At 43.9% G+C, this 72,089-nt stretch overlaps 1 protein-coding gene across 1 annotated transcript; it reads left to right on the top strand.

Annotated features, from left to right (window-relative positions):
• Window positions 1–12,798: 12,798 nt before the first annotated feature.
• LOC118400193 (plexin-A2-like) lies at window positions 12,799–69,936 on the top strand. The gene is made up of 32 exons (XM_052473387.1): window positions 12,799–13,304; window positions 28,879–30,222; window positions 31,398–31,580; window positions 40,399–40,533; window positions 45,642–45,742; window positions 49,810–49,933; window positions 50,082–50,235; window positions 50,416–50,512; window positions 53,321–53,435; window positions 53,605–53,805; window positions 54,416–54,512; window positions 54,846–55,045; window positions 55,787–55,938; window positions 57,422–57,539; window positions 57,690–57,826; window positions 59,905–60,072; window positions 60,867–60,960; window positions 61,119–61,358; window positions 61,475–61,618; window positions 62,144–62,378; window positions 62,864–63,006; window positions 63,150–63,418; window positions 64,915–64,981; window positions 65,180–65,326; window positions 66,163–66,322; window positions 66,465–66,568; window positions 67,412–67,508; window positions 67,626–67,819; window positions 67,924–68,093; window positions 68,207–68,419; window positions 68,942–69,092; window positions 69,306–69,936. Exons 2-32 carry the CDS (start codon window positions 29,002–29,004, stop codon window positions 69,399–69,401), a joined length of 5,727 nt encoding a protein of 1,908 aa, XP_052329347.1. The 5' UTR covers window positions 12,799–13,304; window positions 28,879–29,001; the 3' UTR covers window positions 69,402–69,936.
• The last annotated feature ends 2,153 nt before the right edge of the window (window positions 69,937–72,089 follow it).

Below are 72,089 nucleotides of genomic sequence, written 5' to 3'. Positions count from 1 at the left end.
GATAACATCAAATTGATCAGAAATACAGTGTAGACATTTTTAATGTTGTAAATGACTATTGTAGCTGGAAACGGCTGATGTTTTAATGGAATATCTACACAGGCGTACAGAGGCCCATTATCAGCAACCATCACTCCTGTGTTCCAATGGCACGTCGTGTTAGCTAATCCAAGTTTATTTTTTAAGTTTTTAAAAAAATTTAAAAGGCTAATTGATCATTAGAAAACCCTTTTGCAAATATGTTAGCACAGCTGAAAACTGTTGTACTGATTGAATAAGCAATAAAACGGGCCTTCTTTAGACTAGTTGAGTATCTGGAGCATCAGCATTTGTGGGTTTGATTACAGGCTCAAAATGGCCAGAAACAAAGACCTTTCTTCTGAAACTCGTCAGTCTATCCTTGTTCTGAGAAATGAAGGCTATTCCATGAGAGAAATTGCCAAGAAACTGAAGATCTGTGTACTACTCCCTTCACAGAACAGCACAAACCAGAATAGAAAGAGGAGTGGGAGGCCCCGGTGCACAACTGAGCAAGAGGACACGTACATTAAATAGTCTAGTTTGAGAAACAGACGCCTTACAAGTCCTCAACTGGCAGCTTCACTAAATAATACCCGCAAAACACCAGTCTCAACTTCAACAGTGAAGAGGCGACTCCGGGATGCTGGCCTTCTGGCAGAGTTCCTCTGTCCAGTGTCTGTGTTCTTTAACCCATCTTAACCTTTTATTTTTATTGGCCAGTCTGAGATGTTTTTTTTTTCTTTGCAACTCTGCCTAGAAGGCCAGCATCTCGGAGTCTGATGTTATTTTAATGAACATTTGTTTTTGATTTTCTTTCAAAAACAAGGACATTTCTAAGTGACCTCAAACTTTGGAACAGTAGTGTATGCATCTGGCGAATTTGATATGCTATAGCAGTAAATGTTACATACAGCACATACAACAAATACATACAATCACAGTAGGTAGCCTATTTGTAATGAGGGTACATTGATTGCCTGAAGCTTCGAATCTCTGCCATACATTGTGGTTTTCTTTCATTGAAGGGAGAGGAGAGGCCACAAATTATAACGGTTGAGAACATTCCCCATGTGGTGTCCAATGAGCAGCAGCAAAAGTTCAGGTGTTCCAGTCAGACAATACCCACTGTCACAACAGTCGCTTATTATAAACTTGACCCAAGTCCTCTCGGGTCAGTGGTTCTTTTCTTCTTATTTCCTCCCCTCATTCCCCTGACACACATACCATTACACCCTCAATCCATGCCCACATAATCCTTGTCAGCACTTCATTTATTGACCAGTTAGACCAGCACTAATGTCTGCCTTCCAGATGCCCGTTGTGACCTCCACTGAGTCGTCAGTCTTTATGTCCCTTATCACGAACTCCTACTCCAATCAATATTATGGCAGGCTCTTAATCACAAGTAATTAGGCAAGGTAACTTTGTCTTTATCACATTCAACTTGGGAAATGCTCTTGTGTATCTGTCAGGGCGATTTCATTTTGTGTGAACATTTTACCGTAAGGATCCAGCAATCACCAGCAGACAAGGTTATGGGAAATAAGCCAAGGCAGGGATCAGGACCCCTTCACAGCTCAGGATCGAGATAGTGACTAAAGGTCAACATAGAAGGTCAACATACGGTATATTCACTGCATGCTGAGTACAGTACCTATCTAAAACAAGCATTTTATGGAACACATTCTACTGACTGTTCTCTAGCAGAAGAAAGCAATATCTAAACATCTGAGGTAAGGTATTGTTTTCTAATCTAAACCACAACTACATAATGCTGTCTGATAACTCTGAGTGAGTAGAGGCAGAAGCTAAAATGATAAAGTGTAAAGACGAATCGATTGGAAGGTATTCTCATTGTCACAAACCATCAATTGATCAGGCACTTAGACCTGGTTACAGACAATACATTGAGAGATGATTATTCTTTCACTGGAGATACTAAGCTTTTGATTGTGTCCCTATCTTGTGCTTCATATGTTTGCACTGATGAAGACCTCAACACTCCCATTTGAAATAATATTTGATGGAGAGGGATGAAAGTATATTTCCTTGGAAAATACCACAAACTGGGTTAAATCTCAAAGCTGCCCAAAATCTGCCCAGAGACCAATGAGAGATACCAGAGAAACTCCCAACTGTCTGGAAACAGCATGTTATGGATAGCACAGCAAGATGAAAATGACAGCCAAAAAATTGCTAAATAAAGTATGTACCATGTCTCTAATATTACATTCTCACTATGTGTCATTGCATCTAACATCATCCTTTCAGAGAAAAATGATGCTCCCTGCTGGAATCCATTATGAAAGGTTACAAATAGGCTAATTTGTAGCTCTGACGGCAGTGACACTAGACTTGGCAATGGGAACCGTAATAGAGTAGCTGCAGCAGCGCCAGTCCACTGACTGCTTTGATGAGAATACCATGGCTGAGAAAAAGGGTAGGTACGTTTTCTCTGTAAACGTTGACAAATTAAGAACAGAGAACCTTTGACTTTTTATCATGCTAGGGAGATGCAAAGTTCACTGCACACAGCAGTTTCTTTCAATTTCTCTCCCCCTCCCCTCAAGACATATTTTGCTGTCATAGCTTATTGCACTGGGAAACGATATTAGGTGCCAACAACACACACATACCATACTATTACCTCTATGTGAGCCTGTTCATATGAAAGGTCACTGTAGAACGAAGGCACTGTAAAGAGATTGCTGATTAAATGATTTTATATGAAAGAAATGCATCTCAAAATCACTTGGTTTCGTTGAACTACAGTAGGCATATGCATGTTGTGGAAATGAGCAATCATGAATTATCATGTTTGAAATAAGGTTCACATATTCCTCTGTTGCTGTGCTGTCTGTGGCCTGTCTCTGTGTCATATATGCATTCTGTCTTTCTGATGTTCACTTTAAACCTCAAAGTCAAAAGGGACAAACTGCAAATAGCCTGTAGTGCAGATTAGCGAAAGGATACAAGTTTTCAAGAGGATGTGACTGTGTAAAATACTACCCCAAGCATGTCAATAATGAAGGAAGTAAACAAAGTCATTGTGATTTTATTGCCGTATTACATCTCGTAAACACTGGCAGAGCATGACTGTCTCATTTAAATGTTAATATAATTCCCATCATTCATAATGTAATGTGGTCTCTGGCATTTTCTGTTAATCTCTGTAGCATTGTACATGACACACACATTTCCAAGAATTTGGACACATTGCTTCAGCATTGTATCACACTACTACAATATAATAGATCCAATATATTTCTCAGGTCACAGAAAGCTATTCATATTCAGCACAGTGTCTTCTTTCTGTCAGTTCAATTGAATCCCTTATATCATCTTTGCTATGGGAGTTTTCCTTTGAGCAACTATAAAACTATAGTGCACCCTAACCGATCATCATACCTACTGTATGTAGGAAAGTGCCTGTGAGATTCTCCTCTGCTGCTCATCCTCCCCAAGAGGTGAAATAAGTGGAGCATTTAAACAGAAGGAGATGAAACCAGTGGGGTGGGAGGTCATGCAGTAATAGCCTTGGGGAAAATACTTCTGACAGATGACAGCTCTGAGGAGACAGAGAGGCAGGCTTAATGTTGGTATCTCTGGGACCTTTCCAGGCATTACTAGAGTGCCCAGAGTGTAGCACGTGATACAGATTCTCTGCTGCTGTATGTCTGCAATGTTTCCCTCCAGATCTCTACAAGGCCTCTGTCGTTCCTCCAGACCGACAGCTCTACCGTCATCGGACTGTAATTCAGCCCCTAATGCCCCAATCTCTTCATCTGACATGGGTATAGCTGGTGACACTAATGATCCCTACTCTCAATAATGCATTGAAATGGTTCCCTCGCTGTTGGGTGGCTTAACCTTTGAAGAGGCTCTGGCAGATCTCAGGGCATAAAAAGGATTAGTTGATTCATGAAAGCCATTGTAAAAGAAAGGTTGCATCAGAGGATGGTCATTATTTAGGGAATTTAAACAAATGCACAAGCCCAAACAAATGAGAAATGAAAGCTTGAAGAACAGTAGTCTGATTCAATTTCAACATCTGTTTATTAACAAGAGTGCAAATTGTATTATGTCTCAGAGAAACTGCCAATTTAGAGCTATTTAGAGACTGGCATCCATAATGCATATTACAAACATTGTTGCAACTGTACAATGTCTTGTATGCAGACACCACACTCTGAGTAGGGCAACAACAAGGCTTCATAGCTACAGCAAAAGACTATGAATGTGCACAGATATTTACATGATGTAGACTACATATCATATCAGCACCCCCAAAAAAGTCCAAAAGGTGCATATTCAGTTGAACAGACACAACTCTGAAAATGTGTTGCAAAGCTGAAAAAATGGTCATGTTTATATCACAATGAGTCTCCTGGCTATAAACCAGAAGCACTCTTTGAAAAGTGTATGTAGCCCTTTCCTGCAGTCAAATGACCTAGTGGCCTCATTGGTTGAATGTTATTAATATTTTAATTAATAGACATTCTTTTTTTTAAACCCGCTGAAAATCCGGTGTTTATATGTCAAACGGTTTCGCTATATTTCAGTTTTTTGTGATGTATATAAAGTGTAATATTTTTGGATGTAAACTCAAAATGGAATACATTTCAACTCTATATCTGACATGGTACAGGTGTCTTCTTTTTTAAAGCCCATAATCATGTGTGTGAGGTGTATAATTTTGTTTCAAAGTAGATTTGTTTAAGACTACCAAAAACAATCTGTGTGAACCTGATTTAGCCCACTGCAGTAAAAACACATCCAACAGAACTTTGTTTTCCTCCCCCCGAAGGGAGGTTTTATAAATTCATGACAACACTGCGTATATGTTTTCCCTCCCATCGTCCTCCATATCTGACGTCCTCCAGACGCGCCTCTGGACAGATTGTGTTTTGAATGACAGATGAGAGGAAATGATTCATTTATCAGACAGGGCCCAGGCTGTAATCCCAGGTGCCCTGGTGATCAGACGGCTGATATTACACATCCTCCCCTGGCTGACGGTGGAAGCTGGTAATAGGCCTGTCAATAGATGTGCAGCGGCCTGGCAAAATCTCAACCTCTTCTATAGGTTATCTTTCCTCCCTCCATTCCTCCCCGACTTCTCTTGATGACAGCAAACAAGCTGGCTGCCTTTGAAAAATTGACATCCTTTTCTTAAAGGAAAGGGGGATACCTAGTCAGTTGTAAAACTGAATGCCTTCAACTGAAATGTGTCCTTCACATTTAACCCAACCTCTCTGAATCAGAGAGGTGCGGGGGTTTGCCTTAATCGACATCCACGGCTCCCAGGGAACAGTGGGTTAACTGCCTTGCTCAGTGGTAGAAAGACAGATTTGTACCTTGTCAGCTAAGGGATTCGATCCAGCAACCCTTCAGTTACTGGCCCAACGCTCTAACCACTAGGCAGACTGGTCATCCATGCCACCTAATTCAAACGTCAGTTCAAAAAGCTGAGCGAAAGGTGGGCAATTTGGAATGAGGGGTGAACAGGCATTTCAGGCCTATAATTGCACCCCTGGAGTGAGGATTTTCTCCAGCTTTCTACAGCATTATGTGTGCGAATACATGTTGTGTGAAACATTTCACGTTTCTGGCCACTGTACCGGTATTATACATAGACAATTATTACTGTGAACAGACAGGTAATTTCAGAGCAAAAGTAACAGGAAGTTCTGTAGACAAAGTGAGCTGCTGTCCATGGTGCTGAAAGGGAACATGTGCTAAGTGCACTGTTTTCCCTCAACAAAACACAATTAGAGCCACAGAGCGAGTCAGGCTCTCTACCTCATGGCAGAAATGTGACCATGACAGACACATTGGTATGTATGTCTTCCAATACAAGACACCTGAAAATCAGGAGTATTAAAGCCAAACTTTAGAGTGACCATGGATCCTTCTTTCTGTCTCTTTCACTCTCTCCCTCTCTCCATTATTTTAGGACATAGTCCAACACTGTTGGGTAGACTTCAGTTATGAAGCAATGAAATAATCTAATAAAAAGGCTGAAGGTGGGCGATAACAGACAGCATTTCAACGAGAGAGCCATTGTCAAAACTGTAGGTTTTTTATACAACACAAAATTAAAATCTCCAACTCTTCTGCTTTCAGATTCCTGTGGATGACCTTTGTCACAATTTGCATTGGAGCAATTCATAGTCTCAATGAAGGGAGATGGAGGTTAAATGAGTCTTTACAGAAAGCAGCTTCCCTTCCATTACTTTCCAACATGGCAATATTCTATAAACCAGACTATCTTTCCCTCAGTCCTATAGAATACACTTATTTTATTTAAAAAAAGGCAAATTTACCAGGTAGACGCATTTGCTTTTAACCAATAAGCAAGATGCAAATGAGTTCCAGGAAAGAAGGTCAATTGCATTTAAGTCCCATTTGAAAAGGTCTGGATGTTGCTAGTTTATAATGGAAGAGGAAATTTTAAAAGTGTTTTCCTAACTCATGACATACAAACAGAAAAAGGTCATTTTATTATCCCAAAGTTTATATGATCTGAAAGCACATGATAAAGTATTCAAAACCTTTTCCAACATATTCCCTGAGGCCATTCCATGAAATGGGCAGAACTGAACCATGTACATTAGGCAGGTCACCAAAACTATTTGGTTTCTGATCACAAACCACTCTGCAGGATGTGCTGACTTGGCTGCTCTGTTCTAGTCCACCTGTTCACCAGGGAATGACCTTCAGACCCAGGTAGCAGATCACAGGAGGACTCATCAGCATCATGAGCCTATTCCAGATGAGATAAGGGGAAAGGAAACATCTGATAAAATAGTGATGAAAGGATAGAAGACAGGTTGAAGCGGGGGGAAATTGTCTGGAGAAGTATTCTAAAGTATAAAGTCAACCGTAGCTTATTGCCAGCTTTGCCCAACATTTGTGGAACATACATGGATTATGAAGGCAGGAGAACATTGATGCCAGTACTCCAGCCATTCAGAAACACTTTCAACAGAATGAATGCATCTGCTGTTTCATTACCTTCCTCCAGATCTGTATTTACTCCTTTGCTAGGCACAAAATATCAGCTACATTTCTGCTGTTGAAAATGCACAAGTGACGGTAGAGAAGGCTTTTTGAATATCACATTCACAGATCATTGGTTCTCTTTCTATTTCCCCTCTGGAGCCAATGGGGTGTCATGTTATATAATGATAGGAGACAGGAACAGGAATAAGAAATAGTTGTTTTCATTCTCTACCCAAAATAGAGGACATTTACATTGAACATGAAGCCTCAAAACAAACACTTGTGTATATATATACATAAATATAAACAGGGCTTTACAAAGTGCATCTAAATCTTTTAGGGGGCGAGGTGCAAACCTCTAATAAGTACACAGGTGGGGACCTGTAATAACAATACATGGGACGAGACCCGCTGTCTAACAAGTGCACACTAACACGGTAACACGAACAGTTTTGCCGATACAACAGAGCACAGATACTCACAAGACCAATGGACATGGAACAATAATCCACAAGGACAATGGGGAACAGAGGGCACATATATACATATATACACACATACTTGGGGGAATGGGAACCAGGGTGCATAATGAGACAAGACAGTCCGGGGTTGGTGGTAATGATCCAGTTCAGTGACGCCAGAAGGCCGGTGTTCTGGATGACCTCCGGAGCTGGTGAACGGAATGAGCAGCAGTACCGTGGGAATCCGTGACAGTACCCCCCGACGCTGGTGCAGTGGGATGACACAGGCCTGGGGACGACTTCACGGGGACGTGGTGTGTATCGGTCAGGGCGCCAATTGGAAAATCCCTGGTCAGTGAAGTGTCCAGAATGTCCACAGCAGGAACCCAGCACCGCTCCTGGGGGAGTACACCCTCCCAGTCGATGATGGTACTGGAGACGCCCCACCCGGGAGGAAGAGGAGACGTCTTGCGAATCCAGGGCTTCATGGACCTGATGTGCCAGACTGGACCTCCCTCGTTGTCCAGCCTGGTTCAGAAGGGGGAAAGGGGACCAGGCACCACTGGCAATGAGGAGAGACCACATGAAATGTCGGGTTAATGACGGTAATCAGCGAGAATAAGGAGTTGCTAGAACAGGTACATTACCTCATTAACCCTCCTCAGGAGAAACTGCCCCACAAACCACGGGCTCACCTGTCAGGCAGGGCAAATGGAGGTGCAGGTTCCGGGGGAAGAGCCAGACCCGGTTGCCTGGAGAGAAAACAGATGGTTCACTGTGGTATCGGTCAGCCTAGGTCTTGTGCTGAGAGCAGAGGTCCGCTGTAGATGAGTGTGCGCAGCGTTCCAGATCTCCTCAGCTAGTTGAACCACTCATCAACCTGACAGGGGGTCATTCTGACTCAGATGCCAAGGTGCCAGGGACGGCTGATTCCCCAACACGCACTGGAAAAGAGTGAGGTTACTGGAGTAGTGGCGAAGGGAATTCTGCACATACTCAGCCCAAACAGGTAGATAATCTGCCCACATTAACCCCCCGAGGTGGCCCTGACAGTAATAACTCAGGAACCTGACCCACAAACAAATCTATATCCACAGTAAAACAAGTCCTATATCAGAGCATAAACTCACAAGACCAAGGCATGGAACATTCAGCAATGGGGAACAGAAGCCGCTATATCCAAAATACACACATACAAAAAGGGAACCAGGTTTGCAAATGAGACAAGACAGTCCGGGGACAAAGATTATAGTTTTTTGGAGAAATGTCCTCTGGTCTGCTGAAACCAAAATAGAACTGTTTGGCCATAGTGACCATTGTTATGTTTGCAGAAGGAAAAGGGGAGGTTTGCAAAGCTGAAGAACAACACCATCCCAACCGTGAAGCACAGGGGGTGGCAGCATCATGTTGTTGGGGTGCTTTGCTGCAGGAGGGACTGATGCACTTCACAAAGGATGGTTAGATGTCCATCATGAGGTAGGGAAAATGTGATGCTGGATATATTGAAGCAACATCTCATTAGAGATTATTCTGTCACGTTGAAGTTAAAGGTGCAGGTCGCAAATAGTTTAAAAAATGTCTCTCCCAAAAAGGTACATCATGACATGACAGGCATATCCCAAAACAAACAAGTATATTTATAAAAGGGCTTAAAGTCAAAGGTATTGGTGTAAACCATCACAAAGCCCTGACTTCAATCCCATAGAAAAAGTGCACACAGAACTGAAAAAGCTTGTGCAGGTACTCAAAGACCAACAAACATGAACAATAACACCAGCTCTGGGGAACAAGGGCCAAAATTCACATCAACTAGGGGAATGGGAAAGGCTACATAAAGACTTTTGACAGTCCAAGTGAAACAATTGACGCCTAGAGGCAATGCTACCAAATACTAATTGAGTGTATGTAAGCTTCTGACCCACTGGGAATGTGATGAAAGAAATAAAATCTGAAATAAATTATTACTGCAGGTACTACAAAGTATTATTCTGACATTTCACAGTTTTCTTAAAAAAGTGGTGATCCTAACTGTCAGGAATTGTGAAAACTGAGTTTAAATGTATTTGTTTAAGGTGTATGTAAACGTTACCAACCATTCAAATAATGATAGACATATTTTAATTAAAAACTTTCTTCCCATGCATTCAGACTTTTTATCCATATATCCATAATGCTTATGGCCAGCAGAATGATTTCATGGATAAACCAAAGGTTGCCATCCCAGTCTTGTCCCGGAACACTTTGTTCATTACTATGGAACATTGGAGGACTGAATAGGAACATTAGCAAATGATTGGGATACAGGGGCAAAGTTTATACAAACTCTGCTGTGGAAAACGAAATGTTTTCTAAAAGAAATGCAGGATACATGTCTAGATCTTTTTAGTGGAACAAGTTTATAAGCCTGAGGAGGCTGATGAGACAGTGGATTGTGGCTGATGGAAAGACTCTGCATTGGACGCTCTACTGTACGTAGATCTTTAACCAATCAGCATTCAGGTTTAGACCCACAAAAAAAGGTTTAGACATATGTATGTATACGGGATACTGTGCATTATTACCATAGTTCTGGTCAATGGCACAGTCTTTGTGTCCATGAGGCAGTCAGAATATTTAAATTTATGCCTGGGTCTTAAATAAAACTCATGCCCTGACCAGACCTTTTTATTTCCTATTTGGTTAGGTCAGGGTGTGAGGGGCATTCTAGTTTTTCGTTTTCTATAGTTGGCCTGGTTTGAAAGACCCAATCAGACACAGCTCCCCTATGGTTGTCTCTGATTGGGGATCATATCATGGCAGCCTTTTCCCACCTGTTGTTTGTGGGATCTAGTTTTTGTATTGTTGCCTTGAGCACTGCAATACTGCACGTTTGTTGTATTCGTTGTTGTTTTTGTTGTAAGTTTCACTATTAAATATAATGTGGAACTCTATGCACGCTGCGCCTTGGTCCGATCCTTCCACCGACGAACGTGACATGCATACAAATAAAAACATAGTGCCCATTTACTAGGCAGCCAACAGTAAAACGCAGGTAACTGCCAAAATAAAGAAAACACTTAAATGAGCGATACAAAGTATATTGAAAGCAGGTTCTTCCACAGAGGTGTGGTTCCTGAGTTAATTAAGCAATTATCATCTCATCATGCTTATGACTGTTGCCCATTATTTTGGCTACAAGATGAGATCTCAGTGACTTTGAAAGAGAGGTCTCAAAGTAGCATAGGGGGTTTAAAAATGTGTGTGTGTGTGTGTGTCAGTCGCCAGATCTCAACCAAATTGAACACTTACGGGATATTCTGGAGTGATGCCCTAAACAGCGTTTTCCACCACCATCAACAAAACCCAAAGGGACGTAATTTCCCATAGAAGAATGGTTTCGCATCCCTCCAATAACGTTCCAGACACTTGTAGAATCTATGCCAAGGTACCTTGAAGCTGTTCTGGTGGCTCGTGGTGGCCCATGCCCTATTAAGACACTTTCTTGGTGTTTCCTTTATTTTGGCAGTTACCTGTAATTGCCTTCACAATGACCACAGTACAAATATTTTCAAACATGGCAGTACAATACAGCTTCCTGCTTGGTACATGCATTTCATTAGGTTATCAAGTTTAGTAAAGTAGATTACTTTTCAAGTAAGTCTCAGCACGTTTGAGTGACCACAGATAATTGTTTTCCAGCTGTTTTCCAGTTTTCCAAGATTCAAGTATCATTTTTATAAATGTCTTGTTATAATCCTAAAATGATGGATGTGAAGTGAACAAAGTATGAAACTAATGCAGTGTGTTGGTTTAGCAGTCCTCTTAGTCTTGTTCATTTTAACAGCTCAGGTTTTTCTTGTTATTATCCATCTGTTATGACAGCTTGATTGAGCAGCCAGTCAGTTCAATACAATTCCATTGTACCCCCTTCGCTATTCTCTTTTATGATAATATATTTCCATGCAGTAGATTGCATCTAGCTGTTCAATTCGGGCACTACACGTGAATGGGGTCATAAGCAAAGACATCTGAACAATGCTTTGTATGGCGGACACATAATAACAGTATTAATGACCAACATGATCACTTTGCTGGGCAACTGAATTACAAACCATGATGAAAATGTAAGATGTACTTCTTGTTGTCCATGTTTTTCCCCTTTGAATTCAAAGACCTCTCACATCACCATGATGGGTTTTTAATACAACAATGGAATATTCAGACACAATGACTAAAATAACTCACGTACCAGTCCTGTCCAGCTCATATTCACGTTATTTTATATAGGCAGACAGTACACAATTGATGCGGTTGAATTTGATTATTATTATTCTCTCTATTCCCTACATTCACTCTCTTGTTACTCTGCCAACCAGCTTTGTACTGAATAACTCGTTATATGTTCAACTCCTTCCTGTTCTGAAACCTTTGTGTTTTTAGAGTGCTCTGTCTGTCTGTTTTTCTCTGTGTAATTGGGGCTCTTGGCTAGTTCACCTGGAGTGGGCCAGTGGGGGAGTACCTGCCATCTGTACTGCTGTGGGGGAGCCCAGCCAGCCCACTGGCCACCTAGGGGCCGCTCAGCACTTAGGGGCCGCTCAAAACCTAGGGGCCGCTCAGCATCACCAGGAGGGCCTGACATCTCTATCGTCAACCGCTGGGTAATGAGGGCCAGACAGCTGGCCGACTGACAGTCTCTGCTACTGCCTCAAGGAAAACTGTCCGAAAGGCATTCTGAGCTTTTCAGCAATGTAAGTAGTTCTCTGGTCAAGACACTCTGGGTTTGACTTTGAAGTGTATACAATGGCACCCGCTGCCTGTTTGTTAATTAAACCATGGTTGATTTTACCGCAAAATGTGACCTTATTCTGTATTTGGTTAATATTGTTTGGTTATGTCCTCTCCCAGGCTGTGTCTATAGCCGAATAACTCCACAAGAAATGTTATCTTATTCACAAAATTGCCTCTGAGGATAGTTTATGTACACTTTCAAAAGAGATATTCTGGATGCTCTCTACTAGTCTGATTCGAAGCAAGGCCAAAGAGTTCATTGAACAAGTGTGGTTGCAGCAATGAACCTACAGATGTCAGTGTTTTAAAGGGAAATGTGACATTTACATCGCCATATAGAGAATGCAGTAAAAACATGTATATATTCGAACTGGCTCTGATATTAAAAATAATTCAGACACCCCTCCCCTCCAGTTTATCCTCGACAGACACACTTGAGAACAAGGAACAAAGAAATATGAAATGTATTGGATGATACTGTAATTGAAGTCTTTCTAGCTTTTGTCACTATACGCATGAAGTAAAACACGCAATACAACTGAGCACAGTATGTGAATGTGAGAGCATCAGATGACTCCGTCATGTGGACAGACTTGTCGATGAAGCCAACGCTCAGTCTACGAAAAAATATTGCACTGAGCCCTCGTGAAAGGATGACGCGAGGGAGGTTTGGTTTAATCCGCACACACTGTACGTGAGATGAAAGTAAACTGATGAGAGTCCTGTCTTGAAGCCTACCACCGGCATTCAAACACCGAATGGAAACGTGAAGAGTCTTTTGAAATGTGTAATTGGGGTTACGAGTTTAGAAAACACGTAGGCTAAATGTCCATTGATCAAATGAGAGAACTGTTTCAGCGTGATACGTGAGAATCAAAATTGTCGCATCCTGAACGTTTTTCTCTCAGTATATGGACATTGCGCGCATCACCGCTGACTGTGCCATTGTGGGACATTTTCCAACCCCAAAGGAAGGACACTGAATCCAGCAGATCCTTTATTCATTCAACACACTAGACACATCATGACTGAGACTTTCTACTGCTCAAGGTGAGTACCATACTAAGATTGATAATTGCAACCCATGAGGACGAAATTGTTAAGTTGTGTTACTTTACGCGACCAGGGCGCATTGAAATGACAAGCGCGCGTCCAAAATAAATGAGCTACCGGTACATTCTTATTGTTCGGAATGTATTTACATACCGGTATATTATTTCAGGGTGTAGGCTATTCCAATTGTAACAATTCCGTAGAAGTCATGTTGAATTGAGTTATAGTCTACTGTGATATCATCTCGTTTTCCCAGACAGTGAGCAGCTGATGGGCACATAACGCATGCATATGCTTCATGACTTATTTATATGGATATAAAGTATCTATCTGGAATATCTCAGATTCTAATACATTCTCTATGGAGTCTCTCTTTAGTGGTACTGCACAATCATGGACTTATTTCTCTATAGAGGTATCATCTGGTATGATCATGAGAACACCAAGATTAGACCTCTGTGGGAAATGGGTTTTTGAGGCAGGCACTTTACTTGATTGCCAACTGTCAGGGATTCTGGGTTTAGGCAGCAGCAGCACACACAACCTAAATATCCTTTCATGAGACGTCATTGTAAATATGAATTTGTTCTGAACTGACTTGCCTAGTTAAATATAGGTTAAATAAAATAAATAAAATCCTCATAATCATCATCATCATCATCCTCAATGGGCATACATCAAAATGTGCATCCTCATATAGATAAATGCATCAGGTACCACCAAACCAGCTGTGGAGAGAGTTATCTAATCCTGTTGAGAGTTGTTTGGCCATTATCTGTAGTTGTATGTAGTTTACTGGAGCTTCGGTATACATAGCCAGCCTTGGCACAGGAGAGAGAGTAGAATGTATTGGGTTGATGGAGACAAAGTGCAAAGCGGAGAAGAGTTGGAGCCTAAACAGCCAGAGTAGATGCAGCTGCAGTGCAAACTTCCACAATGATGTTTACCAAGCTCATCTCATCTTTGTTCTGTGTGTGTATTTGGGAGAGGTATTGGATTTGGTGCCTTTTAGACTCTCCCAGTCAAGCAAACCAGATGGACCCAGGGCTCTCTGTGTTCCTGCTTATCTCACTGGCCAGTTGGACTGGATTTATTCAGATGGTCCCACCAGAGCTATAAAGCTTCTCACAGAGAGGGAGATTGGCCTCTCTCTGTTTGCTCACTGATGCCAGGCCGCTACTTTATCAGTTGCTTGCTAAATTTAGAATTTAAATGGGTCTTTATTTTTGTTCATTTTTTATTGCTACAGTGTAATATAATGAGATTGCATTTTCCTTTGGAGGTGACTCAGAATTGCTTCCATTACTGTATTTCTCTATATATTTATTTGCAAGTGCCAATGGCAAACAGAGTGCTATTTTGTTGCAGCACAACTTTGTGTAATGTATTGATTTAATGAGACTTCGTGTAATGTATTGATTTAATGAGACTTTCTGTAATCTACTGATTAGATAATATGTAACATCTGTCATGGACTCTCGTTTTCATTGCCTTTCATCAGTCATGAGTTCCCTTCATATCTTTAGATTGAATGTTGCAGCACTGCCTTGTGTGTTCTTTACCGAGGTGTCATGATCCCCCTTTGGAAAGGGTTATTGATTTAAACAAAGATTATAGATAAAAGAATACAGTTCACTCACATATGAGATATATTTAGCGTGGCGTGGTAGCCTGATCAAATGTTGACACTATATAACTATGGTTGTTGTGTGATCAAATCAAATCAAAGTTTATTTGTCACGTGCGCCGAATACACCTTACAGTGAAATGCTTACTTACAGACTATAATCAATGGTGCGAAAAAAAGGTGTGTATGTGTGTGTGTGTGTGTGGTGTAGGTAAGTAAAGAAATAAAACAACAGTAAAAAGACATTTGAAAAAAGAGTAGCAAGGCTATATACAGACACCTGTTAGTCAGGCTTATTGAGGTAGTATGTACATGTAGGTATCGTTAAAGTGACTATGCAGGTATGATAAACAGAAATAGGGGTTGGCGGGTGGTGGGACGGGAGCACTGGTTGGTCTGGCCAATTTAGGTAGTATGTACATGAATGTATAGTTAAAGTGACCATGCATATAAGATAAACAGAGAGTAGCAGCAGCGTAAAAGAGGGGTTGGGGGGGTGGCACACAATGCAAATAGTTACCTGTTCAGGAGTCTTATGGCTTGGGGGAAAAAACTGTTGAGAAGCATTTTGGTCCTAGACTTGGCACTCCGGTACCGTTTGCCATGCGGTAGTAGAGAGAACAGTCTATGACTGGGGTGCCTGGGGTCTTTGACAATTTTTAGGGCCTTCCAATGACACCGCCTGGTGTTGAGGTCCTGGATGGCAGGCAGCTTTGCCCCAGTGATGTACTGGGCCATACGCACTACCCTCTGAAGTGCCTTGCGGTCGGAGGCCGAGCAATTGCCGTACCAGGCAGTGAGGCAACCGGTCAGGATGCTCTCGATGTTGCAGCTGTAGAACCTTTTGAGGATCTCAGGACCCATGCCAAATCTTTTTATTTTCCTGAGGGGGGAATAGGCTTTGCCGTGCCCTCTTCACGACTCTCTTGGTGTGTTTGGACCAATCTAGTTTGTTGTTGATGTGGACACCAAGGAATTTGAAGCTCTCAACCTGCCCCACTGCAGCCCCGTCGATAAGAATGGGGACGTGCTCTGTGCTCCTTTTCCTGTAGTCCACAATCATCTCCTTAGTCTTGGTTACGTTGAGGGATAGGTTGTCTCTGACCTCCTCCCTATAGGCTGTCTCGTCGTTGTCTGATCAGGCCTACCACTGTTGTGTCATCAGCAAACTTAATGATGGTGTTGGAGTCGTGCCTGGCCATGCAGTCGTGGGTGAACAGGGAGTACAGGAGGGGACTGAGCAGGAGGGGACCCCTGGGGAGCTCCAGTGTTGAGGATCAGCGTGGCAGATGTGTTGCTACCTACCCTCACCACCTGGGGGCGGCCTGTCAGGAAGTCCAGGATCCAGTTACAGAGGGAGGTGTTTAGTCCCTGGATCCTTAGCTTGGTGATGAGCTTTGATGGTACTATGGTGTTGAACGCTGAGCTGTAGTCAATGAACAGCATTCTCACATAGGTGTTCCTCAAAACATCATCAGGAGCAATGTGGGTCAGCGGCAATGCCCTGTACTCTAGTCGCAGTAGTAAGTCAGGCAAATTAGTGTATGTAAGACAATTACACGGTGTGTGACTGCACAGCAGCTCACTACCCAGAGCTGGAAACTCCCCCGTTGCCCACGGAGACACTGATTAAACACAACTTCTTAGATGCTACAGCCTGAGGAGAAGAGCATATGTGAAAGAGGGAGCGTCACAAAGAAAGGCAGGGAGACAGAGTATGAGAGTAAGAAAGATAAATAAAATCCCCCAAATGAACAAACATTTCCTGTAGCTGTTGTGCTCCCTCTTCTCTTACCTCATCAGTCCCCCCTCAAGCACCTGTTTATTTAGAGCCTGAGCCAACATTGAGGTAAAACGACTGTACATTTATATTCAAAGTAGTGGAGAGTATGGGAGGAGAGATACAGGTGGAGGGAAACAGTGAGCTCACCTGCCATATGGTTCCTTTGGGAGTACACTGCATGCAGGGATTGCTATCTTGCAATATGGCACAATGCCTACAGACTGTTATCACTATTGTCAATGTAAATGCTGCTGTCACAGTGCTATTGTATTGGATGATCTCCTACAGGCTACTTCCATGTTGATTTGTAATCTCTGGCACTTTGTGATGGCATTGTGCCAGTGTAAATGGGTGAGCCTTTTAGATATTAAGTGAGACACACTGATGAATTAGTGAGAGAACGAGACCAATGACAGGACATTGAATAGATGAGCAGGGTTGAGAACTAAGAGATAAGAGCAGAGATAAAGAGATATACAGGACTCTAGGAGGGAACTTGACAGTGTCAGACATGTAATGTGTGTGAGGAGGAAGCAATTCTGCATACTGTACAGGGGAACATGATTTGTGCAGCAAAGTCAGTCTCTATGCTTTTATTCCCTGTACCGTGCCCTTGACTCAGGCATTAGTGCAGCGTTTCAAGGTAGGGGCAGGACGGACCCTCCAGACCATGGGAAAAAGCTAGGCTGATGCTTGTATTTGCATAGCTCTGTGTGTGAGCCACCTCCTTGGCCTTATTTACACTTAGGATTAAATCTGGAATGGGTGCTGCCGGTGCACCGGAGACTCCAGAGAGGAAGTTGTGAATAGTAGACAGCATGAATTGTCTCTCCTCCTCTTCCCTGTTTGCTGTGTTTCTCTCTGGGCTTCCAGCGATTTTTGTCAGCAGTGAAGGTAGCAGATGCTCTGTAAATCTTTGATCGTAATTATTCGTGCCAGCTACCTCCATCATTGGCATCCTCCTCCCTACACAGCCATATGGGCCAGTTGAGGGAAATTGAGGAAACACACAACATTTGTGTGCATGTCCATATAAGGGTGTGTGTGCATGTGTGAATATGTGCTTCATGTGTTTCGTTCTATTGTGTATGTTATTTCCTCCTCATATGCTGTACTCTGTACCCGGAATCCTACTTTGTATATGGAAGTCTACTGTCTATCAGTTGAGAGAGCAACATCTGCACTGCTTTCACTTTTCTATCCTGAATGATTGATGCCAACAAACCTTACACAGTATAGCGAACTATACAGTCATACCTGATCTACAGTGGCAGTTACAATAACTGCAGGATGTCGTAAGCAATACCAAAAAATGAACTCATGGCAGAAACGGACTGTCATATTGTACCAGCACAAAACTGACTGAGTATCTAGCTGAGGGAACACTTCCAAACAGAACTCTATAGTTGTTCCTTGTCCCTGTCCCAATCACACTGGAGAAGAGAGCTTGTATTTCACTGGCCTTATTCCACATTCCCATCAGTTATTATTCCAACAGTGCACTAGTAGCTTTACTCTTTCCATTGTTCTGTTTCTAGTCACTACCAATGGGCGTGCCGTAGCAGCGTACAGACGTGCTCTGGCTACAGCAGAACATAGTGGGTGTCTGTCTTTCACTGAATGCTGAATTATAGAAGACCTGGTATTGCACTTGGGCTGCACAGGTCACTTTGACTTTCCCCTTTGATTGTCATCATACAGTACATACAACATGAGCACTCCCTGATTCAAATCCTGTTTCAAGTCACAATGAGCCAGTAGAGATCTATAGTGAAAGGTATGGAAGACAGAGCCCAGGGAAGTTAATTTATGAATGAATCTGACTATGGCAATATTGGGATGTTCTATATTTCCATGCGGACCCAGAATTCTGCAGTGTTGCAGAAATGTCTATTTTATCGCTGTGCATAATGCCATGCATTGTCAAGAGGTCACTGATTGTGTTTTGGCAATATGCTTGAAGAGATTCCTTTCCACAGCCTTGGTTCACCACCCTGTGGTTTTTTATGAGTATACCATTCTAGATTGATAGAGTGCTGTTTTATGGTTCCCCATAAACGTCCTCTGCTACCCTGCCATCATTCTTAATGCTTGGTCTCTAAAGCTAGCAATCTGAGAATTGTTCACTGAACAACACAATTGATATAAAAATGATATTATGTATAACAAACAATCCAACAAACTATGCTATCAAATAAAATGATGAATAGCTTGAATTTATTTGAAGAGGGATATGGTCACTAAATGGTAGAATTCACTGCTTGTATGCCTATCCAATAATCACAGGTTTAAATGAACATCCATATGTCATTATAGCCATTTTAGAGCTGAATGTGGGTTTGTAAGAAGACCAATAAAAGCAGAATCCATAGCCCCGGGCCCCGGGCCCTCCAATGAGAACACAAATAAGACACGGAGGAGTGATCATAAAACATTTATTTTACCATAAACCCCACAGGTCCCATGTGATTAAATCTGACATTCGTTTAAAAGTCATCGTTAACAAAGACGGCATTTTCATGTCCTAATTCCTCTTCCCATCACTGTAGGTACCAGTGTCAGCCTCCGGCTCTGGCTCGCTCTCCCCCCCATCTCCACCACGTATGACCTACTTCTGTCTCCGCATCATTGTAAACAGATCTACTAATTGCTTTCATTTATTCATTTGGAAGTCAAGTTCTGTTGGGGCTGGCGCCCTCCCAGTTCATTCATGTGTGATGTGTACAATTCTCCCCTCCCCCCATGACTCATCCACATGGATTTGTGGCAGACCCCACGACAAAGGTATCCCATCAGGCTTTGTGATTTAGCCAATGATTAAATGAGTGCCATTTTGAGTGTGAGACATTTTTGCAGTGTCCCATTGTGACTAACCTAGAAGTGTGGCACATGACAATATACCGAACAGAATGCATTGACAAGCTCTAGAAGGAATGAAGATATCTTTATGGGTATATGGCTTTGGAAAGTTTTTGTCAACGCCCCTGATATTCCACCCTAAAACCTAGAAGTGGGGAACATTGATTTTGAGCAATTCTCTGGAGGCAGTGCAGGTTTGATATGACCAGAACACATACAGATGTTAATTTGATCACTCTTTTGTTTGTCCTTGTTGCTAAAATATGCAGATGAGTTTCGTGATTTACATAAATTCACTGAAAACCCACACTAACACCCGTTATATTAACAGTATTGTACTTTTCATGTAGCCTACCTTTGACCAGCTAATAGCCTAACCATCGATCAAGCAACATCAACCTAAACCTGTTCAAATCCTGTTGCTGCAGGATCATTTTGCTGTGAAAATATTGGTCCAATGAAGATCCTATATCTGTACACTCCTGTCCCTGTGCCTCCAACCTGTGTTATTACTCTGTTTTGTCCAGCCTGATCAGACTAGGACACAAGACACACAATTTTCATCACATCTGATGTAATAACACAACTCTATTGTTGACTCAGTGTGAGAACATTGTGTCTGTCCTGCAGCCTGAAAGATGGTGTCAGAGTCTGTCTGATTCCAATCTTCTCACATGTTATCAGCCTGTGACCAGCAGGAGCCTCAAAGGCTGCTGCAAATGGAACGCATTGGGCCCCATTGAGCCATAAAGTACAATAAGCACTGTGCATGAAGTGCATAAAGGGGGAGAAGGAGACATATTTCTGTGATCATTTTAGTTCATGTTTATGTATGGTTACAGACGGTTACCCTCCAATGAACCACACATAATAAGACACTGCAGAGTTTATGCCAAAATGTCACCCCAATGCATGCTGAAAACATAGGCACAGCCCTGTGGATCTTGGTGGGGTTCTTAAGGTCAAATTAAAAATGGTGGCACGAAATTTTGACTCAGATTGGTGCCCGCCACCGTAGCCAGAGGCCTGAGCATGTTCTTCTATGAGTTTGTGTGAATGAGTCACGTCTGGGGCTGAGGCTGGGGTTGGCAGGAGCGTATCTGACTGACGAGGCAGTGTATTCAGCAGGGAGGGCTGCAGCCAGCAAGATGCTGTCTCTACAATCTAGGGTAAACAGAGCAGCATTACCGCACGCCTCAGACGAGACTGAATCGAGAAGAAAATAAATAGATGGGCTGCTGTTACTTCCTGCTTCTCGCCCACCTTGTTATGTTTAACTTGATCTTCACAACACTGAATTAACCTCTGTAGGTCTCTGTATTGCGGAACTAAAATTGAGGGATTACCTATCATTTTGCACAGACTCAGGCACAACACTTGAGGCGCAACTAACATCTGAAAGCAAATTATGTTGAGGTTCATAACACTGAAGTTTGTCCTATGATTTTGGATTGGAATGATTTAGAATAAAATATTGGATTTCCCAAACCACTGAACACAGCAACTCAAGGTGTTCTTCCATGATATTGTAAACTGGGAGCTTAATATAGAGTTTGAAATGGGGTGTACTCCTGGGGGGATAAAAATGATTAGTGACAATCCATTTGCTTTTCCGGAACCTGTTAATGGAATTCACTCTCTGCATGTACAACAATGAAATGCTGCATAGAGACAAACCAGATTGCCCTGAAGCCATCATAAAACAGAGCTACAACTCACACCTGTGTGTGAATCCTGTAGAAGGCCCCAGAGACTCACTAGGCTAAGGCTATTCATTATATTTTACTACAAAGACCAACTGAATACAGTATGTTATTATATAACCACATGTATACCAAGATGGCATAGCAGTCAGACGTCCTGGTCTTGTCGTGTCCCGTGTATATATACATTTACATCTTTCTTCGCATATCTTTTAGATATTTTATTTTCTAAAAACTCAACTTCAAAACAATCTCCTGCAACCCGCCTCACCAATTAAAAAAAAGGTATTATTTACCTCAAATCTGAAATCCACAATAGAAGCTAGCCAGAAGCTAACCAGAAGCTATCCTGAAGCTAGCCAGAAGCTAACCAGAAGCTAGCCAGAAGCTAACCAGAAGCTCGTCAGAAGCTAACCAGAAGCTAGCCAGAAGCTAGCCAGTTTACTGGCTAATGTTCGTAATCAGCTAAACACGGTTTGTGGTCATCAGCTATCCTTTAGCTCGAAAAGCTATCGTCAGTTTTGTACAACGCGACTCATACCAGAACATATCGGACCTATTTTTCTCTCCATATCCCCGGATTTCAACCGCAAGCTCTGGACATTTACTCCTGGATCTCGCAGCTAGCTAGCTGCTATCCGTGTGACTATTGGAAAATGTCGATCCCGGAGCAAACATAAATTATTCCGGAGCTAGCCAGCTGAAGAGTTCCATCAGCCACTTCTGGGCTACAATCACCTATCCAGACCCGTTTTACTGCCAATGCGGAGCCCCACCGGGCCTTCACGACTGGCCTACCGACGTTATCTGCCCGAGGGAGTTATCCAACTGGCCTCTCCGTCGCGATGTTACCTGAACGCCCATCTGTGGCCCGCTAATTGTTAGCTGTCTTATCGGCTGCTATCTGAATAGGTCTATCGAACAATTTTTCTTGGGTCACTATAACTATATCTATTTTGCCATTCGGATTGATCCCCTCTACCACACAGAACCACACTAATCTACTGACGGAAACGCACGAGGTGGATAAAAACAGACCTCCATCCTATGCTAGCTTGCTAACGATGGCCCGGCTAGCTGTTTGAATCGCCGTGACCCCAACCAACCTCACTACTCACTGGACCCTTATGATCACTCGACTAAGCATGCCTCTCCTTAATGTCAATATGCCTTGTCCATTGCTGTTCTGGTTAGTGTTTATTGGCTTATTTCACTGTAGAGCCTCTAGCCCTGCTCATTATACCTTATCCAACCTTTCAGTTCCACCAGCCTCAATTATGTTTCTAGAGACAATATCTCTCTCATCATCACTCAGTACCTAGGTTTACCTCCACTGTATTCACATCCTATCATACCTTTGTCTGTACATTATACCTTGAAGCTATTTTATCACCCCCAGAAACGTCCTTTTACTCTCTGTTCCGAACGTTCTAGATGACCAATTCTCATAGCTTTTAGCCGTACCCTTATCCTACTCCTCCTCTGTTCATCTGGTGATGTAGAGGTGAATCCAGGCCCTGCAGTGCCTAGCTCCACTCCTATTCCCCAGGCACTCTCTTTTGATGACTTCTGTTACCGTAATAGCCTTGGTTTTATGCATGTTAACATTAGAAGCCTCCTCCCTAAGTTTGTTTTATTCACTGCTTTAGCACACTCTGCCAACCCGGATGTTCTAGCCGTGTCTGAATCCTGGCTTAGAAAGACCACCAAAAATTCTGAAATTTCCATCCCTAACTATAACATTTTTCGACAAGATAGAACGGCCAAAGGGGGCGGTGTTGCAGTCTACTGCAAAGATAGCCTGCAGAGTTCTGTCCTACTATCCAGGTCTGTACTCAAACAATTTTAACTTCTACTTTTAAAAATCCACCACTCTAAAAACAAGTCTCTCACCATTGCCGCCTGCTATAGATTACCCTCTGCCGCCAGCTGTGCTCTGGACACCATATGTGAACTGATTGCCCCCCATCTATCTTCAGAGCTCGTGCTGCTAGGCGACCTAAACTGGAACATGCTTAACACCCCAGCCATCCTACAATCTAAGCTTGATGCCTTCAATCTCACACAAATGATCAATGAACCTACCAGGTACCACCCCAAAGCCGTAAACACAAGCACCCTCATAGATATCATCCTAACCAACTTGCCCTCTAAATACATCTCTGCTGTTTTCAAGCAAGATCTCAGCGATCACTGCCTCATTGCCTGCATCTGTAATGAGTCAGCGGTCAAACGACCTCCACTCATCACTGTCAAACGCTCCCTGAAACACTTCAGCGAGCAGGCCTTTCTAATCGACCTGGCCGGGGTATCCTGGAAGGATATTGATCTCATCCCGTCAGTAGAGGATGCCTGGTTATTAAAAAGAAAAAGCCTTCCTCACCATCTTAAATAAGCATGCCCCATTCAAGAAATTTAGAACCAGAAACAGATATCTCCCTTGGTTCTCTCCAGACCTGACTGACCTTAACCAACACAACAACATCCTATGGCGTTCTGCATTAGCATCGAACAGCCCCCGTGATATGCAACTTTTCAGGAAAGCTAGAAACCAATATATACAGGCAGTTAGAAAATAAATGGCTAGCTTTTTCAAGCAGAAATTTGCTTCCTGCAACACAAACTCAAAAAAAAAAAAGTTCTGGGACACTGTAAAGTCCATGGAGAATAAGAACACCTCCTCCCAGCTGCCCACTGCACTGAGGATAGGAAACAATGTCACCACTGATAAATCCACTACAATTGAGAATTTCAATAAGCATTTTTCTACGGCTGGTCATGCTTTCCACCTGGCTACCCCTACACCGGTCAACAGCACTGCACCAACCCACAGCAGCTCACACAACCCTTGCCCATTTCTCCTTCTCCCAAATCCAGTCAGCTGATGTTCTGAAAGAGCTGCAAAATCTGGACACCTACAAATCAGCTGGGCTAGATAATCTGGACCTTTTCTTTCTAAAATGATCTGCCGAAATTGTTGCAATCCCTATTACTAGCCTGTTTAACCTCTCCTTCGTGCCGTCTGAGATTCCCAAAGATTGGAAAGCAGCTGCGGTCATCCCCCTCTTCAAAGGGGAGGACACTCTTGACCCAAACTGCTACAGACCGATATCTATCCTACCCTGCCTTTCTAAGGTCTTCGAAAGCCAAGTCAACAAACAGATTACCGACCATTTCAAATCCCACCATACCTTCTCCGCTATACAATCTGGTTTCAGAGCTGGTCATGGGTGCAACTCAGCCACGCTCAAGGTCCTAAACGATATCTTAACCGCCATCGATAAGAAACAATACTGTGCAGCCGTATTCATTGACCTGGCCAAGGCTTTCAACTCTGTCAATCACCACATCCTCATCGGCAGACTTGATAGCCTTGGTTTCTCAAATGATTGCCTCGCCTGGTTGACCAACTACTTATCTGATAGAGTTCAGTGTGTCAAATCGGAGGGCCTGTTGTCCGGGCCTCTGGCAGTCTCTATGGGGGTGCCACAGGGTTCAATTCTTGGACCGACTCTCTTCTCTGTATACATCAATGATGTCGCTCTTGCTGCTGGTGAGTCTCTGATCCACCTCTATGCAGACTACACCATTCTGTATATTTCTGGCCATTCTTTGGACAGTGTTAACAACACTCCAGATGAGCTTCAATGACATACAACTCTCCTTCTGTGGCCTCCATTTGCTTATAAATACAAGTAAAACTAAATGCATGCTCTTCAACCGATCGCTGACTGCACCTGCCCGCCCGTCCAACATCACTACTCTGGACGGTTCTGACTTAGAATATGTGAACAACTACAAATACCTAGGTGTCTGGTTAGACTGTAAACTCTCCTTCCAGACTCACATCAAACATCTCCAATCCAAAGTTAAATCTAGAATTGGCTTCCTATTTCGCATAAAGCATCCTTCACACTACCGGTCCTCGACTTCGGCGATGTAATTTACAAAATAGCCTCCAATACCCTACTCAATAAATTGGATGCAGTCTATCACAGTGCCATCCGTTTTGTCACCAAAGCCCAATGTACTACCCACCATTGCGACCTGTACACTCTCGTTGGCTGGCCCTCGCTTCATACTCGTCGCCAAACCCACTGGCTCCAGGTCATCCACAAGACCCTGCTAGGTAAAGTCACCCTTATCTCAGCTCGATGGTCACCATAGCAGCACCCACCTGTAGCACGCTCTGCAGCAGGTAAATCTCTCTGGTCACCCCCAAAACCAATTCTTCCTTTGGCCGCCTCTCCTTCCAGTTCTCTGCTGCCAATGACTGGAACGAACTACAAAAATCTCTGAAACTGGAAACAATTATCTCTCTCACTATCTTTAAGAACCAGCTGTCAGAGCAGCTCACAGATTACTGCACCTGTACATAGCCCATCTATAATTTAGCCCAAACAACTACCTCTCCCCCTACTGTATTTATTTATTTTGCTCCTTTGCACCCCATTATTTCTATCTCTACCTTGCACATTCTTCCACTGCAAATCTACCATTCCAGTGTTTTACTTGCTATATTGTATTTATTTCGCCACCATGGCCTTTTTTTGCCTTTGCCTCCCTTATCTCACCTCATTTGCTCACATTGTATATAGACTTATTTTTCTACTGTATTATTGACTGTATGTTTGTTTTACTCCATGTGTAACTCTGTGTTGTTGTATTTGTCCAACTGCTTTGCTTTATCTAGGCCAGGTCGCAATTGTAAATGAGAACTTGTTCTCAACCTGCGTACCTGGTTAAATAAAGGTTCAATAAAATAAATACATATCAGAATAGAAACTAGATCAGGAAAGTCTCAGAGTAAGGGCTCTAAAATTTCAATAAATTCCCTGGTTTTCCAGGAAATCCGGAATTTTCCAGCCCTGTTCAGTGTACATCATGCAGACGTGAGAAAGGCACTGTCAGGAGTTAGCATCTCTTGCTCTCCCTCCCAGGGGCCACAGGATTGAACTTTTATGTGGATCCTGCAGAGTACAGACTGCATTTTCTTTTTTATCTGGATATAGAGAGTTTTGACATTTTCCTTCTAACATCCAGCCTTAAATTTGTAGCTGACATGAATTGCAACCAAATAACTGCATGATGACAGGATGACAACATAACAGGGCAGCAATGCCGGTGACAGCATGTACATAGTGCATAAAACATTAAGAACACCTTCCTAATATCCTAATATTGAGTTGTGCCCCCTTTTGCCCTCAGAACAGCCTCAATTTGTTGGGGCATGGATATCTCCAAGGTGTCTAACGTGATTCACAGGGATGCTGGCCAATGTTGACTCCAATGCTTCCCAAAGTTGTGTCAAGATGGCTGGATGTCCTTTCGGTGGTGGACCAATCTTGATACACATGGGAAACTGTTGGACCTGAAAAACCCAACAGCATTGCAGTTCTTGACACAAACCGGTGCACCTGGCACCTACTACCATACCTCATTCAAAGATACTTACATCTTTTGTCTTGCCCATTGACCCTCTGAATGGCACACACACACAATCCATGTCGCAATTGTCTCAAGGCTTAAAAATTGGATTTGGATTTAACAATTGACAAGGAATCATAGCGTTCACCTGGATTCACCTTGTCAGTCTGCCATGGAAAGAGCAGGTGGGCCTAATGTTTTGTACACCAGTGTATAATTGTCATCATTTTGAGGGTGAGTATAAAATAGGATATGTGTTGTATGTTGTGGAGAACAGGGAGAGAATACACAGAGTGTCTGCCTGCCAAAGGGACAAGAGGAAACAGGGACACTCCAGTGATTTCCCCCCTGACGTCTTTGAGGCAGGGACAGATGGAGAGGAGATGCTGGAGTGGAGCTGGAGAAAACCCAGACACCACCGTGTCAGTCCTCCACTCCTGTCTGTCCTCTCCATCCCTGGCTCCTACACAACACACCCTGCCGGACACCCTGTTAGTAGTAGCAATGGAGTGCAGCCATGGCCACTGCTGTCCACTGTGAGGACACAAATTACAATTTTTATTTAAACTTTATTCTAAACAGGAAGTCTCATTGAGCTAAATTATCTATTTTCCTATCTTAAGGGGACCTGGGACAGAGAAAGAAGGCAATTGTCTCCAAGCTAAAGGCTTTGAGCTGGTCAGGGGCTTCCGTACCATTCCACTGGGAAGTTGAATGTTTTGTGAAGCAGTGAGGCTACAGTAGAGAGCTATTGGACTGGCATCAGACAGGACAGAGCATGTGGCGTGTGGCGGCAACACAGCCTTAGAGAGACAGCTTGGCTAAGTCTCTAGAGCTGCTGGGACTCAGACAAAAGAAGCGGGTGCACGCAGATGTGGGCTCCTAATTTATAGTCCTCTCCTCCGCGCATGGCACTTTTATTACTACTATAATGGACTGGGATGAAGTGAGTGCATGTATGAAGCCAACAATTCTACCTTATTGTGATCAATGTTCCCTACCGTAGATTAATAAGGAGTCATATAAAAAAGGTAAAAGTGCAATTTGTTCTCCAGGTCCAAATTTACTAACCAGGTTATCTCATCGGTGTGAGATTTTTTATTTATTTAGACAGATGCAAACTCAAAGCATACAGCACATGATGAATAGATTGTGAAAAGAAAGAAAGTCATGAATAAAGATTTTTTTTTTACAAGGCTTTCACTCTCCTTTCTCTAATCCACTCATCCATCCACTCATCCATCCACTCATCCATCCACTCATCCATCCATCCATCCATCCATCCATCCATCCATCCATCCATCCATCCATCCATCCATTCCATGCAGTATTCTAGGGCCATTGTTTGTCCCCTGGTTGAAGTAAAATATGCTAATGAAGTTAAAAGGGGAAATGAAAGGGTTGATGCTGTCCGACTCTGAATCCTTAATGATTCACCGCCAAAAGGCCTGATTAATTTAGGAATGTCAGACGTCCTGGAAAGAGTGATTAATTCCTGGAGGATTTAACCATTTAGGAGAACAAGAGGGAGGGAAGGAAAGAAAACAGGCAGCTGGAAATATGTAAGCATAATTAATACATTTGGATCCTATTTAATTAGCTGTCTAAACAGTATGTAAAGCACAGAGTCACTGTTTGTCACTGCTTTGTTGAAGTAATAGGCTACAGACCTCCCTGGTTGTCACAGAGAGATAATGAACCCCCGCAGATAGGGAAAGCAGAGAGTCCTCTCCTGCTAATCTGGCACTCTGTATTGATTGCAATGGGGATGGAGATCTACACTGCTCCTGTGAAGTGATTACTGGAATGACATGTTCTGTTGATGTATGTTGTGTCTGAGAAAGCAGAGTGGGAGAGAACAACAATGGTGAAACCATTTCAAGATGGTATTTATCAGTGTGATTTTGTTCTGTCTCTGGCCTGTATCTCTTCTTAGCCCTGTCTTTTATATTGGAAAACTCTTGTCACTGTAAAATGTCAACCTAGTCAAATTGGAGGGAGGTTATTCATATATTTATTTGAACCAAAACCTTATATGAATAAAACCCTATTTTATGAGTCCTTGCTAAAGATTTATGAAAGGTTTATTATAACGCCTTTGATTTGTTTCTAAATCATTAAAAGTATTCTAGGTCATCAAGACTAAACCAAACCATTTATTTTCTCTTTCAGGATAATGTGAAGACCATTATTGCGGATATCAACTAGAGTGCAGCCTGACTGAGAACAGTCTTATTCATTCCTACCCTACAGCACTAGACATTTAGTCTGGACTTGCCATCTCTCAGAAGTCCTATGGGGATGGGGATGTGTTTGGATATCGGATGCATTTACAGTGGAAGTACTAAGGGGCAGTCATGGTCCCTGACGCGGTGGCTGTTGGTCTTGATGCCCATCTCCCTAGCAATGGGCCAAGGCCAGTCCCAGTCCCTCAACACCTTCAAGTCAGAGAGAAGGGAATGGACCCTGAACCACCTGATTGTGCACAAGACCACTGGCGCACTCTATGTTGGTGCTGTGAACCGGATTTACAAGCTATCTGCCAACCTGACCCTCCTGGTCTCCCATGACACAGGACCTGAGTACGACAACAAGGCCTGCTACCCTCCTCTTATAGTGCAGCCCTGCTCTGAGCCCCTGGCCTCCACTGACAACATCAACAAACTGTTGCTCATAGACTACTCCCACAACCGCCTGCTGGCCTGCGGCAGCCTCTACCAAGGCGTCTGTAAGCTAATGCGACAGGACGACCTGTTTATCCTGGTGGAGCCCACCCACAAGAAAGAGCACTACCTCTCCAGTGTCAACCAAACAGGCACCATGTATGGGGTCATCGTGCCCTCTTCACAGGGCCAGGACGGCACCCTGTTCATCGGCACGGCCGTGGGTGGGAAGCAGGACTACTTCCCTACCATCTCCAGTCGTAAGCTGCCCCGTGACCCAGAGTCATCTGCCATGCTGGACTACGAGCTCCACACTGACTTTGTATCCTCTCTCATTAAGATCCCCTCTGACACGCTAGCTCTGGTCCCGCGGTTTGACATCTACTACATCTACGGCTTTGCCAGCGGGAACTTTGTCTACTTCCTGACCGTGCAGCCAGAAACCCCAGAGAATGGGATGCCTGCTGGCAGTTCCCCAGGTGACCTGTTCTACACAAGCCGCATCATACGGCTCTGCAAAGGGGACAGGAAGTTCCACTCTTATGTGTCACTGCCAGTGGGCTGTGTACACAAGGGAGAGGAGTATCAACTCCTACAGGGCGCCCACCTGTCCAAGGCAGGGAAAGTACTGGCCAGGTCCCTCAACATCAGTGCCCAGGATGACGTCCTCTTTGCTGTGTTCACCAAGGGCCAGAAGCAGTACCACGAGCCCCTGGACAACTCAGCCCTGTGTATCTTTACCATACGAGACATTAACGCCCGCATCAAAGAGCGCCTGCAATCCTGCTACCAGGGAGAGGGCAACCTGGAACTACATTGGCTACTGGGAAAGGATGTGCAGTGCACCAAGGCGGTAGGTACCTGTAGCTACCTGAAGAGGGCTTTGCAACCAGTGCCTTCATTAGCATCCAGCAAGCCAGGGGCTGACCAGCACTGGCTCCTCTGATGTGGCATACAGACACATTATTCAGACAGTGAAGGTGACAGGTTAGATAATTGAATATTGAAAGCTTTTTGATTACCCCACAGCCTTGATTACACCAACAGTAGTTGATAGGCCCCAAGGTAGCCAAAATCCAGTTACAGAGTCCCATTCAACGTTTTTATATTCCACAAGAGCAACAGAGAAGTAAGTGGGGGAGATTCATTTATAATTCTAATCAGAGGAGTTTTATATGCAGCTTTTATACCATTCAGAGGTTTAGGCTCTCCCTGCGTGGCGCAGTGGTCAGAGCAGCGCGCTTCTCTTCCGAGCATCATGAGTTAGCGCCAGTGCTGGGTTATTTATTTGTATTTTTTTGGTGAGTGCAGAGGAAGGCGTTCTCAGGACCGTTTCAAACGTCCAAAATTGAAGTCAGCCTCTCTCTATGTTTCTCTCTATGTTTCTCTCTCTGTCTCCCTTTTCTGTTATTCAGTATGATAGGAGTATCTCAGCATTCAGAAAAACAGGTAACAAGGACATCCATCAAGGTTGTTATTCAGCAACTCTCACACAACCACCCATTTCGACAATAGTCACATACTGCCTCTTGCCCCTATCACCACTGTTCCAGTGCAGAAGAAAGAAGAGATCTTCTCGAGAGGTGCAAGAAATTAAAGTACAAATGTGTTGCCCTACAAAGTGAGATTTCTATTCTGCCTGACAGGCCATTAGTGGAGGTTTGAGGTGGGTTGTGCTAGATGTACTGTAGCAGGACTGCTTAGCTTGTGAGCCTCTTTGATGCTAAATCAAAAGCTGACATCTCTGGGGTTGTGTTTGTGTGATGTCAGATCTAGCGATTTAAAATCACAGAAACCGGCACCAAATACATAGTGTTTTCATGTTTGCCAAGAGCAATTAAAATTATCAACAAACACACTCTCCTGGCATTGTTGACCAATTTAACAGCCCCAATATCTTCTGAAGTCGCTGCCTTGAATACGCTGGTAACAAATGTGAAGATTATTACAGTAGAAGATTATTACACCTTCTCTTACTCTCTGTCGTCTCACCCATCTCTCCCTGTCTTTCCCCATCCCTCTCTGCAGCCTGTACCTATCGATGATCACTTCTGTGGGCTGGACATCAACCAGCCCCTGGGGGGCTCCCAGCTGGTATCTGGCCTGACTGTGTACACTGAGACCAGGGACAGGCTGACCTCGGTCATCTCTTACGTCTATAACGGCTACAGCGTGGCCTTCCTTGGCACCAGGAGTGGCAGACTGAAGAAGGTAAGCATGGGTAATACACTGACAGATATAACAGGGGGATTCTTTCTCCACAGTCATGTAAGTAGTCTCCACAGTCAGTAAGCAGCCAACAGTTAGAGACCAATGAGGATTTATAAACAGGAAAAATAAATCAACAGCCAAGACTAGCAATATCATAGATTATAGCCCCCTGGGTTTAATCGCTATGCAAGAGGCACAAATCAATTTTGACAGTATTTAGTTTCTTCAAGAGTCTCCCTTGATTTAGGCCTCCCGAGTGGCGCAGTGGTCTAAGGCACTGCATTGCAGTGCTAGAGGCGTCACTACAGACCCTGGTTAATTCCCAGGCTGTGTCACAACTGACTGTGTTCAGTAGTCCCATAGGGTGGTGCACAATTGGCCCTGCAACATCTGGGTTAGGGGAGGGTTTGGCCAGGGGGGTAGGCTGTCATTGTAAATATGAATTTGTTCTTAACTGACTTGCCTAGTTAAATTAAGGTTAAATAAATTAAAAAATACATATAACTGTATTGACATAAATCAAGATAGGGAAAGATTATTGTATGGATGAATGGGAACATTGTGACATTAGCCAGTGGGCACAGTGTCAGCCTGTCTGGCACACATGCAGGGTGGACTTGGAGCAGAGGCTCACATAACTAGACAATAACTCCTCTGCTTTCTCTTCCCTCAGTGTGTGTGTGTGTGTGTGTGTGTGTGTGTGTGTGTGTGTGTGTGTGTGTGTGTGTGTGTGTGTGTGTGTGTGTGTGTGTGTGTGTGTGTGTGTGTGTGTGTGTGTGTGTGTGTACGTAAGGACAGGGTTTATCATTACACTGACATGATGCAGACTCCATAGTTCCCCCGTGGAACATCATGTCTGCACTCCTATTCCATCATTCCAAATGGTCACAGAGAGTGGAAGTGGAGCATGACAATAAATGCCATTAGGAGATCAGTCAGGCAACAATGCCATTGGAAAGGGCAGGCTCAGCACACTGGAAGGTCAGGGATCGGAAGGTCAAAATGAATAAGCAACACTCTCACCATCCAGCATCTGGGGATATCACACCCAGCAACACCCATTTCCAACCTGACTTCACATGTCTTTTATCAATGGATTAGATATGTCTGTATGTTTGTTGTTGGAGTGTGGTCTTCTTGGATAATTTCCTTCTTGATTGGATTCTGTTGTTCCATTGTTTAGTCTACTGTGTTTTCCTGGCTCAAACTCAACACCAATGCCGAGTATGCCAGTAATCCACCAGTGTGCCACCAGTGACAGTAAGGCTCCATTCTAATAAGATTAAATGGTATAATGCAGATTAAATAGTGTCAGCAGGTTATGGCTTACTTTGACATAGTTATTCACTTACCAAGAAGAGGGCATTGACCTCTGTAATATAGGTGTTGCATGGCAAAACACGAGAAGGACATGAATGCATCCAATATTCTTCTCAGTGGTTAGCTATAATCACTTAGTAGTATTTCCTTTGGATTCATATGATAAGCACGCAGCTCTCATGAATGATCTCAAGTGCAGATACTGCCTTCATTATAGCTTTTTGAGAACCGACCAAGTGAGGACACTTTCCAATGTGTATGTACTAAATTACTTGAGCTTTTCAAAGACAGCTTCAGAGCGGAAAGGAAAAATTTGGTAATTGAAGTGATGAGAGGAGAATCTCAGACAGGAAGATGGGGACTGGCAATGAAGGTGTGTTTGAGTCTCTATAGAAATTATTTTCATAACGGCATGCTTTGAACAGGAGCCTCAGTAAAGATATCTTCACAGCAGATAGACAGGTCACCAGGAATTATATTCTAAATAGCAAGAGACAACATTCACGTTTAGATCCACAACATCTCAAATACAAACAAAAATGATTATTATAATAATACAAAAATATATATATAGTAACACAATAAATAAATACTCAATGAGAAACGATGGCTTGGCTATGTGCATGGGGTGGCAGTACTTTGTCAATGTGCACAAGGTAATTGGTAATTGGTACAAGGTAATTGAAGTAGATATGTACATATAGGTAGGGGTAAAGTGACTAGGCAACAGGATAGATAATAGACAGTAGTAGCAGCGTATGTGATGAGTGTGGAAGTGTTTACGTGTGTGTGTGGCGAATGTGTGCTTGTGTGTACATGTAATGTGTGAGTGAGTGTGTGTGTATGTGTTGGAGTGTCAGTATGTGTGAGTGTGTGGGGAGAGTCCAGTGTGTGTGTATGTGTTGGAGTGTCAGTGTGTGTGAGAGTGTGGGGAGAGTCCAGTGTGTGTGCATAGAGTCAAAAATAAAATGCAGATAGTTTGGGTAGCTTTTTGGTTAACTATACACTAACTATTTAGCAGACGTATGTCTTGGGGGTAGAGCTGTTCAAGAGCCCTTTGGTCCCAGACTTAGCGCTCCGGTACCGTTTGCCATGTGGTAGCAGAGAGAACAGCCTATAACTTGAGTGGCTGGAGTCTTTGCCAATTTCTAGGGTTTTCCTCTAACACGGCCTGGTATAGAGGTCCTGGATGGCAGGAAGCTTGGCCCCAGTGATGTACTGGGCCGTACGCGCTAGCATCTCTAGTGCCTTGCGGTCGGATGCCGAGCAGTTGCCATACCAAGCTGTGATGCAGACAGTCAGGATGCTCTTAATGCAGCTGTAGATCTTTTTGAGGATCTGAGGGCCCATGCCATATCTTTTCAGCTTCCTGAGGGTGAAGAGGCGTTGTTGTGCCCTCTTCACGACTATGTTGGTGTGTTTGGACCATGCTGGCTTGCTTCTGAAGCTAAGCAGGGTTGGTCCTGGTCAGTCCCTGGATGGGAGACCAGATGCTGCTGGAAGGGTGTTGGAGGGCCAGTAGGAGGCACCCTTTCCTCTGGTCTAAAATAAATATCCCAATGCCCCAAGGGCAGTAATTGGGAACATTGGCTTGTGTAGGTTGCTGTCTTTTGGATGGGACGTTAAATGGGTGTCCTGACTCTCTGTGGTCACTAAAGATCCCATGGCACTTATTGTAAGAGTAGGGGTGTTAACCCTGGTGTCCTGGCTAAATTCCCGAGCTGGCCTTCATACCACCTAATCATCCCCAGCTTCCAATGGGCTCATTCATCCTCCCCTCTCCCCTGTAACTATTCCCCAGGTCGTTGCTGTAAATGAAAACCGGGTAAAATAAAAACATTAAGCGATTTGGACACCGAAGGACCTGCTCAACTACAGCCTTGTCGATGTGAATGGGGGCATGTTTGGCCCTCCATTTCCTGTAGTCCACAATAAGCTCCTTTGTCTAGCCCACATTGAGGGAGAGGTTGTTGTCCTGGCACCACTCTGCCAGGTCTCTGACCTCCCTATAGGCTGTCTTATCATCATTGGTGATCAGGCACCACCGTCGTGTCATCGTCAAACTTGATGATGGTGTCATGGGTGGCCAGCCAGTCATTGGTGAACAGGGAGTACAGGAGGAAGACTAAGCACGCACCCCTGAGGGGCCCCGCTTGGAGAGCACTATGGTGTTTAACGCTGAGCTGTAGTCTATGAACAGCATTCTCACGTAGGTGTTTCTTTTGTCCAGGTGGGAAAGGGCAGTGTGGAGTGCAGTAGAGATTGCTTCATCTGTGAATCTGTTTGGGAGGTATGCGAACTGGAGAGGGTCCAGGGTGTCTGGGAGGATGGTGTTGATGTGAGCCATGACCAGCATTTCATGGCTACAGATGTGAGTGCTATGGGGTGGTAGTCATTTAGACAGGTTTCCTTGGCATTCTTCAGCACAGGGACTATGGTAGACAGCTTGAAACATGTAGGTATTACAGACTGGGTTGAAAATGTCAGTGAAGACACTTGCCAGCTGGTCAGTGCATGCTCTGAGTACACGTCCTGGTAATCCGTCTGGCCCTGTGGCGTTGTGAATGTTAACCTGTTTTAAGGTCTTACAACACATGGGCTATGGAGAGCGTCATCACACAATTGTCCGGAACAGTACTCTCATGCATGATAGAAGGGCAGCTATGTCCATATATCCTCTGCTTCTCTTGAGTTCTGCTTGCATTAGGACACTGAAACATGTACTGCACTTAGTACACACTCATGAGCATGCAGGCTAAGACATGCACACGTGCAAAAATACACACACACACACACACACACACACACACACACACACACACACACACACACACACACACACACACACACACACACACACACACACAGAAACAGGATGCATCCGTTAAATAGCAGTTAAGAAAATTAAGTCCAGATGTGTACCTGAATCGCCCCCCAAAACAAAAGGAATGGAGGAGGGGGTATAGAGGAGGACAGGAACAAGAGAACAGGAAGCAGGGCCCTGAACGAGAACCCAAAAGCTCTTAAGGGAAAACACAGAGACCTAGATGAGTCTGTGGTCATGTCGTAGAAATGGTGTTATGGAAGCTAGCCACAATGTAGAATGTTAAGTTCAGGGAACAATAATATAATATAATATATGCCATTTAGCTGACGCTTTTATCCAAAGCGACTTACAGTCATGTGTGCATACATTCTACGTATGGGTGGTCCCGGGAATCGAACCCACTACCCTGGCGTTACAAGCGCCATGCTCTACCAACTGAGCCACAGAAGAACAACTCAGGGATCATTCAGCAAACCTCATACCTTTGGGCCAACACTAACATGCTGTATGTTTTTTTCTTTGTCAGACGAGCCCTCTCACACAGCACATGCGTACGCACGAACGCACAGCATACACACACACAAACACAATTAGAGTGCAGTAAGCCTAGTAAGTAATCATCTTTGGCAATTGCATTTGTTAACATACAGCTTGTACAATGTCAGGGATCAATACAGCTCTCTTAGTAGCAGTGATGAGATGTCTGACTGATTAGAGCAGGTGTGTAACACAGACCTCCACCTCACTAAACACTAAGCACTACAGCACCATCCTGTCTTAACAGGACAGACACACGCTCCTCCTCATCAGCATTCAGCCAAAGTCATGATGGATACGGGTTAATCAATGTCCACTCCAGTCTGTCAGCTAGAATTTGCCAAAACACACAGCCGTTCAACCCTGAAGGTTACCAGACGTACTGGCTTTATATCACTGTATTTTCAGTCAGTTAGAAGGAGATGCTTGGAAAATGTCATGAATTTTTGTTGCTAGTTTCCCTACTACCATACTGTATCTGGCAAAGGAATAAGGGACACTGGGTGGATACTAGACTAAAACGTATAGGCTAGCTGAAGAGATTGCTCCCAGTCTATTATCCATATGTTAGGATACACTAAACACACTTTGCCCATGCTAGTCACATCTGATCACATTTAGTGGGAATGGCAGGCCAACGACATGCACGGTAAACTGATCACCTTTGACACAAACCTCCAGGGAAATGGAAAGCTATAGGAACATTTATGTACAGAAATGTGTCCCTCTTCTAGAACCCTTTTAAATTGATTCCCTGATCATAATAATCTCATAATCAATCCTGCATGTTAATTGTTAAAGGAGGAGAAATTAGAAAGATGTGACTCAGGGTAGCTGTTTTGCAACTTTCAAACTACCCAATTAGGCAATTTTTTAAATGACATCTTAGCCTTAGGGTTTGTGTTTTTTCTTTTAAGGATGGAAGCACAGACCAACAACCAATGAAAATAAGCTGAAAAAAGCAGCAAACCATGACAATAGAGTTGGGGGGGACAGGTTGTTTTCATAACTAAGATTTACATGGGATCATATGAAATTCCAATAGTTATTTGGGTTATTTAACTTTCTTGTTTGTATCCAATGTTGGTCTCTAAGGGGGTTAAGATTAATTTCCTCCATCAGTATCAGGAAGGAAAACACACCATTGTAGGTATAAATATGATTCAGGAGTGAAAAGCATTTCCTCTTATAGGTGAGTTTGGACATTTAAAGGGATAGCTCACCCAAATTAGAAAATGACACATTGGTTCCCTTACCCTGTAAACAGTCTATGGACAAGGTATGACAGCAATCTATGATTTGGTTTAGTTTCCCTGGCAGTAGCTGGCGCTGTTTCCAAATGCTAACATTTGAGTGACTATAAGTGACTTTGGTGAGCTTCACATGATTCTTGAAAAATGCTAACATCGGTGCCATGACTTGAATGGGATTTGTGCCACAAATGCTAAAAAGTTAGTATTTGGAAACAGTGCCAGGTAAACTAAACTATTTCTCTGAGTGAAAAAAATGTGGGAGGGGCCTCATTATCATATTTGCCAGCATGCTTTGTTGAAAGTTGATTCTTCGAATAGTTTGTTTCAATACCTTTGTTTCTGCATGCACATTGATTGATTTGTTGATCTTATACTATACAAAGATAAATAAATAAAACATTTCTAAACTAATCCAATCTGTAAGGGGTTTGATTGATCACACCTGTTACTGAGATGGTTATTCCAGTTTAGATTGTTTTTAAATCCTTCACCATAGCAGTCATTCTGAATGCAGGTTGTGGGTGATACAAAATTCCAATTGTTGGATTTCACAAACCAGCATATTGTGACTTGAAAGTCTGATGTGGCCCATGAGCCAGTATTTTCAGACCACAATGGTGAGAATAACTAAGCCATAACTAAAGGCCTTATCAAATGTATAATATATGGTCATAAACGGTTAATTGAAATGCATCCATTTATTGTAGAAAGTCACTTGGTGAAGGCGTTAGGGCTAAAAGTTATTGAATGCAGCAATCATGTCTGTCACTAACAAACACAGCCATGGGTGGGTGACTCTCAAATTCACTCAAAAAAGGCATGCTGGGAAATATGCAAACAAGGCTTTATACCCTAGTGTTAAAACAACATCTACCCCCCAAAATACTGTAACACTACATGTGTTATTCCATAACACAAAACATTTAAGTCAGAATTTGCAACACCCATAGTGTTAGGAAACCAACACTTTAGGGGTGTTAGTTTGTCAAAACTTTGAAAAGTGTTAGTTTTTACACTGTGAATGTTAAATTCTGATCTCAAATGTGCTGTGTGTCCTTCTATCCAGTAAAATCGACAGCACACAAAGAGAGAGCGAACATCTTTGTGTGCACATACAGTAAGAGCCTTGAAATTAAATTATTTGTGGTTTAGATGACTTAAGGTTGATAGGACAGCAGTCATCGGTTGATCCTTGTGAACTAGCCACTTTTCGTCATGTACATTACTTCTACCACAAACTCTGGCTGAACTAGGACAGCTTCTAGAAACTGTGCACATGTCATCAGCTACCAGCAGGCTCATTATAAAACCAGTGAAATGCTCCTTCTCTCATTACGGACTGTGGGCTTAAAGACAGATTGAAGACATGTTGTAGTTCCACAGGGCCAGAGCCCGTGACAAACCTGTTTTAGATTATAAACCCATGTATAAATGGATTGAAATCAAACTCTGGGCTGGTCAAAAGGTCAACATTTCATCTGAGCTCATTAATTGGACCCTGTCCACCATGGTGGCCCCTGGTCAACCTCCTAATGCCCTGCTAAATATCTCTATGGACAATTTAGGATTTATTTACGATAACATTTTGCTAAGGGAACGCATACAAGCTTTGGTTTCTATTTATGAAATATGGAGTGTGGGAAATGGAATGGAAGCCGACTCCGCTTTGTGTGGGATTGTGGTAAGAGAGTCCGAGGGTGAGGGGGAAGACAGGGAAGGGGGGCAGGGATCCACTAAATAGATGAGAAGTTAAAGAGAACAGCTTTCTATTGAGTGACTTGTTAGGAGGTTGAACATGTCAAATCAATGGTGGACAGAGCTGGTTAAATGAGAAACGGAGCAAAGTGGACACGGTGATTCTCTGGTGATCCTGCTGAGAGAATCCCCTGACTGTGGGGCTGCTTGCCAGGCGTTGGTCTGTTTGTCCCAGAGGGATTGTCCTGTAGGATTCTCCCATCTCAGCCCAAGAGCTGTTTTTCTCTGTACTCCCCTTTGTTTTTGGTGGGGAGCCCAACTTGCAGGAGAGAACTTCTGACTGGAAGGTGGAAGGGTTGATTGATTGGTGCAGTTTTGGAGCCCAGGGGATCCAATCATGCAATCCGTTTGTATTGATTGCTGCTGTGTCTATTGAGAGAGCATTGTGAGTCTGCCAGTGACTGTGTGTACTGGCCTGGCACGCAGGGAGATTTGCTGCAGTCCAACCTGAGCTTGGTGCTGGAGATTTGTAGTGTCCAGATAACTAGAATGGAGGATATGTTGTTTATTATGGGCTTCTCTTATACTTTATTTAGAGGATTATTGTCTTTATCTAAAAAAGTACATTGAATTATATTTTTGTGCCTGATTTCTTAGCAGCCATTACATTTGAGATTGTACATCTAATGAGGATATTTTCTCTTGGGTGTTGAACTTGAAGTTTTATTAATTTTGTCTGTCAAGACTCAGGGTAGATGTGATAATAATGTACTGTGATGTATGGAGCAATTCAGATGTCTGATACAGCCTACTAATGAGGGCAGTGTTTTCTGTGTATTGATGAAAATGTGGCCTGTGGACAGAAGGGGGTAGGGGAAGGGAATTCAATTCTCTGTTTGGAAGTAGAAGCCTATCCGCCTGCATGCTTTTAATGAGCTCCAAAAAGATGGTGGTTTGAAAGTCATGCCAAAGTCAAATCTTTAGAGTCTGGTTTACTTGAAAACAAGCCAGAAAAATGCCACCACCAGTAACAACATGAACTAATCCTGGAGTAGGGACAGCATTACAAAGCCAAGCTAAAACCACAGTAATCCATAGGTATGTTTGGTCAAAACCATCCCTTTATTTCATATTCAAGCATACAGATGTAATTAACCAGACCCATGTCTGTCTTTCTCTCCTTCAGATCCGAGTGGATGGGCCTCCTGAGGGCGGGGGGCAGTATGAGACCCTGACCGTGATGACAGATGGCAGTCCTATCCTCCGAGACATGGCCTTCACTCTGGACCGCAACTTTCTCTACGTCATGTCTGACAGTCTGGTGAGGAATCTCCCATTTCCTGCTGTATCAGAAGCAAATGTTTATAGATTAACAAGACCCGTAACTATGAACAGAATGATGTACGTACTGTATGGGTTCAAAGTTGTGATGCAAAGAAAAATAAAGAATTTGATGATTAACAAACATTATTATGGCTCAGGGTAATGTGTATAATATACACTATATATACAAAAGTATGTGGACACCCTTCAAATTAGTGGATTTGACTATTTCAGCCACACCCATTGCTGACAGGTGTATAAAATCAAGCATACAGCCATATAATCTCCATAGACAAACACTGGCAGTTGAATGGGCTTACTGAAGAGTTCAGTGACTTTCAACATGGCACTATTATAGGATGCCACCTTTCCAACAAGTATGTTCGTCAAATTTCTGCCCTGCTAGAGCTTCCCCGGTCAACTGTAAGTGCTGTTATTGTGAAGGGAAAATGTCTAGGAGCAACAACGGCTCAGCCCCAAAGTGGTAGGCCACACAAGCTCACAGAACAGGACTGCCGAGTGCTGAAGCGTGTAGTGTGTAAAAATCGTCTGTCCTCGGTTGCAACACTCACAAGTTACAAACTGCTTCTGAAAGTAACGTCAGCACAAGAACAAGCGTCGGCTGGAGTGGTGTAAAGCTCGCAGCCATTTGACTCTGGAGCAGTGGAAACGCGTTCTCTAGAGTGATTTTTTGTCAGTCTGACAGACCAATCTGGGTTTGGCGAATGCCAGGAGAACACTATCTGCCTGAATGCAAAGTGCCATCTGTAAAGTTTGGTGGAAGAGGAATAATGGTCTGAGGATGTTTTTCATGGTTCGGGCTAGGCCCCTTTGTTCCAGTGAAGGGAAATCTTAACGCTACAGCATACACTGACATTCTAGACGATTCTGTGCTCCCAACTTTGTGGCAACAGTTTGGGGAAGGCCCTTTCCTGTTTCAGCATGACAATGCCCCCCGTGCACAAAGGGAGGTCCATACAGAAATGGTTTGTCATGATCGGTGTGGAGGTACTTGACTAGTCTGCACAGAGCCCTGACCTCAACCCCATCAAACACCTTTGGGATGAATTGGAATGCCGACTGAGAGCCAGGCCTAATCACCCAACGTCAGTGCCCAACCTCACTAATGCAAGTCCCCGCAGCAATGTTCAAGTGGAAAACCTTCCCAGAAGAGTGGAGGCTGTTATAGCAGCAAAGGGGGGACCAACTCTATATTAATGCCCATGATTTTGGAATGATGTTCAATGAGCAGGTGTCCACATACTTTAGGCCACGTAGGGTATATAACGAGAATTGAAAATAGTAAAGATGAATTTGATCTGAAATATTTGATCTTGTGCTCTCCTTCATACATTGTGATACTATTGCACATGTTTAATTCTTCTCTGATTATATTATATTATACGTACACTCCATGTTGGGTTGTGTGTAAGATATGCAGGGCATGTTCAGACAGAATGACAGATGCTCTAATTACTCACCCATGTGCACTGACTAACATGTATCTCATACTACACACATCCCATAGAAACCACTAGACTAACATGTATCTCATACTACACACATCCCACAGAAAACCATTACAAGTCCATTCATCTACACACATCCCAAAGAAATGACTTGCCTTCGATGTATCTTCTAATCTACATGCTCCACACATCCCATTGAAAACCAGACATTTCATTGGTTTGGGGATGCTTTTTGGTGTTCTCCAGTTGGGCCAGCATCACAGCAGCTAGCAGAGCAGTTGTTGTTGGCAGATATCCTCTGGACTCTTTGGAGATAAGAGGGAACAGTGGTAATCACTTTCAACTCCCATCAAGTGATTTTTCTGGCACAGTCACATGGCGTTGTGTAATGGGATTCGATTTCAGTACGGCCAAAAGGCCTGCTATCACTGCTACACTCACTTGTCTCCCAACTGTTGGAATATATTTTTTAAACTAAACTGATGGACAAAGAGGCAGAGGACGTTTGAACAACACAGGCGGCATACATTTGTTTAATGTGTCCAGAAATAATCTCTAAACATCAAGTGAAGGAATAAATGAGGTTGTCTGTGAGAAATGAGGGAGAAACGGGCACAGGCATTGTACATAAGTGTCTCTTGATACAAATGAAGGAAGCACTTCCTAGAGTGTGATAGACTGGAAAAGACAGGACATCACTTATTGACGAGCCCTGGTTGTTCAAGGAGATACTCTTCCCATTCGGACTGTAGTATGAGAACATGGATGAATGTAACCAACCAAACCAGCCCATGGCCATGCACTCGCTCTCTCCTAATATTTGAATCATACAGTCTGCTTGTGGCTTTTGGCCCCTAGGGACCAGGAAAGGAGTAAAGCCTTCCTCCCTTTCTCTTATTCCAATCAGACCTTCCTAGAGCTTTACAGAGGAATTCCAGGAGGAGAGGGGCTTGCTGGGCTGCTCTCTCAGATTTCCTACTTTCCCAGCCGATCCCAGAGTATGGGGATTTGGGGATTTCTCTGAGCCAAACAATAGAGAAATTATGTGAAATGAGGAGCGAGGCACAAACAGATTTGACTGCGATCAGGCGACCCTCGCAGAATAACAATGAGCCTCTCTGTCTCCTGCCGAGCATGATGATGCAGAGTGGAGAGGAACGGAGTGTGTGTGTGTGTGTGTGTATGTGTGTAAGTAGTCTAAGAATGTACTTTTTTTTATCCTACCAAGCAGCTTTATAATAGTGGATCTGAATGATGTCCTCAAGTTGATTATTTGTTGAAACATCTATCTATCCCTGCTTTACCTTGAGAAGTATTGGGGCAGGGTAGCCTAGTGGTTAGAGCGTTAAACCAGTAACCGGAAGGTTGCAAGTTCAAACCCCTGAGCTGACAAGGTACAAATCTGTCATTCTGAACAGGCAGTTAACCCATTGAAAATAGGCTGTCATTGAAAATAAGAATTTGTTTACCTGACTTGCCAAGGTAACAAAAATTGTCCAAACATACACACTCTTCATTCAATTGTAATGGTCTGATGTAGCATGGGGTCAGAGGTTTAAAGCTGGTCCATAACAAGTGTTATTACAGTTATTTACTCAGAGGGAATACAACCTGCATTGCCTACAAGGCCAATCTCTCTACAAGTGCTGTAAAATGTGGAATAATTGCTAAAAGTTTCACATCTGCTGCTTCACAAAATCAATTTCTGAGAGTACCATTGATAATGAATTCCCCTCTTATTCCCATTTTAGTCAGTAATAATTAACCTGAAGGCAATAGCTATAACCCGGGTGAAATGTAACATCATCATACAGGCTACACATCGTACATAAACAGTATAGGCTGCCTGTAGTGCTTATAGAGCAGGGCTCTCCAACCCTGTTCCCGGAGTGCTAATGTCCTATAGGATTTCGCACCAACCCAATCTAGCGCACCTGATTCTAATAATTAGCTGGCTGATTAGCTGAATCAGGTTAGTTACAACTGGGGTTGGAGGGTAGCTCTCCAGGAACAGGGTCGGAGAGCCCTGTTATAAAGGCAGCCATGACCCGTCTCGTAAAGGAACAAAGGCAGAGGAGGAAATACTTTGTATCTGGGCATTTTGTTGAGCGTGGTTTGGTTGGACTTTGTGTGAGGTTGTTTGGACAGGAAGGGTTAAGTCTCTGTCCTGGCTTCTGTCCTGACCCGTCCTTGAACCTTTTGTTATCCCTGTCAAGGGGTCAGCAGCTGTGAACACAACAGGTCAGGGAGGAGAGCAACCTCTGTCTGTCCTCCCAGCAGATCGACTAGTCACATAATAAGCTGATGGTTGATAGGGTCAGTTGAAGAAAGATAACAATCTGAAGCATTCATCAAGTGACTGCCAATGATTTCAATGTGAAAATTAATTTGAGTTACATTTCTATAGATTTTCTAGGGCTGTACATTTGTAGGAGAATGTGGTCCTAAAAAAATCCTGCTGTCAATATCATCTCATTGTGATTCACAGCTATGCATTTATGCTCAGGTAAAATCCGATGGACAAATAAACTCCCATCATCTGAGCACCAGAGGCGCGCAGCACCAGAGGCGCGCAGCACCAGAGGCACGCAGCACCAGAGGCACGCTGTTGGCACAGTGACACCAAGGCTCTGTCTGTCTGCTCCTTCCCATTCTCAGCTAGTTTAGAAGAGGCTGATCTGAGTTGGGTTGGTTTAGTCGATTACTCCTCCTGCATCAGATTTGCCCGTCCATCCCTTCTAAAATAATTTTCCTAATGGAATGCACTGTTCTGAACACATAAAAAAATAAAAACGGATTTTGCGGGAAGAGGCAGATAATCAGTTTTGCTAACACAGACCTGGGAGAGAACCCACTTACGCTATCAAGTGCAGCAGAGACGTTCTAATCCATAATTCACTCTTCATTTGTGACTGCTTACAACAATAAATTGCTTGCATTGTCCGTCAAAGGGGAGAATAATAGCAAAGTATAAAATAGCAAAGAGCTTCAACCTGTTTGTGTATGCACTGGCTGCTGGCGCTGCCCACTCAACAGCAACGTCTGTCACAGCGACTAATGGGAGCGTATGCTTTGCCAGGCGTCCACACAGAGAGGAGGTGTGTGTGTGTGTGTGTGTGTGTGTGTGTGTGTGTGTGTGTGTGTGTGTGTGTGTGTGTGTGTGTGTGTGTGTGTGTGTGTGTGTGTGTGTGTGTGTGTGTGTGTGTGTGTGTGTGTGTGTGTGTGTGGGCTGATCTAGGCTGTGAGCTCACCCATGTAGATCAGGCTTATCTTTGCTGTGGCTTTACTCCTTTCTCAGCCTGTTTGCCAGAGCCACTTCCTCTGTTGAACACACCCACAATCAATCAGCTGAATCAATCTGATTTCATGGACTACCAGTCTTTTATCAATTTCCTTAGATACTGTAAACTGTGTGTCATTGGTCAAGCCAACAGGAAATACACTATTTCAATGGATACATGATATTTATCACATACCACACACAATTAACCAGCTAAAAAACTAATGAAGCAATTATATAGAGCAATATGTTTTACACTTATTCTAAATCATATGCTACTCATATCTATGTGAATGTGAATGTTGTAGCCTCCATGGCCTCTGTGCTGCATCTAAGCCTTCCTCTGTTGTGTTGTAGGTGACCAAGGTCCCAGTGGAGGCATGTGAGCAATACGGGACCTGCGGAGAGTGTCTGAGCTCTGAGGATCCTCATTGTGGCTGGTGTGTCTTGCACAACATGTAAGTCCACTACCACACTATTCTTAAAAGGCACAATGGCCATGGTTTAACACACCAATCACATAACTTACCAACACCTGGAATTTAGATGGAAAAAAAGGAGTAAGAGTTTATAGAATCCCTTGAATAGAAAATTATGCTATTGAGCACACAGATACAGACAGACAAACTGTCACTGCTGGTATGGGGGGACAGAATGAGACAATGGGGACAGAGTACAGAAGGATTACAGGGAGTAGACAGGGTAACCCACTGGGCTGCTGCAGACTCTATACCATTTTGGTCTTTGAGAGACTGGGCTTACATCTTAATTGTCTGACCGGCATGTTAGCTTACGTAATAGAACAGGACAGACCAGAAGGGATTCAGAAGATTAAAACCCAGGCAGTGTTTCTGAAAATTTACTGAAACAGACCTCAGAAAGGATTTAATATGCAGTATTATATTGCATTTGCATTTCAGCAATCTCTACGATCATCATTATCTAAATTGCAGCTCTTGGAGTGTACTCTTATCATCCTACTTGACTAGCAAAACACAGAATAGATTTATCCTAATTATACTGAACAAAAATATAAATGCAACATATAAAATCTCGGTCCCATGTGTCATGAGCTAAAATAAAAGATCCCAGAAATTGTCTACATGCACAAAAAGCTTATTTCTCAAAAATGTTGTGCACAAATTTGATTGCATCCCTGTCATTTGCCTAAGATAATTTTTCTACCTGACATGTGTGGCATATCAATAAGCTGATTAAACAGCATGATCATTACACAGGTACACCTTGGGCTGGGGACAATAAAAGGCCACTCTAAAATGTGCAGTTTTGTCACACAACACAATGCCACAGATATCTCAAGTTTTGAGGGAGCGTGCAATTTGCATGCTGACTGCAGGAATGTCCACCAGAGCTGTTGCCAGATAATTTAATGTTCATTTCTCTACCATAAGCCACCTCCAACTTAGTTTTAGAGAATTTGGCAGTACGCCCAACCTGCCTCAAATTCGCAGACCATGTGTAACCATGCCAGCCCAGGACCTCCACATCTGGCTTCTTCACCTGTGGAATCGTCTGAGACCAGCCACCCGGACAGCTGATGAAACTGTTGGTTTGCATAACCGAAGAAATTCTGCACAAACTGTCAGAAACTGTTAAATAAAATAAAATTTTATTGGTCACATACACATGGTTAGCAGATGTTAATGCGAGTGTAGTGAAATGCTTGTGCTTCTAGTTCCGACCATGCAGTAATATCTAATAAGTAATCTAACAATTTCACAACAACTACCTTATACACACAAATGTGAAGGGATGAATAAGAATATGTACAGTACATTTAAATATGGATGAGTGATGGCATGCGGCACAGGGAAGATGAAGTAGATGGTATAGAGTGCAGTATATACATATGAGATGAGTAAGTAGGGTATGTAAACATTATATAAAGTGGCATTGTTTAAATTGACTAGTGATACATTTATTACATCCAATTTTTAATTAATAAAGTGGCTAGAGATTTGAGTAAGTATGTTGACAGCAGCCACTCAATGTTAGTGGTGGCTGTTTAACAGTGATGGCCTTGAGATAGAAGCTGTTTTTCAGTCTCTCGGTCCCAGCTTCGATGCACCTGTACTGACCTCGCCTTCTGGAAGATAGCGGGGTGAACAGGCATTGGCTTGTGTGGTTGTTGTCCTTGATGATCTTTTTGGCCTTTCTGTGACATCGGGTGCTGTAGGTGTCCTGGAGGGCAGGTAGTTTTCCCCCGGTGATGCGTTGTGCAGATCACACTACCCTCTGGAGAGCCTTGTGGTTGAAGGCAGTTGCCATACCAGGCGGTGATACAGCCCAACAGGATGCTCTCGATTGTGTATCTGTAAATGTTTGTGAGGGTTTTGTTGATGTTGAGTGTGAGGTTATTTTCCTGACACCACACTCCAAGGGCCCTCACCTCCTCCCTGTAGGCCGTCTCATCGTTGTTAGTAATCAAGCCTACCACTGTAGTGTCGTCTGCAAACTTGATGATTGAGTTGGAGGCGCGCATGGCCACGCAGTCATTGGGTGAACAGGGAGTACAGGAGAGGGCTGAGAACGCACCCTTGTGGGGCCCCAGTGTTGAGGATCAGCAGGTTGGAGATCTTGTTTCCTACCCTCACCACCTGGGGGCGGTCCGTCAGAAATTCCAGGACCCAGATGCACAGGGCGGGGTCGAGACCCAGGGTCTTGAGCTTAATGACGAGTTTGGAGGGTGCAATGGTGTTAAATGCTGAGCTGTAATCGATGAACAGCATTCTTACATAAGTATTCCTCTTGCCCAGATGGGTTAGGGCAGTGTGCAGTGGGATTGCGATTGCGTCATCTGTGGACCAATTGGAGCGGTAAGCAAATTGGAGACGGTCTAGGGTGTCAGGTAGGGTGGAGGTGATAAGATCCTTGACGAGTCTCTCAAAGCACTTCATGATGACGGAAGTGAGTGATAGTCATTTATCTCAGTTACCTTAGCTTTCTTGGGAACAGGAACAATGGTGTGCCTTTTGAAGCATGTGGGAACAGCAGACTGGGATAGGGATTGATTGAGAGAAGCTGAGGGAAGCTCATCTGCGTGTTCATCGTCCACACCAGGGTCTTGACCTGACTGACTGCAGTTCGGCATCATAACCGACTTCAGTGGCCAAATGCCCACCTTCGATGGCCACTGGCACGCTGTAGAAGTGTGATCTTCACAGATGTCCCAGTTCTTCCATGGCCTGCATATTCACCAGACATGTCACCCATTGAGCATGTTTGTTATCCTCTGGATTGATGTGTACGACAGCATGTTTCAGTTCCTGCCAATATCCAGCAACTTCCCACAGCCATTGAAGAGGAGTGGGACAACATTCCACAGGCCACAATCAATAGCCTGATCAACTCTATGTGAAGGAGATGTGTCACGCTGCATGAGGCATTTAGTGGTCGCACTAGATACTGAATGGTTTTCTGATCCTCGCCCTTATATATATATTTTTTTAAGGTATCTTTAATCCCACACATGTGAAATCCATAGATTAGGCCCTCATTTATTTATTTCAATTGACTGATTTCCTTACATACTCTATAACTCCGTAAAATGTTGCATTTATATTTTTGTTTTGGTACTTTATTCGTCATTTGTTTACTTTGCAGTTTCCACTCTAAGTCCCAGTATTATACCTGTATGCATGCTACTTCCATGAGCTACTATTCACTATATAGCTTATACTGCCTGAATTAAATACTCAACTTGTCTCTCAAGAGTAAAACAGGGAGTTAGAAAATGCAACATGCAATCACTGTATATATGCCCACCCAAAGCATGTGGAGGTAAACCCCATGTGACCTACAGAAGAGTGTGTGTGGTGGGTTAATGTCTAAGGGGCTAGGACAGGAGAACAAACAGCTCTATCAGACATGACATGGAGGGGGAGATGAGATAAAAGGGAATGAAAGGGCGTCTGGGATGAAATGGCTGTCCAGAGGCACTTCAATTAATGAGAGGCCAAGAAGTTAGTGTCTATTCTCCCTGTGGGTACAGGCTGTATCAAGGAGACGGTAGGAACAACAACCATCCATTCTGCCTTCATTGTCTTGTAATTACAGTTGAGGTCTCTGTGCACTTTGAAGGCTCTCATGAGATGTCACCCTCGACAACATCTGAGAGTTCATTAAGCACCGTCTCATCCCGCAGTGGGCATTACAAATGTAAAAGAGAGACACGCTCTATTGTCAAATCCTCGTCAAGAGGAAGCGTGATCGCTGAGAGATGCAACCTTGAGATCCTCTCAACGTCTTAAATGCTTTTTTTGTGTGTTTGTGTGCATTTTCTAAATCTCCACGTCCCAAGCTATCACAATTTCTCATTTAAAGAGACTGATTATATAACCCCAACATAAAACACAATTTATCCCATCTTACAACAATCCAGAACAATCCAATCACACTGATATGGGCACACTTTCCTTCGTTGACCTCAATTGCTTTGACATTGCAGCAATGTTGTTAAGATGTCCCTTAACATTTTGAATAATGTCCTGGTTCCCATCCATAGGTGTGCCAGAAGAGACCGGTGTCAGAGAGCAGAGGAGCCTTTCCGGTTCGCCACTGATATCGAACGTTGTGTGAAAATTATCGCTCATCCAGACAGCATCGCCGTGTCAGCACACAGTGTTCCCGTGAGTCAAATCTTAACCATTCGTTCTTTACTTCTGATCAAACTGATTCTTACATGTTTTGAGTTGATGGTGGCGACGTGGTCCTGAGTTTTTCATGACAGACCAGACAGTTCCAAACCAGCTATCCCTCTCTCCTCCTCTGCTATAGCTCCTATTGGAGGTGAGCAACGTGCCTGACCTCTCAGCTGGGATCAGCTGTGCCTTTGGAGAGCAGGCGGAGATGGAGGGTCATGTCAACGGCAACAGAGTCATGTGTCTGTCCCCGTCTGGCAAGGAGGTCCCACACATACCTGAAGGACAAGGTGAAAAAAGATATAGCTCCAGTATAGAACCTATTTCTCTGTGTTCCTCAGTGATACAGATGTGACCTCTTTTTCAGAGGACCAACAGCCTAAATAAAGTTAAGCACTGTATAACCAAAAACCTGGAAATCCATAAATATACTCAAAATCAGATGTATCCTTACCCCCCCCATCTATCAGACTGGTTGAGTGTGGAGCTGCGTCTGAACTCTAAGGAGACAGGTCAAATGCTGGGCAGTACAGAGGTCAAGTTCTATAACTGCAGCATGCATCACACGTGAGTACAACACCCCCCGGCCCACACATGATCTGATTCATTCAATAGATAGTAGAGTACAACCTCATTAAGGGCATTGATGTACGCAACCCAACTTAAGTACAGGCAGGTAGGTAACCTCTAAATTCAGGTCAACCTTAGGCAGTCAACCCCGCATTGTTAGCTTATTTGGTTCTACTTAGTGTTTCTAGAATGGTTCCCTGAGGAACAGTGTACATCAGGGATCATCAACTAGATTATGCAGTTTATCATAGCACACTGCGCTTTATTACAGGTGACAATTTTAGTACTCATCACTGCATCATCTACCAGAAAGTTGGTTGGTCCTCTTTGATGTCATGTAGGTTGATACATTGTTACGTTATCATTTATAAAGCTATTTTACAAAAAGTCCCACTGTACCGACCATCATAACTAAACTTTAGACATACTAGTTACCACACCCGGTCTTAGGGATGGCTAATTATGGAAATTCCTTGGGTCTCTACTGAGTTAGGTAAATCAGCTTTAAGTTTTCTTGATCCTTATTTGTGGAACAAAAACTGGATCTAACCAGAATAGAAAGAGGAGTGGGAGGACCCTGGCAGCGTCATTAAATAGCATCCCCACTCCTCTTTCTATTCTGGTTAGGGCCAGTTTGCGCTGTTCTGTGAAGGGAGTAGTACACATCATTGTACAGTTTCTTGACAATGTCTTGCATGGAATAGCCTTCATTTCTCAGAACAAGAATAGACTGACGAGTTTCAAAAGAAAGTTATTTGTTCCTGGCATTTTTGAGCCTGTAGTCAAACCCGCAAATGCTGATGCTCCAGATACTCAACTAGTCGAAAGAAGGCCAGTTTTATTGCTTATTTAATCAGGACAACAGTTTTCAGCTGTGCTAACATAATTGCAAAAGGGTTTTCTAATGATCAATTAGCCTTTTAAAATGACAATCTTGGATTAACTAACATAACTTGCCATTGGAACACAGGAGTGATGATTACTGATAATGGGCCTCTGGACGCCTATGCAGTTATTCCATACAAAATCAGCCCTTTCCAGCTACAATTTCTAAGTGACTCCAAACTTTTGAACAGTAGAGTATATACAAAATTATATGGACATCCCTTCAAATGAGTAGATTCGGCTATCTCAGCCACACCCGTTGCTGACAGGTGTATCAAATCCAGCACACCGCCATGCAATCTCCATAGACAAACATTGACAGTAGGATGGCCTTAATGAAGAGCTCAGTGGCTTTCAATGTGGTATCGTCACAGGACGCCACCTTTCCAACAAGTCAGTCTGCCAAATTTCTGCCCTGCTAGAGCTGCCCCAATCAACTGTAAGTGCTGTTAATGTGAAGTGGAAACATCTAGGAAACACAACGGCTCAGCCGCGAAGTGGTAGGCCACACAAGCTCACAGAACGGAACCACTGAGTGCAGAGACATCTGTCCTTGGTTGCAACACTCACTACTGAGTCCCAAACTTCCTCTGGAAGCAACGTCAGTACAAGAACTGTTCGTCGGGAGCTTCATTAAATGGGTTTCCATGCCCGAGCAGCCGCACAGAAGCCTAAGATCACCATGCAAAATGTCAAGCGTCGGCTGGAGCGGTGTAAAGCTCGCCACCATTGGACTCTGGAGCAGTGACAACTCGTTCTCAGGAGTGATGAATCACACTTCACCATCTGGCAGTCCAACGGACTAATCTGGGTTTGGCGGATGCCAGGGGAATGCTACCTGCCTCAATGCATAGTGCCAGGAGGAATAATGTTGGGGCTGTTTTTCATTGTTCGGGCAGGGGCCTTAGTTCCAGTGAAGGGAAATATTAACACTACAGTGTACACTGACGTTCTAGAGGACTCTGTGCTCCCAACTTTGTGGCAACAGTTTGGCGAAGGCCCTATCCTGTTTCAGCATGACAATGACCCTGTGCACAACGGGAGGTCCATACAGAAATGGTTTGTCGAGATCGGTGTGGAAGAACTTGGCTGCCCTGCACAGAGCCCTGACCTCAACTCCATCGAAGACATTTGGAATTAATTGGAACGCCGACTGAGAGCCAGGCTTAATCACCCAACATCAGTGCCCGACCTCACTAATGCTCTTGTGGCTGAATGGAAGCAAGTCCCCGCAGCAATGTTCCAACATCTAGTGGAAAGCCTTCCCAGAAGAGTGGAGGCTGTTATACCACCAAAGGAGGGACCAACTCCATATTAATGCCCATGATTTTGGAATGAGATGTTCAATGAGCAGGTGTCCACATACTTCTGGTGAAGTAGTGTAGCTCTCTGGCAGGTACATTCAGGTCAACTTTAACATATTACTATAATATAAATGCAGTACAAAGCCTCATCACATCCAATTCATCAGAATGCGGTGTCCATTAGCAGCTAGCGACCCTCTCTGGTCTATAGTGTGATTAATATGTCAGTCTAAACAGCCTCCCCCTTCTCTCCCCTCCCTTTTTGCCTCACACAGCACAGCAGCATCACATTAGCCTCCGTGATTAATTATCCTGTGTTTGAAACGGCCTGGCAGGCCAGTTCTATTAATACAGAGCTGTTACAGAACATACTGACTTACTGTTGCTCGTGGCCTTTCTGAAACACTGCTGTATTAACATTATGCGCTAGTGGTACAATGTTGAGGAAACTAACTATGCTCTCTTCATGCACTGCATCTTGGATGGATCATTAGAGACATACTAAGATCGTGTGTTTGGCCGCAGAGTCTGGAAGCATTTGGATGTCTGTTGGCTGGTTGGTCATATGATGTCTGTAACGTGTCCATCTGTCCCTCCCTCTGTCTTTGCCCTGCAGGTGTCTGTCCTGTGTGAACAGTACCTTCCACTGCCACTGGTGTAAATACCGCAACCTGTGTACTCACAACCCCTCCAGCTGCTCCTTTCAGGAGGGCCGGGTCAATGCATCAGAGGTAGCTGCATGGCTATGGATTAACAAACACTAGATTAACAATTTTGTCTCTATAATACACATTAACACATGTTTACATTAACCAGTGTTTAATCTTTGTTTAAAATTGAATGGACCTTGATAGAAGCTTTTTGATGTCTGACCTTTGACTCCTGGCGTACGTTCTACAGGACTGCCCCCAGCTGCTGCACTCTGGAGAGATCCTGATCCCAGCAGGGGAGGTGAGACCCATCACCTTGAGGGCCCGGAACCTTCCCCAACCCCAGTCTGGCCAGCGGGGTTACGAGTGTGTGCTCCACGTCCAGGGAAACAACCACCGCGTCACCGCCCTGCGCTTTAACAGCTCCAGTGTGCAGTGTCAGAACAGCTCGGTACGCACTGTGTGACCCTCTCTAACACTCCCGCCGGGACCAGCCTCAACCTGGCTGTGCATTATCCAGGACCATTATCTCTAGTGTAGTGAATTACATCTGAGGTAGTCTCTGAGCGTAATCTGAATCTGATCTCATCCCACTGAAATGATCTGTCATGCGGTGTCTCGATAAAATAAGAAGTAGGTTGTCTGCAGTGGAAGGACTAAAACAGACATCTAAATTATGTCTGAAACCTAACATGTCCGTGTCATTCAAACATACATCTAGGTCCTTCTAATATGGACATAATAGGTTCCCTTGAGACTCAAGTTTCAGTGGAGACCAACTTCTCAGATAGTTGAGTGAGGAAGAGAGGCAGACAGGGATACACAGACTACTTGACATTTTAATGTATCTATACCTCACTCTCCTCTCTCACGTCCAATGAACAGCCTCTCTAGTCCCCGCAGAGGCCTGTCCCAATATGGGCAAGTCCCAGGGGAGAGGAGCAGATAGTGATCATAGAAATGACAGGTGGTTAAAAGCCGCATCTCTCTCTCTCTCTCTCTCTCTCTCTCTCTCTCTCTCTCTCTCTCTCTCTCTCTCTCTCTCTCTCTCTCTCTCTCAGTACATCTATGAGGGTGTAAAGATCAGTGACCTGGCGGTGGACCTTTCTATCGTTTGGAACGGCAATTTCATCATCGACAATCCCGAGAAGATTAAAGGTGCCTGTGCCATCCATCATTGCCTGCAATTGCTGAGGAGTGGAAAACAGTCACTCTGTTGGGATGAATGGGGTCTAGCCCACGTCAAAGCTTTCCCTCTGCCTTCAGATAAAGTTCACATGGCTCTCACGCTCTACTGTGTTATTATTAAGGCTAATCATTTGTGCTGTGAGAGTGAAGGGTGAACTTTTGTGTTTACCATTTTTGGTTTCTGACTGTTAGAACTCTTTCCATTATGTATTTGGTTGTAGAATAGTGCCATCCAATACCTAAATACTGTGAAATATACACGCACTGAATATAATTCAACTGCGGTCCTCCTCTATCCCACAGTGCACCTGTATAAGTGTGGTGCCCAGCGGGACAGTTGTGGCATGTGTCTGAGGGCCGAGAGGAAGTTCCAGTGTGGCTGGTGCAGTGGAGAAGGTCGTTGCACCATGAAGCAGCACTGTTCACCCATCAGCCCCTACGCTAGCCGCTGGCTCAACCTGTCCGGCAGGAATGTCAAGTGTACCAACCCACGCATCACCGAGGTTAGTTAATCAGTGAGACCCTTACCTTTTCCTGCAAACCTCTACTTTAACCTTCATCATTATCCATCATACGACCTTAGTAATAAGAGGTCTTCTCAGAAATAACCAGTAAAAACACTGGGATCAGTCCTTAGACATGAGCATCATATCCTCCTTCAAATCAGTAGAACACAATTAAGGAAGGACTATACGAGACACAGCGAGTGCCACATAGAGTACAACATTATCTCTGCAACCAAATGAATGCAGCCATGAGCCGTGCACTATGCAGCCTATTTTCTGAGTCTTTTTGGCCCTAACTCCTTCTTTATTACAAGAGACATAGTGGGTCAGACAGACATATAACTAATGCTCCCACTTCAAAGAGCCGCAAGCCTTTGAAGTCCCTGTCACATTATTAGTGTTTCAGTGGCAGTCTGGGAGGGAATTGATTCAGACCCGGACTGCTACTGCCTGCTGCTGGGAACAGGGATAGAGCTGCACTACAGACCTGAGGGGTGTTTGTGTGGTCAAGCCATTTTAAGGAGAGCTTCTGAATCATTATCTTTGTACATAGTGATGCAGTGCTGCTACAGGGCCTACGCATGGAATATTACTTAAAGGCTCTATTTGAACCGCATGATTTCTGATTGATATGTTTTCTACCTATTATTTTATCCTCTCACTTTCAAACACTAATATACAGTGTTCTGAAGTGCTCTAAGTCTCGCACTTCTCCATGCCACTGTCTCCTCCCTGTAGGTGAGTCCAGTGGCAGGGCCTCCAGAGGGGGGGACACTGGTCACCATACAGGGAATGAACCTGGGCCTGTCCTTCTCAGAACTGTTGGGGAACGTGGAGGTGGCAGGGGTACATTGCACTCCACAGGAAGAGGGCTACATCACTGCAGAACAGTAAGAATCGGTCCTTCTGTAGCTCAGTTGGTAGAGCATGGCGCTTGTAACGCCAGGGTAGTGGGTTCGATCCCCGGGACCACCCATACGTAGAATGTATGCACACATGACTGTAAGTCGCTTTGGATAAAAGCGTCTGCTAAATGGCATATATTATTATTATTATATTAAGAACCAACACGCACAGAAGCACCCAGACACACATGCATGCACAAACTCAGGCACTTACACCCAAAGACACACACACACGCACACACAAAGATTACAACCAATGACAGAGATAGAGATAAACAGTTTGCAGCAGGCTTGCTTTAGTGTACTGAGGAGTGGAGAGCAGAGCTGTTTTGTGTGTCTTCGTGAGGCTGACGGCACCGCTGTAATTGAAATGCGCTGCATGTCACTGACTGCAGGGACAATCTGTTAGCCATGGGTTTCTCTCACAGCCATGTCATTCAATTGGTCCATGGCTGAGGGCACCTTATTTATATCCTTGTATAAAGAAACATGCCAGCAGAAAATTGGAAAACTCGCCCGACATAGCAGAGGGGGGCGAGAAGAGGATTCATTGGGTCCTGTTATTGTCAGGTGAAAGGTTAATCCCGAAGACATTTCTGGGACTACTCATTTAGGCCCCACACAGTGCTTTAAAGCATGGCATTACAACCATTATTTTTACTGTAGGTCAGTTTTATAATGACTTATTCATTGCATACTTTATCTTATTGACCTGACACGCTAACAAATTTATGGAGAACACACTGTTGCCATGGTGCCCGAGTTAATGGTGGGTGGTAGAGATGGGGTGTAGTTTAACATTGCTATTCTATTGGTGCTATTGGTTTTCCATTAGGAAGAACGATGGCCTTCCATATTGACCTACCACTACTTTGAAAGTCTGCCACAATCACATTGAATGGAGAGACCAACAGAAAAGAGCACTTTCTGTTCACTTGAAAAACGTGTACAGCAAAGTTCTCTCTCCCTCTCCCTCAATTCAATTTGCTTTATTGGCACGACGTAACAATGTACATATTGCCAAAGCTTATTAATATCGAAATTGTCAACAGGACAACATTGACAACAATAACCAAGTGTCAAAATAGCCATACATTCATCTCTCTCTCTCTCTCTCTCTCTCTCTCTCTCTCTCTCTCTCTCTCTCTCTCTCTCTCTCTCTCTCTCTCTCTCTCTCTCTCTCTCTCTCTCTCTCTCTCTCTCTCTCTCTCTCTCTCTCTCTCTCTCTCTCTCTCTCTCTCTCTCTCTCTCTCTCTCTCTCTCTCTCTCTCTCTCTCTCTCTCTCTCTCTCTCTCTCTCTCTCTCTCTCTCTCTCTCTCTCTCTCTCTCTCTCTCTCTCTCTCTCTCTCTCTCTCTCTCTCTCTCTCTCTCTCTCTCTCTCTCTCTCTCTCTCTCTCTCTCTCTCTCTCTCTCTCTCTCTCTCTCTCTCTCTCTCTCTCTCTCTCTCTCTCTCTCTGTGACTTGACAGGATTGTGTGTGAGATGGACTCTACGTCTCAGGGAAGGGCACCTGGTCCAGTCCAGCTGTGTGTTGGTGAATGTAGACCAGAACTACAAACTCAGTCCTCCCAGCTCTACTCCTTTGTGGTATGATATGCATACATAGTACACATCTCTCTACTTCAGTATTATTGCTCTGGAACAGTTTGTTCTCATAGACTATCATATGAGTCATCGACAACAGAGTTGACAAAGTAACATGCCATGTGGAATATTGAGAAAATGCTCTTTTCCCAGACCTCTAACCTGGTGGGACTGACCCCTGGCCGAGGGCCTGAGTCTGGCGGAACTAAGGTCACCATCGTGGGGGAGAACCTGGGTGCTGGTAGCAGAGTGAATGTTACCTTTGGAAACCAGACCTGTGAGCTGTACAGGTGAGTGCAGAGGAGAAGGCCAAAAGAGAATCCTCTACGGAAGCTCCTACAAAGATCCTTATATAAAAGTGGGGACTTGATGAAAGTGCCTACTCTTATTTTGTCGGGACCAATTTTAAAAGGTCCTGTGCAGTTAAATATGTGATTTTCCTGGGTTTTATGTACACAACATGACCAAAGGTATGTGGACACCTGCTCGTCGAACTTCTCATTCCAAAATCATGGGCATTAATATGGAGTCGGTCCCCCCTTTCCTGATATAACAGCCTCTACTGTTCTGGGAAGGCTTTCCACTAGATGTTGGAACATTGCTGTGGGACTTGTTTCCATTCAGCTACAAGAGCATTAGTGAGGTCAGGCACTGACGCTGGCTCGCAGTCCGCATTCCAATTCCTCCCAAAGGTGTTCGATGGGGTTGAGGGCTCTGTGCAGGCCAGTCCAGTTTTCCACACCGATCTCGACAAACCATTTCTGTATGGACCTCACTTGTGCACGGGGGCATTGTCATGCTGAAACAGGAAAGGGCTTTCCCCAAACTGTTGCCACAAAATTGGAAGCACAGAATCATCTAGAATGTCATTGTATGCTGTAGCATTAACAGTTCCCTTCACTGGAACTAAGGGGCCTAGTCCGAACCATGAAAAACAGCCCCAGACCATTATTCCTCCTCCACCAAACTTTACAGTTGGCACTATGCAAGTAGCGATCTCCTGGCGTCCGCCAAACCCAGATTCTTCTGTTGAACTATTTCAACGTGTTTCCACTGCTCCAGAGTCCAATGGCGACAAGCTTTACACCACTCCAACCAACACTTGACATTTTGCATGGTGATCTTAGGCTTCTGTGCAGCTGCTCGGCCATGGAAACTGATTTCATAAAGCTCCCGACGAACAGTTCTTATGTTGAAGTTGCTTCCAGAAGCAGTTTGGAACTCGGTAGTGAGTGTTTCAAACGAGGACAGACGTTTTTTACTCACTATGCGCTTCAGCACTCGGCGGTCCCGTTCTGTGAGCTTGTGTGGCCTACCACTTTGCGGCTGAGCCGTTGTTGCTCCTAGAAGTTTCCACCTCACAATAACAGCACTTACATTTGACCAGGGCAGAAATTTCACAAACTGATATGTTGGAAAGGTGGCATCTTATGACGGTGCCACATTGAAAGTCAGAGGATGCCATAGTTTTCAGTAAGGCCATTCTACTGCCAATATTTATCTGTGGAGATTGCATGGCTGTGTGCTCGATTTTATACACCTGTCAGCAACGGGTGTGGCTGAAATAGCCGAATCCTCTCATTTGCATATATACTTTTGTATATACAGTGTGCTTTTGTATATACAGTGTATTCTTCCACACTATGAGGTTCGATTAATTATGATAATGCTCTTTTAGTGTAAGAGCTGTTTGAAAAGACTCCCTGCAATTGGTGGGATGGAGTTTTGGCCTGCCTGGTAACAGCACCAGGCATTAATTTAGTAAGTAGACCAAGAAAATGAATAAGAAATGATTTATTGGGAAATTGCTAAGAAGCCATTTATGTTTATTTTTGACCATTTTAATTTAAAACAATCCCAGAAGGTACTTAATTGTTACCCAGAAGAGTTGCTATTTGAGAATGAGAGAAAAAAGACGGTTTTGGACCTTTAAAGATCAAAAAGGCCTCGTTGTGAGAGTCAGTAGGGTGAAGAAGAGGAACCATTAGCTATAAATCCTCTAATTACCACTTTTCCTCTGTAACGTGTCTCTACTGAGGAAGAGGCAGACAGTAATGCTCGCTCGCCCTGCATGTTAATGTGCATAACTCACTGTAGTAGAGTTAAGATTCCCATGCGGTAAAGAGTAGGCACAGACAGAATCAAAGGAATTGAACCTTGTTGGTATTCCCTGTTGGTATTCCTTGTTGGTATTCCCTGTTGGTATTCCCTGTTGGTATTCCCTGTTGGTATTCCCTGTTGGTATTCCCTGTTGGTTTTCCCTGTTGGTATTCCCTGTTGGTATTCCCTGTTGGTATTCCCGGTTGGTATTCCCTGTTGGTATTCCCTGTTGGTATTCCCTGTTGGTTTTCCCTGTTGGTTTTCCCAGACGGACCATGTCGGAGATCGTGTGTTTCTCGGCACCCTCTGTGACTGGCGCTGGCCTAGTGCAGGTCAGCCTCATTGTGGATCTGGCCAAGGTGCCAGGAAACCTGAGCTTTGAGTACATTGAGGATCCCACAGTCCAGCGCATCGAGCCAGAGTGGAGCATCACTAGGTACAGTAACCCCCAGCATAGAATAAACTGATATTTTAATAAACTATTGATGTTTTTCCCCCATTTGGTTCAGCTGTATATTACTGAGGGATAAGGTGAGTGAAGCTGCAAGGCACCACAGAAACCTGCTCTGCTGGCCTTCCTGTCAAAGATTATGCATGATAGTTGGTGCAGTGCGGGGTGTGACTCGAGGACCCAGAAACAGCCAGCCAGGGAGAAGTTGTGCAGTGGAGTGGCTAGTGGCTTTCTACTAAGTCAACTGACAGAGGATTTCACAGACTTATAATTAAAGTCCCATCGTCTCATCATCTGTGTGCAGTCACACCATGTGGCCACCAAAGCTTAGGTATCCTTTGAAGTGTGGGAATGACTGGATCCATCTCAAGCTAACTAGACAGATGTTCCACTTTTCCATTTAGTTTCTCTCTTCTCTTCAGATCGGTCTTATTTTATTCTGAGCTCTACATGTAGACCAAGTGATAACAGGGTTAGTTTGTTTGTGTTAATACATATAACACAATCAGGTAGCATTCAGGAAATGCCAGTCTTGGATACCTGATAGATGAATAAACAGGAAGCCAGCTAACAGAACCGTTCCACTTGGCTCTAACTGGCCAGAACAGTTCAATGTTTTCCTGGTACCAAAGATGCATTCATGCTGAAAAAAGTACAATTCAATACAAATCAGGTGATTTTGATGACGACAGGAAGAGGAAACTGCCGTTTATCTCCCGGATCACCTATTCAGTGGCCAATATGGAGGTGTAAAATGGTGTATGTGTTGTGTTTTCTAGTGGACACACTACACTGATGGTGACGGGGACCAACCTAGATGTGGTGCAGGAGCCGAGGGTCAGGGTCAAGTATGCCGGTCACGAGTCTGTCAACGTGAGTCTGTCCACTGATAACATATTACTGTATCTCTTTCCCCTGTCCTGTATATTGTCTAGTCCTGAGAAATGGTGGCCAATTCTAATTGTCATTTCAAAAGTGTTGACAATTATTTATTTGTTCTTGTCTGTCTCTGTCCTTGGATCTCTCCCCAGGTATGTAAGGTGCTCAACACCACCACGATAAGCTGCTTTGCTCCCTCCCTGAAGGCAGAGTACACACCGGAGCAGGAGTCAGTGAAACACGTGGAGGAGTTTGGTTTTGTCTTCAACAACGTGCAGGCCCTGCTCACCTACAACAGCACCAGTTTCATCTACTACCCCAACCCTTACCTAGAGCCCCTCAGCTTGTCTGGGGTGCTAGAGCAGAAACCTGGCTCTCCCATCATACTCAAGGTGGGACCACCCAGCCCAACCTAAAGCAGCCCATAACTCTGTAGCAGTACTGTCATAAGATGAGGAGTTCTATCTACTGACCCGACGGATGTGGGGTTTCCCTCTCTGTGTTGCAGGGGCGTAACCTGGTGCCCTCGGCATCTGGAGGGGCCAGGTTGAACTACACTGTGCTGATCGGGGACACACCCTGTTCCCTCACCGTCTCTGACACACAGCTCCTCTGTGAGCCACCCAACCTCACAGGCCGGCACAAAGTCCTGGTCAGTTTGTCTGTCGAAGTCCAGTTCTAGATAAACTATTGAAGGCCCAAAGCAGTCTGATAAGTTGATAAGACAGTCTGCGAGGGGTCTGAATGGGGAGGGGAAAACTGTAAACTATCTGTTAATGGTAGACAGGTTGGTTTGGAACTCTCTTTATTATCGGTCTATTAACTTATTTGCCACTTGGTGATGTCCCCAAGCAAGTCAAAACTCCACCCATGCAAAACCTGCTGATTAGAAGTTCTTGAGTAGATTGTATTTTCAACCAGCAACTGGATGGAAATAACACTGATCAAATTATTTCAGACTTTTACACTGTTCTTTTCATTAGCTGCTATACAATATGATATAAAACACCGGAAAACTGAATTTTGACTGCACTTGGACTTTAAGTCAAATGCAGCTTGGCCAAGGTCAAACAAACATATAAAAAGGAAAGTATTGATCAGTATAGTTTACCTATGTGTTACATTTTGCATGACGGCCTATGTACACGTGTGTTTATGGTTTATTGTCTATGTACAGGTCCAGGTGGGTGGTCTCCACCTCTCTCTTGGTGCAGTCCACATCCGCTCAGACAGCCTGCTCACCCTCCCCGCCATCTTCAGCATCACGGCTGGAGGAGGCCTGCTGCTCATCATCGTCTTCATCGTCCTATTGGCCTACAGACGCAAGTCGCACGAGAATGACCTCACTCTCAAACGCCTGCAGATGCAGATGGACAACCTGGAGTCACGAGTGGCTCTGGAGTGCAAGGAAGGTGAATATGACCAGCACATGTTATCAGACAATCTCAACTGCCCATACAAGAGAACAATCTAATCCAATCATGCTCGCTCTCTCTCTCTCTCTCTCTCTCTCTCTCTCTCTCTCTCTCTCTCTCTCTCTCTCTCTCTCTCTCTCTCTCTCTCTCTCTCTCTCTCTCTCTCTCTCTCTCTCTCTCTCTCTCTCTCTCTTTCTCTCTCTCTCTCTGTGACTTGACATGCTCACTGAGTCTGTACATAGTCAAAGCTTTCCTTAATTTTGGGTCAGTCACAGTGGTCAGGTATTCTGCCGCTGTGTACTCTCTGTGTAGGGCCAAATAGCATTCTAGTTTGCTCTGTTTTTTTGTTAATTCTTTCCAATGTGTTAAGTAATTATCTTTTTGTTTTCTCATGATTTGGTTGGGTCTAATTGTGCTGCTCTCTCTCTCTCTCTCTCTCTCGCTCTCTCTCTCTCTCTCTCTCTCTCTGTAATTGCGCCTAGCTTTCGCTGAGCTGCAGACTGACATCAACGAGCTGACCAGTGACCTGGACAGGGCTGGGATCCCCCACCTGGACTACCGCACCTATACCATGAGGGTCCTCTTCCCTGGCTTCGATGACCATCCTGTACTCAGGGAGCTGGAGGTAACCAACCATTACAAACCTGGCAACACCTGACCACTTGCCATCTACTGTATCTGTACATTATTTGTAGAATCAGATGATATACCCCATGCAAGATCCCTCTACTCTCTGAGGGTTCTGTGTGTGTCTCTGTGTGTGTGTAGGTGTCTGGGAGCGGGCAGCAGGGTGTGGAGAAGGCTCTGAAGCAGTTTGCCCAGCTGGTGAATAACAAAGTGTTCCTGCTGACATTTATCCGTACTCTGGAACTCCAGCGCTCCTTCTCCATGCGTGACCGCGGCTATGTTGCCTCGCTCATCATGACCGCGCTGCAGGGCCGCCTGGAGTATGCCACAGACGTGCTCAAACACCTCCTCTCTGACCTCATCGAGCGCAACCTGGAGAGCAAGAACCACCCTAAACTACTGCTGCGCAGGTACAGACAGAGAACGCTTGTTTCCTGTTTTGCTGAATGCTGAAAACCTCATATCACACAGAATAACTGTGAGAGAGAGAGAGAGAGGGAGAGAGAGAGAGAGAGAGAGAGAGAGAGAGAGAGAGAGAGAGAGAGAGAGAGAGAGAGAGAGAGAGAGAGAGAGAGAGAGAGAGAGAGAGAGAGAGAGAGAGAGAGAGAGAGAGAGAGAGAGAGAGAGAGAGAGAGAGAGAGAGAGCGGAGACCACAGTGTGCCGTCACAGCAGCGATTTGTGACCTGTTGCCACAAGAAAAGGGCAACCAGTGAAGAACCATCACCATTGTAAATACAACACATATGTACGTATATTTATTTTCCCTTTTGTACTTTCACTATTTGCACATCGTTACAACACGTTATATAGACATAATATGACATTCAAAATGTCTTTGTTCTTTTGGAACTTCTGTAATGTTTACTGTTAATTTTGATTGTTTATTTCACTTTTGTTTATCATCTATTTCACTTGCTTTAGCAATGATAACATATGTTTCCCATTCCAATAAAGCCATTGAATTGAATTGAGAGAGACAGAGAGAGAGAGCGCGAGGGTAGACAGCCATTGTCAGTCTGACTTATACTCTATGTGCCACTCATGAAACATTCAGCTGAAGCTCACATTTCCTCCCCTCCACCTCACTTTATTCTGCACAGCACATTGTTTTCCCAGGACTGGGAGAAGCCTGCTAAATCTTTCATAGGAGGCACTCAATCTGAGACACACTCTTTAAATATAAGGATGTGTTAACATGGGAGCCAGCAAGGCTGACCTTGTTAGCCCAAACAGTCTGCAGTCACAAAAACAATCCCAAAGATAATGGAATGCAGGCAATGGGAAAGAAGTGATAGCCAGCTATATGTATAAGAAAGAGCATTGAGCAGGAGCTAGGAGCTAGGAGCTAGGAGCTAGGAGCTAGGAGCTAGAAGCAGAGCTGCCATGTCTATCGGCACCATCTTTCCAGAAGGAAAGAGATGAGCAAGTTAGGAGGCTGCAATGGAGCTATACTGTAGTATTACCTCTAAGGGGAGGCAAAAGGTTCATATTTAACATCTAGATCTTTGAATGTTTTATCAGATAGAACATACAAGTATGTTTTAGTGTATCTATTGATACATAATAAATCACAATCTTGCCCACATAGCATTTGATGATGGGATGAGCACTGCTGACACAGTGAAAGGAGAGAAAGTGGTCAGATAGTAGCTTTTGCACAATTATGTCATGACCCAAATAGGTTCCATTCTATAGCAGCAGCACTCAGGTTCTGGTGTTAGTCCTCTGAGACCATGCAGAGCAGAATATTACTTTTACATAAACTCACTCACCATGTTGTTTTTTTACACAACACTGGGTTGTCTACCGTCCCTCTTAAGCATTCTCTCTACCTAAATGGTCAGACCACTCTACGTTACGACATCTCCCGCTTTTAAAATGTATCCGTCTGTTCCTTTCTTGCAGAACCGAGTCAGTTGCAGAGAAGATGCTGACTAATTGGTTTGCCTTCCTACTTCACAAATTCCTTAAGGTAATATCAATGACTTGGAACCTCATCACTGCAGATGTCACCACGATATATCACTCCAATCCTCGAATGATTGTTATTGATGATAGACCAGATGGATTTGTATGTGCGTTGGGATAACACGTGTGTGATATGGACGTGTTTTATGAACAATGTACATCTCCTCTCCTCTCGCACACGTCCTTTCCTTCCTGGACAAAGGAGTGTGCAGGTGAGCCTCTCTTCATGCTCTACTGTGCCATCAAGCAGCAGATGGAGAAGGGACCTATCGACTGCATCACCGGGGAGGCACGCTACTCCCTCAGTGAAGACAAACTCATCCGCCAGCAGATTGACTACAAGACCCTGGTGAGTCACCATACCATACAACAATATGTCTTAGATGTCGGATTCTATTAAAACCACTTGGAGTATTTTCTTAATCATAGTTACCACCATAAAAGTGAGGGGGCTTGCTTACACCACAGTTGGTAGGGGACATGCTGTGCAGCGCCTCTGTAAATATTAACTCATGGTGCCCTTATGTCAAAGCTCTGAATAGGAGATAATTAATTGGCTACTGTAGATAATACGATCAAGAAGAAAAAGAAACGCACACCTATTTAGGCGAGGTGCTGGCTAGCGGAGTAGAAAACTTGAAAATAAAAGAGAGCCGCACACTCTAGGAGCTCAGATGCAAAACTGTAATTACCAACGTTTCGACAGCCAAGCTGTCTTCATCGGGGTATGTAGATAATACAACAGTAAAGAGCCAAAAGGATGATACAAATCATGTTTGACATGCTGTTCAGTGACACAATCAGCTAAGAGTTAAACCTGATGATGTAATCAAGGCTTGGCCCCTGGGAGAACTTGTCCGTAGCTAAAGCAGAAGTTGGATGCAGCAACAATGTGGCTCATCCCCCAGAGGCATTAGCCTGAGAGCAGCCCAGTTACAAGACGACACGTCTCCGGTCACCCTGTGGGAGAGGTTGTGTCTCATTATCCATTTAATGCCCCACTAGGGCTGGCAACCCGACATTCAGCTGAAAGTGTGAAATTACATTTCTGGCCAAAGCTGTGAGAGAGATGGCACACAAGGAGAGGAGAGCCTTTTCCATGCAGCCAGGAGGCCGATTTAAAGAGAGGGACAGTGAATACTAATAACAGCACTCTCTCTCTCTCTCTCTCTGGTCCCTCCTCAGACTCTGAGCTGTGTGAACCCAGACAACGAGAACAGCCCTGAGTTCCCCGTTAAGGTGCTCAACTGTGACACCATCACCCAGGTGAAGGAGAAGATTCTGGATGCAGTCTGTAGGAACATGCACTTCTCCCAGAGGCCTCGGGCTGCTGACATGGACCTGGGTGAGACAGACTGGCTCCAGTCAGAATGAATGGATGACATACAATAACTAATACAGTGGTTATTCACTGTCTGCTTGTGTCTGACTTATTGAACCTTGAAAAGGGACTCATAGATGCACACCTGGGTTTTTTCCCCCACCAGAATGGCGCCAGGGGAGGACGGCACGTGTGGTCCTGCAGGATGAAGACATCACCACTAAGATTGAAGGAGACTGGAAGAGACTAAACACCCTCATGCACTATCAGGTCAAACCACTCAATCCCCATCACACAGTTCACTAACACAGTTCACAGCCTCTGTACATTCTGTTGTCCACAATGCTGCCTCTGGCCATCGTAAACCAAACTAATCCACCTCTCTCATCTCCTGTATGAGTCAGCTGCCTCCTGCTACGGGTAGATCATGAGGGGTGTTCATGTTAAACAGCTTTAAAAAGAGCACTAGTGTAAACACATTAAAGTCCATCTCACTCTGCACTCACAAATGCTCAGACTATGGGGTGTAAAACATGTTTGCATTAAGCCAAGAGATAAAGACATCCAACTTTAGCTGCCACACCAGGAGGGAGGGTTTGAAAGAGATGAATGTGTTGATAAAATCTATCAAGGAAATGAACAATTTCCCTCGATTACTTTTAGTCTCTCTGGGGGGATGCTCCCCTCTGCTACGTACCTGGTTCTGTGACAGCCCGGTCTGTGGCTCCTGTAGAGCAGCAGCAGTGAATTCTACTCATGCTGGGAGCCTGCTTTACTGCAAAAGGCATGCACACCTCTCTGACCTTCTCCTCCCCTACCAGTGTTACCTCCAGTGTTGCGCAGAGCGTCTGGAACTCCCTCCCTCCAGCCATCTGTGACTCTGAGTTCCTCACTATCTTTCAGCCCCACCTAAAAACCCACATCTTCACCATTGCCTACCCCCTAAGTTCAAGTTCATTATACTGCATATCACAAATTGTAAATTGAATAACTTCTATAGGTCTTCATCGGGCAAAATTTCTCATAACAATGTCATGTTCTGACCCAATAATGTGGATTTGGGAGTGGGTCAAACTGACATGAACCCTTGTGTTTTCCGTATGAATCCTGCAGGTGTCAGACCACTGTGTGGTAGCCCTGGTGCCCAAGCAGATGTCCTCGTACAACCTGCCCTCCTCAGCCAGCTTCCCACGCAGCATCAGTAGATACGGTCAGTCAATCAGACCTGCCCTGGAGCCACTCTCACCACCAAACCACTCACTTACCTATTCATTATTCTAGAGATAATATATCGTGACCGTCTGTCTGGGATCCTCTCTCTCTGCAGATGTACCATTCCGCTCCACCCCCACCAGTCCTGACAGCCCTCACTCCCGCGTGCCCATGCTCACCCCGGACATGGAGAGTGGGGTGAAGGTGTGGCACCTGGTCAAGAACCACGACCATGGGGACCAGAAGGAGGGTGAGCGCGGCTCCAAGATGGTGTCCGAGATCTACCTGACCAGGCTACTGGCTACTAAGGTATTTCCTTACTCTCCCCCCAGAGCATCTTAGCAATTACAGATTCAGTCATTTTGTTCCAATGCTATGGTGTGTTTTTAACATTGCTGTGGTTTTTTATTTAGGGTACACTGCAGAAGTTTGTGGATGATCTGTTTGAGACGTTGTTCAGCACTGTGTGCCGGGGCAGTGCTCTTCCACTCGCCATCAAGTACATGTTTGACTTCCTGGACGAGCAGGCTGACAAGCATGGCATCCATGACATGGACGTTCGCCACACATGGAAAAGCAACTGGTAAGGGAGTGCAGATTTAATGTGCTACTTGAAAGCAATAATGATTTTATGCTGATCGTGTCAATATATAGACTGTCTGTAAACTATTCTTTCTCATCCTCCCTCTGTCCCAGCCTGCCTCTGCGCTTCTGGGTAAATGTGATCAAGAACCCGCAATTTGTGTTTGACATTCATAAAAGCAGCATCACAGACGCCTGTCTGTCTGTGGTGGCTCAGACCTTCATGGACTCCTGCTCTACCTCAGAGCATCGCCTGGGCAAGGACTCCCCCTCCACCAAGCTACTCTACGCCAAGGACATTCCCAACTACAAGAGCTGGGTGGAGAGGTGAGATGAGTGTGTGTTTTACTCACATCACTCAACTGTAATATTATTAATGGACTTGGTAGTTATTCTTTTACACTGAAATCACAGAGGAAGACTGACTTCAGTGTCCAGGCTTTTTGTTAACAGTCCACAGTGAAACATATACCCACTGGGCACACACTAGTTGAATCAATGTTGTTTCCACATCATTTCAATTAAATGATGTCGAACCAACGTGGAAAATAGATGTTGAATTGATGTCTGTGCCCAGTGGGTAGCAGCTAGCTACGACATGTTTGCCAGTTTGCGCTCTGAAGTTGTTTCCACCCGGAATATTAACAAGACAACACTCCATCTTAACTTGTCCTCCACACTTACTGGATTGGTCGAACAGTGCAGAAGAGAACCTGTCAACAGTTTTTTTTTATCTCGTCATGTCCAGAATGTGGGGTGTGTAGTTTCAGGTGTTTCTTTTACGCCTGCTGTGTTTAGGTTACATGTTGGCTGACAGAACAGCCTGTGTGTGTTTCTGTCTCCCGCTAGGTACTACGCGGACATAAACCGCCTACCTGCCATCAGTGACCAGGACATGAATGCCTACCTGGCCGAGCAGGCCCGTCTTCACTCCAATGAGTTCAATGTGCTGTGTGCCCTGCACGAGATGTATGCCTACGTCAGCAAGTACAGCCAAGAGGTGAGGCCCTATACCTCAATGTCTTTACAAAATACAGTAAGGGGCTAGGGTGGCATCCAAAACAGGGGCATCTAGATTCAACGTAAATTAAAGTACCCCTTAGCCTGCCTAATTGTAGTAACAGGAGGGTATTTGCAGCACAAAGTACAGTAACCTTGTGTTTCCCTGCCTGATTTGCTGATTTCGTGTCTGTCTTGTATGTGTATGTGTCAGATCATTGAGGCCCTGGAGCAGGATGATCAGGCCCAGAAGCAGAGGCTGGCCTACAAAGTAGAGCAGATCATCACAGCCATGTCTGTGGAGAGCTGAGGCAGACGTGTGTACTCAGAGACACACAGACAGACAAGGCCCAGGACACAGGTCACATGCTACCAGAAGAGCAAGCAGCCCCACAAGCAGCAGGTGAAGGAAACTGAACAACATAATAATTCAGCCTGAGTGCTCAACAAGGGAAGAGCACAGATATACAAGCAAATTCACCAAGCACTGCTGTCCTCTCTCTGTCTGCTGCAGTGGGGCCACATGTGGAGGTGTAAGGGATGAGCAGGCATCGAGAGACTACTAAACAGTACCACAAAAACTAAATACATGCATATCATAGCCTTGGCCTTGGACTGACATTCCCTTTTCAGCGGACAAGTCTAATGCTGCGTCATAAAGCCTTCAGGAAGCCTTATGAAGGCTCCTTGAAGGTTTCAGTTAATGAACTCTGCGATTAGGTGACATTAAAATGTCATCTCCAGATCATCAAGGTAGCAAAACATTTTTGTTTGGTTACCGCCCTGCCAGACACTCAATTTACCAGACACACTCTGAGCACTCTATCATAAAAACCCACACAAAGCTCTTATTACAGGGTGGGGGGGTGGGGGGGGGGGGTCAATTCTATTATGGCGTACTTTGGGCTGGATTCAATCAAATCTGCCTTAGTAATGTTTACACAGTAACTCTGCCTACTGCCTGTGCAAACATGTGCCTAAATCTGGGAACTGGATGCATTGTGAGGGGAGGTAATCTGGTGCCCAAAACCTTCTATGAGTCTATTTGAATCTATTTATGCTGTTGTGTACATACTGCAGTCCAGATTTAATTGAATTAAGCCATCATAATTCAGTACATTTGTAAAGAGAATAAATCTGAATAGAAAACCATTCCAAATATACCCATTATTTAAAATGATCACTTCAGCCTGTTGACCCTTGCTCTTAGTCCTAAAAGTTTCTCATGTTTCATACTATGTCAAATGCCCTGTAGCCAAAGTAGAAATTATATTTAGAAAAGTTTAACAAGGTGGTTTTAAGTTATTAAGGCACTCTGGGGATGACAGAAATTAGGGAAGTGGGTTTCTAGACCATTTATTTAACCAACTGTATATTAGCAGTGACCCAAAGTAGCCAATGGAGCTTTGGGAATCATTCCTTAGAGCTGGAAGATTAATGACACTTCCTGTGGGTCAGATCAGTTTCCTCCTGGTTTATGAGACCCCTCAGCCATCAGTCAATGTTTACATTGAACATGATACTTGAATTTCAGTAGATCATTGTGTTATACTTTCAGAGAATCCTCAGGTTTCTACATAGCATACTTTCAAAGGTGGAAACTCAAGATTCCTGTTGCATCAAGTAGACTGTAGCTTTCTTTTAAATATGTCCCATTAACGTTTTTAAAAGATGAGGTCAAGATGAGAGAATAGCCTTTTAAATGGTTTGAATTTAACATATTCAAATGACAAATGATTTTTGCTGTTACATTCACTGAGTGTCATCTTAAAGATTAGCATTATAAAACTGGACTCTCCATAGGATTGCTTTAATTCAGGGTTTCTGTTTGATATGTTTATCTGCACTGAAATCATTCATTACCCTCTTGATGATTTCTCCATTATTCTCCAGTAATTTTGACCAGTTACTTGTCCTGGGCCCGTTTTCCCAAAAGCATTGTTCATCGTTAGACCCTTCTTCATAGGAACATTATTACATCTCCAAGCTGTTTCCCAAAACCATTGTTATTAACGTAGCACTTGGAACCAATCGTAATCTCATGCCTGTCTCAGACAACTTGTAGAACAGCTAAGTGCGTCCTTAGATGCTTTTTCCCTCCTGCGTCCCATTATACACAGAGGATATCCACTAACATTAGAATCACATGGTTTATCAGTGTCTGTGGCCGCCAATGACTTCAGAACAAAGCTGACTACAAATCCAAAGTTGCCAATGTCTTTGCAATTGATACAAACATGCGACGTATAAAAATATGCTTCAAATGAAAACTGAGATGATTACATTAAAATATAAACAGTAGGCCTGTTTCATTCATATAGAAATACATTTAATGTTTAAAAAAATTGTATTTCATCTTTATTGAACCAGGTAGGCCAGTTGAGAACAAGTTCTCATTTACAACTGCGACCTGGCCAAGATAAGCAGTGCGAGACAAACAACAACACAGAGTTACACACCTCAAATAAACAAACGTACAGTCAATAGCACAATAGAAAATGATATGTACAGTGTGTGCAAATGAGGTAAGATTAGGGAGGTAAGGCAATAAATAGGCCGTAGTGGTGAAGTAATTACAATTTAGCAATTAAATACTGGAAGTATAGATGTGCAGAAGATGAATGTGCAAGTCTGGGGTGCAAAGGAGCAAAAAAAAAATTTATAAAAAATAATATGGGGATGAGGTAGTTGGATGTGCTATTTACAGGTAGGCTATGTACAGGTGCAGTGATCTGTGAGCTGCTCTGACAGCTGATGCTTAAAGTTAGTGAGGGAGATATGAGTTTCCAGCTTCAGTGATTTTTGCAATGTTCAATCAATTGAGTTCTATTTTGCTATTTGTAGACTACTGTCTGTATTTGTCTCTATATATTTAATGATGTGTAGCATAATGTACGCAATGATATGCCAAATCGGTGATTTAGTGCATTTTCATAAATGTAATTTGGTAAGCGTTATTATAATATTTGCAGCCGTAGGTGGTAATATCTCTCTAGAA

This window comes from Oncorhynchus keta, chromosome 21 (genome assembly GCF_023373465.1).
Source record: "Oncorhynchus keta strain PuntledgeMale-10-30-2019 chromosome 21, Oket_V2, whole genome shotgun sequence".
Classification (NCBI taxonomy): Eukaryota; Metazoa; Chordata; class Actinopteri; order Salmoniformes; family Salmonidae; genus Oncorhynchus; species Oncorhynchus keta.
The sequence above is the reverse complement of the archived record's forward strand: the minus strand, read 5'-3'. Positions and strand labels throughout refer to the sequence as shown.

What these genes read in the sequence shown, in the direction of transcription:
- LOC118400193 (XM_052473387.1), top strand. Translation starts at nt 29,002, where the DNA reads ATGGGGATGGGGATGTGTTTGGATATCGGATGCATTTACAGTGGAAGT. An exon ending in ACACATACCTGAAGGACAAG is followed by an intron (nt 50,236 to 50,415) that starts GTGAAAAAAGAT and finishes CCCATCTATCAG; the next exon opens with ACTGGTTGAGTGTGGAGCTG. An exon ending in CCCAGCTCTACTCCTTTGTG is followed by an intron (nt 57,540 to 57,689) that starts GTATGATATGCA and finishes CTCTTTTCCCAG; the next exon opens with ACCTCTAACCTGGTGGGACT.